General features: G+C 41.2%; 6 protein-coding genes and 1 long non-coding RNA gene across 20 annotated transcripts; 1 reads left to right on the top strand and 6 right to left on the bottom strand.

The window, feature by feature from the left end:
- Positions 1-4,902: 4,902 nt before the first annotated feature.
- On the bottom strand, positions 4,903-13,162 carry LOC112557757. 3 transcript variants are annotated; one of them, XM_025227782.1, is made up of 4 exons: positions 12,824-13,162; positions 8,323-8,844; positions 7,782-7,922; positions 4,903-7,358 (listed from the first exon to the last, which is right to left on the bottom strand). In XM_025227782.1, exons 2-4 carry the CDS (start codon positions 8,534-8,536, stop codon positions 6,607-6,609), a joined length of 1,107 nt encoding a protein of 368 aa, XP_025083567.1. In that variant the 5' UTR covers positions 8,537-8,844; positions 12,824-13,162; the 3' UTR covers positions 4,903-6,606. The 3 variants fall into 3 exon arrangements, with proteins under 3 accessions (XP_025083567.1, XP_025083568.1, XP_025083569.1); XM_025227783.1 differs by lacking the exon at positions 12,824-13,162 and adding an exon at positions 9,497-9,649; XM_025227784.1 differs by lacking the exon at positions 12,824-13,162 and adding an exon at positions 8,958-8,973.
- A 2,381-nt stretch (positions 13,163-15,543) lies between these two features.
- LOC112556646 lies at positions 15,544-25,537 on the top strand. The gene is made up of 3 exons (XR_003097799.1): positions 15,544-15,675; positions 20,377-20,378; positions 25,505-25,537. It is a non-coding gene; the product is annotated as an uncharacterized LOC112556646 (long non-coding RNA).
- Positions 15,675-21,245, bottom strand: LOC112556643. Its single transcript, XM_025225828.1, has 4 exons — positions 21,134-21,245; positions 18,072-18,377; positions 17,397-17,537; positions 15,675-16,661 (listed from the first exon to the last, which is right to left on the bottom strand). Exons 2-4 carry the CDS (start codon positions 18,280-18,282, stop codon positions 16,468-16,470), a joined length of 546 nt encoding a protein of 181 aa, XP_025081613.1. The 5' UTR covers positions 18,283-18,377; positions 21,134-21,245; the 3' UTR covers positions 15,675-16,467.
- On the bottom strand, positions 22,385-34,953 carry LOC112556641. Of its 6 annotated transcripts, none has more exons than XR_003097798.1 (7): positions 32,481-32,593; positions 27,968-28,280; positions 27,282-27,422; positions 26,402-26,585; positions 26,108-26,179; positions 23,578-23,705; positions 22,454-23,298 (listed from the first exon to the last, which is right to left on the bottom strand). XR_003097798.1 is itself a non-coding variant. In XM_025225827.1 (3 exons), exons 1-3 carry the CDS (start codon positions 34,622-34,624, stop codon positions 23,042-23,044), a joined length of 714 nt encoding a protein of 237 aa, XP_025081612.1. In that variant the 5' UTR covers positions 34,625-34,945; the 3' UTR covers positions 22,385-23,041. The 6 variants fall into 6 exon arrangements, 2 of the variants coding, with proteins under 2 accessions (XP_025081612.1, XP_025081611.1); XR_003097797.1 differs by having other exon boundaries at positions 22,456-23,298; positions 23,578-23,666; XR_003097796.1 differs by having other exon boundaries at positions 22,457-23,298; positions 26,108-26,585.
- A 151-nt stretch (positions 34,954-35,104) lies between these two features.
- On the bottom strand, positions 35,105-37,477 carry LOC112556645. Its single transcript, XM_025225837.1, has 4 exons — positions 37,259-37,477; positions 36,682-36,880; positions 36,240-36,380; positions 35,105-36,091 (listed from the first exon to the last, which is right to left on the bottom strand). The coding sequence occupies exons 2-4, from the start codon at positions 36,791-36,793 to the stop codon at positions 35,916-35,918; spliced, it is 429 nt and encodes a 142-aa protein (XP_025081622.1). The 5' UTR covers positions 36,794-36,880; positions 37,259-37,477; the 3' UTR covers positions 35,105-35,915.
- Positions 37,478-38,301: 824 nt separating this feature from the next.
- Positions 38,302-44,740, bottom strand: LOC112556644. 7 transcript variants are annotated; one of them, XM_025225834.1, is made up of 4 exons: positions 44,500-44,740; positions 39,856-40,132; positions 39,424-39,564; positions 38,302-39,069 (listed from the first exon to the last, which is right to left on the bottom strand). In XM_025225834.1, exons 2-4 carry the CDS (start codon positions 40,061-40,063, stop codon positions 38,876-38,878), a joined length of 543 nt encoding a protein of 180 aa, XP_025081619.1. In that variant the 5' UTR covers positions 40,064-40,132; positions 44,500-44,740; the 3' UTR covers positions 38,302-38,875. The 7 variants fall into 7 exon arrangements, with proteins under 7 accessions (XP_025081619.1, XP_025081617.1, XP_025081621.1 ...); XM_025225832.1 differs by having other exon boundaries at positions 39,856-40,159; positions 44,500-44,739; XM_025225836.1 differs by lacking the exons at positions 39,424-39,564; positions 39,856-40,132; positions 44,500-44,740 and adding exons at positions 42,444-42,528; positions 42,860-43,000; positions 43,257-43,493 and having other exon boundaries at positions 38,302-38,981.
- A 3,411-nt stretch (positions 44,741-48,151) lies between these two features.
- Positions 48,152-54,505, bottom strand: LOC112557767 (zinc finger protein 501-like). Its single transcript, XM_025227797.1, has 5 exons — positions 54,221-54,505; positions 53,402-53,565; positions 52,240-52,381; positions 51,088-51,240; positions 48,152-50,541 (listed from the first exon to the last, which is right to left on the bottom strand). Exon 5 carries the CDS (start codon positions 50,267-50,269, stop codon positions 48,971-48,973), a length of 1,299 nt encoding a protein of 432 aa, XP_025083582.1. The 5' UTR covers positions 50,270-50,541; positions 51,088-51,240; positions 52,240-52,381; positions 53,402-53,565; positions 54,221-54,505; the 3' UTR covers positions 48,152-48,970.
- Positions 54,506-61,206: the final 6,701 nt, after the last annotated feature.

Here is a 61,206-nt window from a genome sequence, read left to right as displayed (position 1 = left end):
TTATACTATGAGCTGTATACTGCTGGATAATATGGTCTTCCTTATTCCTCTTACGGAGTGCCGTGTATTTTCAGGTTAAGTTATGTCGTGAAAAGTGTGACCTTAGACCTGTAGATTTGCATAAAGACTTGCAATTCTTATTGTGCATCGGAGGAAGGTCCTCCCGGTGCGGCAGGTCGAGTGGTCCCCAGGTACTTTGGGGTGGATTTCTTGGCGGCTAACCTCGGTACTATGTGAGTGTCCCCCGAGAACTAAATAGAAATATCGGGAGGTTTGAGTAAAATGAATCAGGAAGCAAAACTTTACTAGTGGAAGAACCGATGCTTTAAAGTTTAAAGAGAGATGACTCAACAACGGGGTCCGAAACGAAATAGTAAAGTAAATAAGAGTAATTGTGAACTACACGGGTAAACACAAAGGATAAATAAAGTAAGACATTTACTGACACTTTGCTTTGAACTTTCTAAACAGTGTAAACAATAATCCTAAAGATTTGTAGAATAACATGTTGACAAATATTAGAGATAACATTGGGTTTCGTCAAAGAAAAGCGATTGCTGATACAACGAAGGAAAACACTTTGTTCCAGAGCTTTCTGTCAATACTGCTGATGTCACTGACACTGGATGGTTGATAAAATTATTTGTTACTATCATTATAAACGACTAGGGTGATATATAGTCTGTCGGTTTATATATCTGCATCTTTATGTCGACAACTTTTTAGCTGCTATTTGGAGGTGTAGAGAAGGTACAGTCACATAGATTATATTAATATTAACGGAGTGGATTATATTAACGGAGTGATATTTATGCTTGCACCCTGCCGTTTGTGATTTTTATTTATAAATGAAACGAATAAGTTCATTAATAGTGTATAAAATTATCGTTGCTATTTAATGTTTTCTCTGTTTCAACCTCTGTCGTGGCTTGTATCCCCGCTAACATGGATTCAAAGTGAATGTGGAAAGTTTTAATACAAGCCATTTTCTTTCAGTGACTGGTTCGGGTATCAAATACTTGTTGTCGATAACCCATGTAAACTGGTAAAAGATTAATATCTGGATGAAAACTCACGACTGTAATTAAATGCATGCAATGCAAATAGTAAATAAACATTTTACAACCAAAACGCTTTTTGTAATGACAGTTTAGTAAAACAATTTTTATTTGTTCCGTGTATCACAAAACTATTTTTTTTAAAAATTGATTCATAATTTTCGTGTCATGCCATGTCATGTCATAACTGACGCGGCAAGCGCTAGTCGTAAGGGAGAGCTGGTGGAGCGACTGTTGAGCTGGACGACCCCGTGACCAGGAGGTCAGGGAGCAGTGATCTCTTTGAAGTCGACCCTACCTTCACGTGACATGCAAATGTGGGGGTGAAGCCAAGGACAGCATCAAGGGTTAGTAAGTATTTAGTATTAACAAATGCAAGGCCCCAGTGATAATGATGATACTAGCCAGATGTTCAGATTTCATTTTCTGATGTATTATTACTGCAAGTGCTACTGTCTACGATGTCTGTTTTTTTCTCATGCTTACTCAGCTGGACTAGGTAACCGGTCTGTTGGAGCATTGAACGATTCGACTTGTACCTTGAATCGATTCATCGAAAATTTAAACGAACACTGTTGTAGTTTTTATAATATATGAAATCTGGCTATTTTATTTTAAAGGGATACTCAATGTCGCGTTGCGCGATCGGGCGTTGCGGGACTCACTCTCCCACATGCACACTCGCAATCACACAGACAAACCTCAGCGCGCCCGACGCGAGCAACGAAGCCAGTGGATACAAAACGCGCACGTGTAGTGACAACACAAAACATTTATTGGCGGTCGTGTAACGCGACCCCCACCTCAAAAGAAAACAAAATAACAGTATGGGGGGAAAAGCAAGAAAAAGACAAACAAAAACCCGTTATACATGGTGGCCAACAGAAATACATAGGGGAGAGGGTGAGTCACGGTGTCACGCCCCCTACTATTTCCAATGACACGGTCCGTCGTGACGACTCGAGTCTCGGGGTTCGACACACAGTCCGCACACACCTCAGGCCTCACACCACGTCCTCAAGTGCTGACTGACGGTAGTCCGTTAATCCTTCGGCTGTGTGATGGCTTCTCACTCCGCTTGCTCGAGCGATCCAGTGGTTGAGCCTACACAAAGAAAGCTCCCTAATACAGAGTCCCTAAGCACATATCATTACGACACAAATAAAAATCCCCCGAAACACAGATCCAGCTCATACATCCTCCCACATACACACACGTCTATACAGAGATCTCTCAGCCTCAGTCGCTCACGCACTTCGCACACTTGCACACCGGCCGGCCAGCCACTAGCTAGAAAAAATGGCGACAGGAAGCCCTGACCACTCACCCAATCGGCTGATGACGCGTTCATTCTGCCGCACGCAGAAAACGCAGGAGAAGGTGGAACTGCTGCCAGGACACGTCCCCACCCCGGGAAGAAAAAGGCACACCGCCGGTCCTGAGCCCCACACAGAAGGCACGAGATACGGGAGGGACGTACCAACACAGGGAAGCGCACAGCCAAGGGTACATCAACCTCTCCTCACACCGACGCTCTTCTCTCACCCTTCCGGTCCGATCGCGGGCTTTTAAAGCCAAAATATCGGCCTGCCTCCCGGCAGAGGAAAACTTCCACCCTTCCCTCTCTAATGGGGTCCCCGCCCTCCTGTCCTGCCAGGACCCGCAACAAAAGGCCCCATCAGGTAAGCGCGCGTCCTCCCCTGGCACACACGCCTCGCACACCGTTATTGCAGCAAGCAACACGCCACACTCAATGCTTGTGATAAGGCTGTGGCGACGGTCAAACGTTTCAAAAACTATATTTAGTTACAATTACAGAGCACGAGAGCAGCACAGGAGAAATAAAGGACTCGTTTCTCACTTAATTACCACTTATTAGCACTATTTCGGTTGCCGATGTTTATAAAAATAAAAAAAATAAATAATAAAATCCAGTGAAATCGACCCTTGTGTCCTTCCGCCGAGTAACCACGACAGCTTCCTGAGATGATCAAGCAGAGGAGTCTGATCATTGTGACATCAGTCTCCTTATGACGTCACACGCACAGGAAGTGTCTGAGGTCATTGCGAATATTTGACGTCATCTGTTTATTCGTATGACGCACTCTGTGTGTCAGGCTTGTAAGGCCTTCTCTGTCTTTCGGAAACTGATGAAAAGAAAATTTTGAATCTTTTCCATCTTTTCGTGGCAATCGGGTGCAGACCCATCTGTTTCTTTCAAAGCAGTCTTAAACAACCAAGAAACACTTCTGTCTATATTTTTTACTTTCCTGGTGTTTTTTATATTTGCTCACTTTATTTTTTGTTCTTCTTTTGGGGTTTTTTTCTGCTCAATGAGCATTCTTCTGACTGGAATCCACCTGCGCATTACAAATCGACATCATCATCATCAGCAGCACATTCTCGAGGCATGGTTCTCACTATGGAAACCACACGTCATAGGGTCACGTGACGGAGAACGAGACTTCGTGGAAGCAAAAAAAGAGTCCCGGGTCATTTATGTTATTAAACACAACATTTACTAAAAACCTTCAACGTTTTCCACATGAACACATATAAATAGACGAGATTCAAATTTATCCTACTCTTTACGCGATTCTAAGCAGTTTTAGTTTGCCTTTAGAATCCCTTTAAAGTGACTACATCCCCCCGCGCTATACTCGGGAACCTATGACACCTACCGTTTCTCTTTCCCACGGTCGGCCACATCAACCTCTGACTGCCGCGACCATTCAGCACCGATGGCAGAGAAAACAACTGTTGTTTCCATGGCTGAGTGTACCGGTCTTTCCATCAACACCCACACCTGTGAAGTTGTGACTGCGATATACCACTAACTTTGCCCCCGACCCCGGGGTCGTGACCGTGTCCATCAATCAAGTCGGCCTGTCGTCCGTTTTCCTCCCGATCGGCGATCACTCGTCACCCACCTATTGTTTGCTCCCACGCCGCCCGTCCATTGTTTCCCCCTCACTTCCGCCCCGTTGTTCGTCAGCACCTTCGCCAAAACCTAACAAGCGCCGGACTACCGGCCCTCTACATCAGAAAGGAGTTAATAGAAATAATCATGAAAGCAAAGAAAAGTCTTCTATGAAAGCTTAATTGTTTTTAATTTGTAGAAAATTTAATTATTACCATATTTTGTTATGTATTTTATATATTTTTCAGAATGTTTTGTAATTTGTATTTTTCTATTTTACATTACATATCGCGTTACATACTTGTAAAGTAAACATGTTATCTTGCTGTATACTGTTACACTTGTGTTGCTTTACACATTACTTTATTTGTGTATTTCAAGAACAGTAAGCGTGTAGAGAGTTCAGTCAACCTAATGACACTTTGTTTTCACTCCTATACTTAGCTACACTGGTCAACACTGCCATTACTACTTCAGAAGGTCCTAGTCTGTAATGTCTTGGTGTGCTGAACACCACTATGACCTCGTTGTGAAGATGTTTGATGTTCATTGTCTGTGTTTCACCCTGTACACGATCTTGATACATGACTTTTGTAAACATTTGTTAACGAGTGTTACCTATCAGCGGTCTCAATAAATAAACTGACCACGTGGCGTTTGGGGGTCTTTTTGCTGTCCTCGTCCATTGATCATTGCTATCTCACCACGAGCTGACCAGAGTCGGATAATTTTTTTAAATGACACAACCTTTGCTAGAATCTTTTAAACTATGTAAAGAAAGGCTGAACCCACATACCTCTGCACATTCTCAGTGAGTACATGCAGCTCGGCCTGTCGGGAACGACGTAGCCACACAGGTATATAGCTATATACATATACATCAGGTATCAGGTGCATCATCCAGATTATCAGTGACCAACATCCTCTCTTTTTAGTTTCTTTATTAAAAACTGAAATTTTTGAAACTGTCATGGTTAAGTTTTAAACGATTAAAAAAATCGAAAAAACAAGCTCGCTGTTGTTTTCCACAGATAAACCACTTGCAACGAAGAACATACACATGCACGTACAGACTTACATGCAGACGGGGGTTGTGTGTGTGTCAAGTACGATATCTGTTTTATGTATTTGATGAACAGCAAACTCATAAGTCATTTCTTTGGAGACATATATCTCTTGAGGCAGCAGTTTCTGTGAGCAGACTGTAACAAAATTTAGTTTTAGACAACTACTGGCGTGAATTCTCCCTCCTACCCACACTCCTTTGCCCGCACACAACCGCTGAAGGTAGGAAAGTTGTTTGTGTAATTCACATCAGTAACACAACATGAAAATCCATTTCGTTTGGAGGTTGACGGGTACGATTCCTACATTCCAGAAACCGATCTCACAAGCCTGAGAGAGAGATCTGCTTCACAATTCTGTGGATGTTGTGAACAGCCACACTTTAAGTGCGAAGTGTAAGGTTTACTCGGTTTATCGTCTCTGTCATGTTGCACGTGCATCGGACCTCTGTAGGTCAGAAGATTGTTTTACTTGCTGCGCTATCGCAAGTTAGTCTCAATCATTATCACGTGTGCCTGGGACTGGGTATATCTCTGACATTGGATACATCTACTTTCTGTAGGTAAACTTATTTGCAGTTAAAACGGTTATCACAGATCAAACATTAAATCAACATGCATGCTGTACACAATATTTTTGTCATTCTTTCTTTCCTCTCTTACCTTGGTAACGATGATTTCGCTAGATTGTCTCGATAGTTGAGTTAAAAGAAACTACAGTGATAAGATAGGTAAGACAATTTCAAAAGGATTTCTTCTGTTTGTTTTCCTCAAACGATTGGACAAGTAGAGAAAGTGTTTAAGGCTTCTGTGCTGTAAGGGCCGGAGTGTTGATGGGTCAGATGTTTGTCTCACATGTCTCAGAAGGACTGCAGAGGTGCTGGGGAAGTGTGTCCACTTCTTAGCACAGGTCTGAATTTTGCTTTATGTCGATCCTATGACAGTGTCTAGTCCAGACCAGCGGTTGTTCATGATAAAATAACTGATTGAGTTCACTTCTCCGCACGAAAGTATCCATCATTTCAACCGCGGAAATACATTTAGTGATTATTGGGGTTCGTTTCCACCTTTCCCTCCACAAGCACACACATGGACACGCCATCTCTGTCCGTACTGGCCACCCCACAAATCAAACGAACATCGTTCACATGTAAAACCTACACCTCTGTGGCTGTATAGGGTGGCGGTGGTACCCCTCTCACGGAGTCATGCTGTTCTGATCTATCAAACTGTTGTTGGTGGTGGTGGTGGTGGTGGTGCTGGTGCTGGTGCTGCGGGGGATTTGAACGATAATCTGCGGGTCGATAACGGTCTCCTGTCAGTGCCACACCAGCCCCGTGGCTCCTCAGCTCCTCTGCACTAGAAGAGTTATGCCCCCGGACAAACCCGCCTCTCTCTTCGCTTCTCTCGGCAGTCGGCATGTTGGCGTAGAGCGGTGTCATGCCATACCGCGGAGTCCTTGCGTAGTCATGTGATGTCATGTCATCTGCTGTCAGTCGGTCGTCACCCACGGAGGCAGAGCGAGGTAGTTCTCGCCGTGCAGGGGGACTGTCCCCTGATGACCTCAGGTCGCGTGACATCGGCCATTCCGCGGCAGACGGAGCCGACTCGATGCGCCCTCTGCTGGGTAGAGCTCCGAGGCGAAAATTTTCGTAGTAAGGCGGCGACTGCTGAGAAGATCCACGAGGGTCTCGGTTCGTTGCTTGCGTGGTAGGCTGGGGCCTGGCGGCTTGCCACGAATCTTCAATGCGATCCGGGGGTCTGCCGAAGTGCACCTCCCTGCAGGATCCCCGTTTCTGACGTAGCGTACAGGGGCGTGATTCAGGGCCGGCGTAGGCTCTCCCAAGTCCCGCTCCCTCGAAGGTCCCTCGACCTCTTCGTCATCATAAACGGTCAGTCCATAGTTGTAATAGCCGCCATGTTGGGGCTGCAGGACTTCGAACTCGTCAGGCGCGCTACTCTGGGGTGGAACGTACGGAGGAGGGTTGTAATTCCGCTCTACAGGGGTCGCTAGTGAACGGTTCGGCACCTGTCCGTTTCTCTCGAACCCCCCAGTGCTGTCGTCGTCATCCACGTTGCGCGTGCCCTCCACGCGGCCACGCCGCTGCACGGCCGACAGTGACGTCATCTCACTGGCAACCTCGATGGGGCGATTGAAGACGAAGACGACGAAGCCGGCAAGAAGAACCAAAATGGCGGCCGTGAAGGTCATCGCTAACGCATAACCAAAGCGGATGTCAAAGATTTCATGTGTCGCGTTAACTTCCTTTGTGCCTCCTGCAGCAAACGTTAAAGCTCCCAGGAACAGAAGACCGCCTGTGATAAACAAATGTTATATCTTTATTATAAGTTATTCTTTAGTTGCAGGCTTAAAAATGATGGAGGTGTGAAAGCCTCGATAATCTTTATAACACTAAAACCTTTTCTAGAGTAGTGAAAAATCGTAGGTGTGTGATTAACATGCCATAAACGATTATGAAGAATCAGTCTCTGAAGCACCGAAAGGCATTTTGAATAGATAAAAAGCTAACAAGACCATAAATAACTTAGCTTTTTTCGAGAGGAAGGTCATTTATTTATCTTTAGTCGTTATCACAGAAAAAAAGGCGAAATCCTAAAGCCAAACCCCTGCTCCCTTTTTAAATCCCATTCTAGTTCCTAGTTCTAGTTCCTCATAGAAAGGACAAGACTGTGGCTAACATATTTGTTTTAATGGAAGAACATGGCATCGTTTCTTGCCTCCTACAAATACTGTGATTTCCAGCCAGCGGTTGTGTGCAGAATTCTGTGTCATGAAGTTGAGGAAGACCGCTAGGAAACACGCAGCGATGAGGACCAGTAGTCCAATGCAGGAAAAGACCTGAGCTGCCACCTCAAAGCCTGCAAGCATGATAACAGGGTATAAGTCCCCAAGTACACATCAGAACATTGAGCGAATTATGTTTAGTGTGTCACCAACTATACATAAATCAGATGAGCGAACTTCTTTCACACTCTTTTCTCTCATGATACGCAGTACAAACAGTTGATTAATACACAAAAAGCTTCTTACTCGCAGTTAAACAATGACAAGTGTTTGTTGAGATTTCAGTGAATTGATAAACTAACCAAAATATGAAGCAAATAACGACTTTTCTTTTGTTTACCATCCAAATATAAAGTATCAATTTCTAAATGCTTTATGTGTTATGTTAAAATGTGACATATCTTGGAAGTGGATATCAAAGCTTTAATGTTTTAGTAACACTATAAGAGAAACGAATATGCTTAAAATGCTCACCTTCAGGCGAAGAGACGCCATGACAGTTTGAGAGACCATCTTGGCAACTTATCCAGAGATGGGAATATTTACTGGCACCTGTGTCTGAGTTTACGATGTAGTACCACCCCGGGGATATGACACCGAAGATGGCGAGGAGTGCAGCAAGGGCGAGCACTCCGCAGGCAATCTTGTAGGCGATGTGTCTGTGGGCGAAGACTAGAGGAACAGGCATTGTCTTCCGCTTAGCTTCTTAGTTTTCTGCTTTTATGATCTGATCGTGAAGTGTGTCACCATGTCTAGATCACTGAGAGCTGAGTACACAAGATTTGGCAGACATCCTGTCATTGTTTGTGGCCAATGAAAATTTGTTGTTTGTTGTTACCGAGGCAGGTATACTTTCCAGTCGTGTGATGTAGTTCCTTTTACCTGCGGATGGTGCATATCCGCTTCGATGACGAGAAGCGAAACATTAACGGTGTGGAGTGGTTCAGTCAGGCGTGGGTCAGTTCCAAGTTCCGTTTCCATTCCACTCCTCCAAGTCTGAAACAAAGTCAGTCATCGAAATGAGAAATGAAAAAAAAAAAAAAAAAGAGAGAAAAACCAGGTTACTGAGCTGTCGAGAAGCACGTATGCACGCATCACGGGCAACACACAGTCATTCGTGGTTTCAAAACACAAACTGTTGATACAGCCGGAGGAATCCCGTTTGAGAGCGATGTCACGTGTTAGGAGAGTGCGTCACCAGGACACACCCTTAGGGTTCAGCCAACTGCTGCCCGTCACGCTTCGGCAAGCAAGTTGCAAAAGTTTATTCATCACGAACAGGTGCACCGACCCAGGACTGTGTTCGTGCTTCACGGGGCGGATGTGGACTGCAAATCGGTGCATCACAAAGCAGCTTTATGCCCTCTTTGCTTGCGCGCAGCACTACACAGGCTCTCAAACCAGCGACACAGCTACGGACATTACTTACCTACTTCAGATAAGAAACATCAAATGCAATCATGCGTGGACAGATGCTTACAGATATCAGACACAGCTTTTAAAAAGGAAATCGTCTATAGAAACTTCACAGCTTTTTATATCAGAGCTCCTTGCGGCAGTGACACCAGGCTGGGCAACATCTTTGATGTCAGTTGAACATTCAATGATCTATGCTGTGTAAGAAGCATACTTTCCATGCATGACTTACCTCAGAAAGCGTGTCAGTCTTTTTACTCTAAAATCGACTTTGACAAGATAAACACACCAATATATTTCTTAATGAGCAACGAGCCAAACTAGCCAGATGTTTGTCTGCTACATTGTCGGATCTACCCTGGTGTGACAGCGTCTGTCTGCCGACCCACCCGCATAGATTTGACAGATATTTCTGACACGGGTACAGGCGCGAGCATAACAGTTTAGACGCCCACTCACCACCACAAGAAATGAGTTATAGAAGTTCAGAGGTCAAGTGCACAGTCGAGGTAGTTTTCGCTGTCAGTTAAAATGCTTGTAAAATATGAAGCGATGTCTGTTAGCACATCTGTGCTCATTATTACACATATCACTTTAAGATGAGCTTCATCACCTTTGTTTGTCTATGCATGATACTTTTTCCATGTTGTAGATGTTGCAACAACTGTTAACTGCGTTCGTGTGTCAGGTTGACCCTCTGTCCTAGGTGACCAAGAATCAGAGCAGCACAAACACCTTTGAGTACTAAACAATGATGCATATCAAGCACAAAATCTGTTCATAATAACGCAGTTAAGGTGTTATTCTGTCCGCCTTCATATCATATGTATGATCAAGTTCAAATAAACACCTATTACATCATACTATTTTGATGTGTCTTTTATTGCGAATTCACAAATTTGTTTTTCATAATTGATGATGCTTTCCGTTGTCTATATTTAACTGACATTGCACAGACCTCAACGTCTTCCTGTCCCGTAAACTCTTTATATCAATAGAAGAAAAATAAATAGAAAACGGCCATCGAATCAGTCAAACGGTGGATTGGTAGGACAGAATAACACCTGCGGTCATTCTAACAGCGAACTCATCGGCAGAATAACACCCGCGGTAAAGTTCTTTCTGACTCGGCCAACTGTCGTCAAAAGTTTAACCAGGTTTGGCAAAGTTCTCTGTCAAAGTCACAGGAAACCAACGGTTTTCGGGTGAACGTTTGGGACATTGGAACTTTGTTTAACACGCTGAGGTAATTTCAAACTTGTTTGCCAATGCATTGCCAATCTATTTGCCGGATTAATGGGACTTTAAGGCAGTTAGCAGCTGGACGCTTTGGCACTTTGCCTGTTGAAGAATGACCTTAGGTAACATTATGTAAACAGCCGAGAACTCACCTGTCACGAGCGACAAACTTGATCTAAGTGATCACGTGGCCGACAGGTATGAACATACTACCTGTCGCTTTTTTTTAAACCTTTCTGTTTCAGTGCAAGTCGTGGCTCACCTGATAAGCTTCACGCGCAAGAACACATGTGTTAGCTTTAGAAACAGCTCTGTGCCGATCTGTGGACTTTCTGACGAAGTTCAGTATTGATGGTGTGCTTATTGGACGGTTGTAATTCAACAGTCTTAGTCTTTGGTACTGATTTGCCCTGGAGCTCATAAAATATTATAGAAAATCAGCATTTTCTTTATAGTATACGATGTTCTAGATTCTCTACAAACTAAAGTTTATTTTCGATTAAAACTAAGTCTCTTAGCCCTATTCCTTTACTGATGTAACGTGAACACTAAAACCGAAACGAAATGATTAGGCTTGTTAAAAAATATTATTTACACCTTTTGAAATTTTGTAATAATAGTGTCTTTATTTCTGCCTGTTTGGAATAATGATTATGATAATGATGTCTAACTCAACAGTTTGTAAAAACAGAGTTTATGAAACATGGTTAACACAATTATTAATCTTTCTGCAATAAGGTTTATGAGAGCGGCAACATATAAATTCTCTCTCTACCTGCCTGGAAATGGTTTTGTGAGAACATACGCATGACTTTTCCTCTATGCTACAGAAAGGTACAGGAGTGGGGATAGCCTGTAACTTTTGGTACTTGTATCAACAAGTTCTTACACTGCTCTCATCTTAACTCATACGCTAATAAAAACACTTTGTACAGTTGATGTACCCAACGACTATAAATCGCCATTGCAGGTACAGGTTTCGTCAACGTTCATAACCGCACCACGCCCTACTTCCACGCCTCTGTGCACACCTGTGTGTCTGTATGTGGTGGCAGAGGTACCTGGGAGTGGTGCGGCGGGCTCATGATTAGTGGGTATTAGAGAATTATGGCTTTACTCTTTTCTTTAGACAAACTTGTCTGTTGACAATTGTGCACTAGCTTCATTGTGCGACATTATTACCTGAGTCTTAAATCATTGGCTGACACCTGATATCTTAGGTGTTCTGGGCTGAATAGAAACTGGATTCAGGAAGAGCAGTTGCTGAGATACGAAATGGTTTCGTAATGTACATCTATGTGTACAGCATACATATGTTGAGAGAGTTGCATTCGGTTGCTGCGAAAAAGAACATTTATAAACAATTTTTTTTAAATACTTCGAATGTCGAAAATTTTGTTTTCATACTAACATGAGCGCCTTTCCTGGCTCAAATGCTGAGGCTATACTCTCCCCACCCCTCTTTTCACTCGCTCTTTCTCTCTCGCTCGTTCTGGAGAAAGTTTTTCTATTTTTTTTAAGGTCCTAGGAAGGGCTTTATATGCTTGAATATTTCTTCATACCTAAGGTGCGACATGGAGCATAATAGCTATAGCTGGCAGCGATACGGAGAGCTTGAAGATTTGGATTGCAGAAAACTCAACACACAAAAGGCGTACTGACAAACACCTGTACACGCTATTTATCTATTTATTTCATTTATTTATTGTCTATTTATTTTTTTAATTATCATTTATCCGAAATATATACATAATTTAGGTCTAATTTTTGAGCCTAAAAATAATTGCATGACTCAATGACTATCTTCTCGGTAATGATCTTTAAATATTTCTCTTGCTTTCGCTCTGTGTGTGTGTGTTCGATTATTTTGTCTTCAACCGTCTTACCGTCAACATTTACGACTACATTCCTCCCGCTCAATATCTCTTCTCTCTAAAGTATCAGCGAATTTAATGACTAGCCTGCAGATATCTCACCCAACCGTCAACTGTCTCAACAGACTAGAAACAGGTGACCTAGTTCCACGCTTTTTTCCCAGACTTTGCTCAACATTTATTAACCCAGTAACCTTGATTTGGTTCTCTTGAAAAAATATAGTACATTAGCACTTTAAAATACAGCGACCGTCCTACCAGAAAGCAGACAAGGAGACAGGTCAAGAAGGAATACTTATTACCAACAGTTCGAACTCGGACATTTGTGAACAGCTTGCGATGTAGGTGTGAAGGTGAGCACCCAGCCCGCTGTACCCGGCATTCACATAACGTCTTCAGAAAGGTAAAAAGAAGAAATGAAATCGTCTAACTGTCATATTACTCACCTTTTCATGCGACAGGTGTGTGATGGAGGGGCAAAACACGAGAGGTAAGCGGGAAGTCCCGGCGAGCAACGTTCGTGTTCCGGCTGCGCAGTGTGCTGTGTCGGTGCACGATCGATCGGCTACAGGCCGTGTCACTGCATGGCGACCATGTCACACAGTTGGCGACTGTCGTTGGCAGGCTACACAAGGTCTTCCCCACTCGTCTAAATCTGACCCCCACACCCAAACACACCCTGATTTCTTAACACCTACACCACAGCCACTGCAGGGTGTGTGTTTGTTTTCTGTCGACAGCGGAGGTATGTCGATCCGAATATACCGTTTTCCCTGTAATTAATGAACCATCTATTCACCGAGCATTTCAAGAAAAAAAAAAGTTTTGGGGAGAGCAATAGCGATTTCACGTAAGTAAACAGGCAAACTTCAAAATGTTCTTTGTGTTTGAATCCAGCGAAGGGTGCACCCTCTCAAAATAAAATTCTATACCGGGTCAACTTCTGACGTCAGTGATAACTTAAACAGTTGTACCTGAAAAACCGGCTTAATGACTCATCCTGTGAAATATTTTCCTTGCAGAGAGCTTAACATCGATGTTAAAATAAGTTCTACATTCATGGAATTAACAAACTGTCCGAAGTTGTCGCATTTGTGCGCGGTCAGGAGACATGGGGTGTAGAGTACGGTAGTCAGCAAGAGGTCGATACACGGTGACCTAGTACTGCCGTGTGCGCGCGCAGTCAGCAACAGACACGCAGCCCACTGAGCAGACGACAATGGCGTCCGCCGTCTTGCTGACTAAGAGTCTATATTATTAGAATGCGTTCAGAGACGCAGCACTAGACACATGCTTAAAAATGCTTGACACACAATAGCCACGAATTAACATGAGAGGAATTTGCAAAACATTTTTTGGTAAAGCAAGGGAAAGATCGTCGTGGTTTATAATAAAAAATTGCGTCTCAAAGACATGGTGGTTACACTACTGGCCATGAGATGAATACAAACTCGATCATTTGTATGATACAACCGTAAAATTCTGATAAAAAATATTGTAAAAGTGACACGTGGATTGGTCGATTTAAATAGAAAAAAACACTCCAACGACTTATGCAAAAGTCTTTCTCAAAAGGGCAAATGTCAAACGTTTGACCAAGTCTGACAAATGAAGTTGTTTGTGAGAATGACAAGTTTTCGGATAAACTTTTCGGACGCTGGGGCAACATTCTGAACCAGGTTCGTTCAAATTTGTTTGTCTAGACAGTGCCAACAAAGCGGGACTCCAAGGATTTGACGCTTCGGTACTTTGCCTCGTTAAGAACAGCGATTAGGAAGTTCCCATGATGAGTTAGTGCGAGGTTGTCATGCAACTACTGTTTTAATTTAGAAGAATACTCTGCTGGAGGATTGCTTAAGCGATCGTTTTAAAGAAAAAAAAAAATAGAGTACTATTCAAGCGCTTGCAGTGACAAAGAATTCTCACATCTTTCTCTTTTAGCATTAGCAGAGTCCCAGAGGATGGAGGGGTGATCAAGGGTAGACTCAATATGGGTTTATAAAAGAGTTTTCTTGTGTGATGATCTAGGAAATGCTTAATTCTTGACAGCAATTAGGTTTTCTTGGAAATGCTTGTGGCAGAGATGTGTTGTGTTGAGATCAGGATAAGTCATTGTCGACAGTAACACCTAAGAGTTTAAGGTACATACTGTACTTCCATTGTTGCTTGAGTGCCGATATGGATACTTGGAAACGGGTAAGTGGATAGGTTTTGTCTTTTCTGTCTCGTTGTTAGAAGAATAGCTTCAGTATTCTAGGGGTTGAGTGACATGTGGTTGCATTCGGTCCAAGCCTGAAGCTCGTGGGTGTTTAGCTGTGGGAATTAGGAAGCAAGTGGCTCAATCAGTTAGTGGTGTGCGTGTATTTTGTGTCGTCTGCAAACATCTCACATAGTTGGGTTATGTGGAGGGGAAGATCATTAATGTAGATGGAGAATAGGAAAAACCCTAAAACACACCATTTGACGAAGAGCTGTTTACATTTGGTTGTTTACAGAGACTCTCTGAGAGAAAGATACATAGAAACGAGTGTCATTCACGTCCTATCTGTGTGTTCACCAAAAGCTCGCAAGAAGAATGAAAGGGAAGTAATGTCCCTAAATGTGGACGAACTTTTAATCACGCAATCGTTCTCTCCCCTTATTTTATCTCGCCAACAGTAACTTGCACTCCAGCGTCCATGCACAACATAAAAAAAAAAGAGTATTGTCTATAATGTCTAGTTTAATGCTTCTAATTAGCATTAAACGAGTGAAGACAATGAATATGGCATTAAGAATACTAAATAAAATATAATAATGCATTTTTATACATTTTTAAAGGACAAAATTAATATATAAAAGCTAATAATTTTAAAGTAATTATGAAAATAACCAAATATGCTGTGCACGCATGTCGGTTTTAAAAAAGCTAGAAAAGCTTCAGAAACTATATTCATATATATATTTTTAGACTCATTTGATGGTTTATCAACACAGTAAATATGGTAAATAAGTAAAATTATAATGTGTTACCTTCAAAAACTGACTAAGAGTCGTTTGAATTTGTGCGCTTGTCAAGTAACGTGAACACTGTCTTCAAAAAATATTTGTTCTGCAATGATAAAGTGAAATTTTGAAATTAATTTTAGAATTAATCCGGTATGCCTACTAATCTAGGATTTTCAAAATTACTGGTGAATTAACTTCAGCAGCTGAACTTTTGACGAGAAGTGTTTTAAGTGGCTGCTTTTTTGCGCGACCACACCCACGCTATACTCCTCTGTCTTTTTCAAAATGCAGAAAGGGCCGACCAACTATTGTCTGGATTCTTCCTGACACGACGATCTCAACCATCAGGTTGTTGTACCAGGGGACTGGTGTCTTGTGATGAATGGTGGTGTTAACTAGTCAAACCGAATGAACGCGTGAGGATAGCTGAGGTGATTGAAGTGGTGACTGAGTTGATGATCGCAGATGGCTGAGCCGGTAGCTGGGCAGATGATTGCAGGCCGCTGGGCAGATGGTGGAGCCGATTCTTGTGGCTACTCGCAGACTGTTGCGGATTATTACAGATGATTGTAGGTCACTAGGCAGATCGCTGGATGAATAAGCCTGTCCATCTAGGCCTGTTTAGGTCGGTCAAGCCTAAACCCACCTTCTCTATCAATTAAAGACTAAATATACCGCTATTTCAAAAAGGAAACAAACAAAAACAAAATACACATACATAGGCTCATTGTAATTTATCAAGATAAATAATATATTTTACATAGCAACAGAGAATTCACAAATGTGAGAGGTTTATGATGAAGCTTTCAATTACCTTCTCAGACATGCTGGTTTACAGGCTTGCACAGTTTGCAGACTTCTTTTTAGCCTATTTTTGTGATATTGTCTAACAATCAACAGCAGTGAAAACAAAAAGAAAGCTTGAAAGTTCAAGTTACTTTGTCTATTTTTTACGGACTCAAATGTAAGCTGAGCCTAAATATAAAAACACAAACAAAACCACAAAATAAAACAAACATACAATCGTTACTCCTACAGAGAGCCTTTACCTCGCCTCTGTTGGTCATTAACTACTGAATAACAACATAGGGAAAATCACATGCTATTGAATTTGCTGGTAGGATCCATTTCTCCGGCTTCCTACTGCCACACACACAGAAGCCTGAATAGCGAGGACAGAGCCAATAGTAGCCATTATCATGGCGTAACCCAAACTGACCTCTGTATCGGGTGGATCGGGGTTAAGCTTATACTTATAACCTACCCACACCATGCAGCCGATAAAAAGGCACACACCTGCACAAAGAAAAAATACATCATCATCAATCATCATCAATATCAATCATCATCAATCATCATCATCAATCATCATCATCAATCATCATCATCAATCATCATCATCAATCATCATCATCTCAGTTCTAGATAAAATGTTTCCCCTTTTCCTCTAGTGCACAAGATTCCTGTTGTCCCCGATGTCAGAAAAAGCACTAATCTTCAGTCTCATGATCGGGTTTAACATGAAGTCCTGGTTCGGACTCTAAGCCTCAGTTTTGTTTGTTTGTTACTTAACATGAAAGTCGCTGTTGCTTGGAGTGTATGGCAGTTCTTAAAGATGAACTTTAGGTTAACAGTCTAAAGTGGCTATTTAGGTCCAGCTTAGCAAAGTTGACTAGCACCTGAGAAAGGCAACAGTATTTTTATGCGACCCACGCCTGGTATCAGTAACAATTTAGACGGTCCGGTGGCGTATTGGCTAGCACCTGTCAACAATGCACTGAGGATTGGGTGGTCTGGGTTCAGATCTCGTCGCGGGCAGGCTGTTCTTTCTCTGTATGTGACATCTGATTACAGATTACTTTGCTGTTAAACACCGATTTCCCCCTCCCTCCCCATCGCTTCAGCATCAACTTCTCTGTTTCAACCAAGCGTGTTCAGACAACTTATTCGAACACTGATACTTCTGACCTAGTCACCAGACCCTTTTAATCTTAAAAATCTGTTAAGATTTGGGAAGGACAAGATGCTTACCGCCCAACAAGGCAAGGATCTCAACGTAAGGTGATGATGGAGAATTTGTGGATACTGCATTGACATACAGTCCGTACAGAGTAGACGCAATCAGGAGGGCCACCCCAATACACGCCATAGCCTGGGTGGCCTTTTGGTAATCTGCGGAAAGAACACTTCGAGAATTTGGTACTCAAAGATCCGTAACTTATCTAATGTATGCTTTCAGTCATCATTTATCAAATTTCTTTTCTTTTTTGGTTTCCTTCCTAAGTACTCCCCACCTTCTTTAACTTCTCTCTTCCCTTCTGTCTGCCACACACACACACATATGTAAACGTGAAAATAGCTCCTTTCTTTTTTCTATATTTAAATATTGGTGTTGATAATTTCCTTTAAAAGCAATTTTGCAAAAAAGAAAATAACAATAATAAAAAGAAATTCGTGCTATTTGTTGTTCATAGAAGCTCTTACGTTGTCAAGGCCTCATTTAACGGGAAAGTTGAGACCATTAATAAGCAGCAAGTCACATTTTTTAAAATCATTTTCGTGTTACTATGTTTCACGGAAATGGGATGCTCACTCAGAGTTGAGGAAATAGTATCTCGCACAAAGTTTTACCCAATCTTAGAAAAAAAAATGTCCACTGCACTAATCCTTTAAACTAATCTTCTCCATATTATTCGTTGGACTTACTGTCGAATGATGTGTAGTCAATGTAAGTACAGTCAAACTCTCCTTGACCGCGGAGACAAAATTGCCACAGACCCGCAAACGCCTCAACGCCTGTCTGCGGACTTGCGATGAACCAGCCCGGAGCGCCCAGTCCAATGGAACCAACGACGGTTGCCAGGACAATGCCTGCATATCCCAGAATGTAAACTTTGCTGCGAGAATTGAAAGGCATGATGGTGTGTCAGGTCACAAGTCCACAGTCTCCACCACGGATCCACAGCAAGGCCTGCCCTGACCTGTCCTGATGTGACCTGGGTCACTCACGGTCTGTGAATGAAGATAGATTGGATGGTGTCAAATGCCGAGGTTTTGCAATCGTGAGTCAAGCAAGTAAGTAAAGAATACTGTAAACCAGTCTCTAGAAATAAAATCGTTCCGAACTGCCTTACAGTTCTTAGTTCACTACGATCAGCAAAATTTGTCATAAGACATTGAAATGACTGCATGAGTCCTCGTTGAACTAGACTGAATTAATCATGCTGTGTTCTGTAAAACTTCACTTTTTTGTTTATTGTTTAGAAAGGAGATTAACTTGAATTCTAGCTTTCTAATGACATTTTATTGATGTTTTGTAATCGTCGTCGTCGTCGTCTCTAACCTCTTAAGCTGCTTGTATGCAGACGACCCTCTCGGAATTGTCTGTTGCGTTGTTGATTCTCAAACTCTACTGATATGAAAATTGCAAAGAGTGATTGATTTCAAGAAGATCACATAATAAATATGCTTTAAGGATTTAATTTTAATTTTATGTGGAGATGAAACTAAAGGGAGGGAACGCACTGAGCAAAAAGATGGGTCGCGGGACAACAGGAGGTAGGATATCCTGCTGGGGGCTCTGAAGATGACTTAAACAAGATTTATGCCATGTTTGAAGTACATGACTTTTCTCGTAAATGTGAAGTGTCTTGTTCTTCCCTGTTAGCATGTGGTATTTTTAAGTAAACGAGAAGGTGGTAACTTTTTGTCTTTACAGGATTAATCCCTTCAAAACTTCTGACGATCTGAAAGGACTGGGGCTCGGGTCCTGCGCCAGGCATCTGAGCCCAACGGTCACACGTGTTTCACCTGTTCCTGAACTGTCAATGCTTTCCTCCTTCAGGAAGACACTCAAGGCACACTGGTAAAATCATGCCATGAAATGGGAGGAAATCTTTACAAACCAGCACAACACACCAATAAATACGATCAGTCTGATCCATTCTTCATTCTCTTTCATTCTCTTTCTTTAAACTTCGGCTTCTCTTTTCTCTTATTTTTAAACTTTCCTTTTCCGCCATCAGCCTGAATAACAACACAAAGAGAACGAAATGTGAGTCTGTTACCGTGTGGTACAACAGAAATATGTACAAACAGCCATGTCACTGAGAGGTTGACAACACCACACGTGGCCTTAGGCGTTGTAGTTCAGAAATGTTAGCACAGTATTAACTATTGGTTAATAATACATAAGCATTGCATGTATTTTATCTCTGTACACAAAGTTGTTCAAGGTAAAAAAAAAGTGTCTTGAGAGAAAAAATGGCTGTTTTTAAAGGTGGATCCTACTGCTCTTCAAACGGGGTGCGAAGGAAACACTACAATCAGGTCAACATGTGTTGACAGACTTAGTCAAACCATTAATTTGTTTTGTCAATTTCTGTACATGTGATGTATATCTACTTATTGGTACATTTTAGTACGTGTGACACAGAACTTAAAAATAGGACTTTAGGGAGCAACAGTGTAATATACACAATTATTTATAAATGAACAGTTAATAAATTAAATAATTCGTTGTGAGCTACAGGGAATATGAGATGATTCTGTTGTCACTGCAGGAACGGAATTCAGTGGACTTTATACTAACACTAACACTAACAGTAGACATTACACCGTTCCAAAGCTTAATACCTAAGAGAAAATATTCAGACGCAAACTGATAAAAACAAAATGTAATGGTACAGGCGGATGTTTGCCAACTGTCACTTTATAAGAGTATCGTACACACACTATCAGTAAGAACTGGCCATAGAATTTTTTTTGTTTGTTTGTTTGTGAATGTAGTATGAGCCCCCATATCCGTGGGTGTAACGGGAAAAATGAGAGAATAATAGTGTCACGGCGTGTTTACCGCGAAATGAAACTGAAAGTAGCGAATGTCAATAGGTCGTAGTTCTCTACCAAAATGATGAGGATTGTAAACTTTTAAAACTGTTCGTTAGAGCGGGGAAGAAAAATGGAGAAAGGCGTGAGTCAAGAACAGGAGAAGAGAGTAAGCAGACAGGAGAAGTAAAAGTGAATGAGAAGTGACTGTGTGGATTTTGTGTAAAACTTACTTGTTCTGTGTTCTATTTTTAATCAATCTACCATGCCTGGGGAAGAAAGGTGGTTTTTTTTTTGTTTTTGTTTTTTTATTTATTTATTTTTTTTTTTGCTGGATTTGTTTGCCTGTTTTGTTGTTGTTTATTTTGCGAACTCTTAACTTCTGGGTGATTTTCACTTGACATTTGGTGTGAGGTGACTGGATGCCGTTGGATACCAGAGCACCGTTTGCTGTTTTTAATTTTCTATACAACGTATATACTATACAACGGCTGTGATGACCTCAACGGATTTTTAACTGGGTGTGTGAAAGATTTTTTTCTTTTAAATCTTCATAATGATATCTAATGCGCTTATCATAGGTCATAGCTTATAATAGCTCGGGTGTTTTGTTTTCTGCTGTTTAGCCGGCCGTGACCACTGGGACTTTGTGTAGTACAGATGTGTGTGTGTTAATATTTGACTTGGGCCCAGAAATTATTAGTGTTTGGACAGCCTATAGGCAATTGTTTGTGCTTTGTAGGACGAACGCGGGAATGTGTATGTGTGTGACATCACCAGGGTCCCTAACAAATAGCTTGTGAGGACCAATCACGTGACCCGAGAGGGGATAATGGCAAAGAGAGAAGGCCGCCAACACTTTGTGAGCACAATGGGATACGAGTGATAGGTCGCTTGTCTAGCATCGCCACAAAAAATAGACAAATGAAACAATTACTCACCTGTGTGAGATGAAGGAAAAAATTGGAGATGAGCGGGAAGACCAACGTGTAGCACTAGAGTTCCGCTTTTAAGGCCTTGTGTCCCAAATAAACATTCCTAATTTATACTGCGCATGCGCAGCGTGGCAGCAACTACGCATGCGCACAGCTTGAACAACGTGCATGGACCCGGGACGATGCACATTTGCTACAATGAATCGGTCAGGTTTTTTTAATTTCCTTTTAAAAGTTGACAAGAGACCAAGACAGCGTGCGTTAGAGGTTGGAAGTACAAGTGCGGGATAAAGGTTGAGCTGGTCTCTAGCCCTCCCTTCCCTCTCCCCCAGATACATAGTGGTGACCTACGGTTAGGATTGTAAGTAGGCGATGTTCATATGTAGTATTATTTGTCACTCCCACACCTGTGTGTGAGCACAGCTCTCCAGCTACACTGGGATTTTCCTGGCGGCAGATAACACAACTGCCTGACCTGACACGAGCTCGAAGAACTAGAGCAGTGGAATTATGTTGGGTCTGGTTAAAATGAGCGGGCCGGAGGTTGGCACCCCTGAACTAGAGAATGGCTGACAAGAGGCGTGAGCTTAGGCGGAAGAATATTACCTGAGAGGCTATTGAAAATTTGCAGCTGTGTACCCGGCCCAGTGTCTGTTGCAGACTGACCGTCTGCAAGGCAACAGGTGAATGTTAGACAACAGCACTGGTGTCTCTCTCGTTGGACATGTATCAACATGTATGTCCTATGAACAGTCACCAGAAAGTTTAGCTGAGTTATACTGCACTGACCCAACACATGGGGGCACTGCATGTCCTGTTCACGACCTGTGTAAGTTTGGAATGGGCAGAAAGTTGAGATCGTAAAAAGGACAGTAAAATGTGCTGTGTATTGTCCTTAGGGTGGGGGTAGAGGTGGGGTTGGGGTACTGCAAGGCCGAGACACTTGTCTTTGACAGGCTACAAAATGTCCTCGATCTTATTTCTTTGGTGTATCTTTAAATTGCTGACCTCCGAAACACACAGTCTTTTTCCTATACCAAAGCCACTGTAATATTTATGTGTTCTCTGATGACAGTAGAAGCAGAAGTGTATCGATCATTATAGGAGGGGGGGGGGAATTGGTATTTTTACGCCGTGTCAGCAGGCTAAGGGCTATATTACGGCAAGCAGCCAGCCCTGTAAACAGATGCCACGTGCAGAGAAAGATCAGCGTGCCCGAGACGAGAAATGAACTCAGGGCAGCCAACCTTCACTGTATTGGTGACAGGCGCTAACAGCGATAACCGTTGCGCCACCGGACCGCTCTGATCATTATAGGAGATTATTGCCATGTTTCTAATTAAGAAGGCAGATAATACTTGACTGAGCTGTCAAATTGGGAAGAAGAAACTATTCTGTGTAAGGAAGTACTGACATAAACCTTCAAACATTCCTTCTAACTGAAGCTATATAGTACAGAGTACACACTCCCAATGCAGAATTAGATATTTATTTCTATATTTATATTATATATACACCGGATTAATTTCTGACATCAATGGTATAACAGTAGAACGACTCATTCTTAAAGACTTCAGCTGCCCAGCGTTGGTAACATTAAATCCTAGGTAGGGACATTGTTTAGAGCTGTGTTGGAAACATGGGATGTAGAATACAATGATCATCAAAATGTCGACACGTCTAGCAATCAACGAGTAGCACTGGAATGATAATGACAAACAATTGCATTTTGTACGCGTACGGAGAGAGAGAGATGGGACTTAAAACCAGCAAGACTTACATACAAGTGCGGAACACAATGAAAAGTGGGACCGAAACACAGAAATTATTCAGACAGAAGGAGAGAAATGGAAGGAACAAAGTCATCGCAATTCTTGACTATAACAGTTTTTAGAACTGCGTGAATGCTCTCCCCTACTTCGGTTTAATAGAATTCATCTTCTGCAGCCTGGATATGTTGAATTCTGCCAGTGCGCCCCCGTGGTTGACCTCGCTGCTCAACGATTGGTCCTTTATCCACTCAGTCCAGTTCTGATTGGCCACCACCAGTCCTCCAGCCACTCCCACAATGGCGGCCGCCGCGACCAGGAAAAACCCGAAACCATAGGCAGTGTCGTCAAGTCTCTTCGTGTTTACAGCGTAGATAACGGCGCCGATGAAACTAAGAACGCCTGTGACAGAGATAAATAATTCACTGTGGTGGATACGCGTGCGTATTACGTACTTTGTGCGCGTGCGTGCGTGTGTTCGCCTGTGTGCTTGTGTTTGCATGCATACGTATGATTAAGTGCTCTCCTGACATAAAGGCAACGAGAAAGAAAATTATCAGTCATACAAGTCCAGGGTCAATCATAGGTTCAACAGACCATCCCCCCATCCCTCCTCAATCCCACCGCTCGTTTTCCGAAAAAATCAAATAATCCGCCTGAGCACCTGAGTGTGGTACATACCTCCATAAAAGGCCAACAACTCGGCTGTCTTCGGAAAGGTCACTGAGTTATCGTACCTTAGGGCCCTCCACGAAGAACAAAAGCCAGATCTGCAATCATCACGATGATCTGAGTCCACTTCTCAAACCCTGACAGAAAAATCTTGTTTTGTTACATTTTAAAGCACGCACTGTGTCACAATGTAAACAAACAATTTTGTTGTCTACTAAGAGATAAGGTAGACTGACAACACAAGCTGAACAAATAAAGTGATATGAGAAAATTCGAGAATGTGCATGGAAAGCTGACAATTAACAGGGGCAAGGGTGGTAGGGCGCCCCCTCAAAAAAAGATGCTGATGATACGCAAGAGAGTATATATTCTCCCACAGTCCGTTAATCACTCACTCACGCGCAGAGACAAAATATATGCAAGTCGAATTAATATTCATTCTCAGGGATGAGTTAGTGCGAGGTTGTCGTGCAACTTACGGTTTTAATTTAGAAGAATACGCTGCAGGAGGATTGTTTAAGCGATCGTTTTAAAGAAGAAAAAAATAGAGTACTATTTCAGCGCTTGACAAAGAATTCTCACATCTTTCTCTTTTAGCATTAGCAGAGTCCCAGAGGATGGAGGGGTGATCAAGGGTAGACTCAATGTAGGTTTATAAAAGAGTTTTCTTGTGTGATGATCTAGGAAATGTTTAATTCTTGACAGCAATTAGGTTTTCTTGGAAATGCTTGTGGCAGAGATGTGTTGTGTTGAGATCAGGATAAGTCATTGTCAATAGTAACACCTAAGAGTTTAAGGTACATACTGTACATCCATTATTGCTTGAGCGCCGATATAAATACTAGGCAATGGGTATAAGTGGATAGGTTTTGTCTTTTCTGTCTCGTTGTTAGAAGAATAGTTCAGTATTCTGGGGGCTGAGTGACATGTGGTTGCATTCGGTCCAAGCCTGAAGCTCGTGGGTGTTTAGCTGTGGGAATTAGGAAGCAAGTGGCTCAATCAGTTAGTGGTGTGCGTGTATTTTTGTGTCGTCTGCAAACACCTCACATAGTTGGGTTATGTGGGGGAAGATCATTAATGTAGATGGAGAATAGAAAAAACCCTAAAACACACCATTTGACGAAGAGCTGTTTACATTTGGTTGTTTACAGAGACTCTCTGAGAGAAAGAGACCTAGAAACGAGTGTCATTCACGTCCTGTGTGTTCACCAAAAGCTCGCAAGAAGAATGAAAGGGAAGTAATGTCCCTAAAAGTGGACGAACTTTTAATCACATAATCGTTCTCTCCCCTTATTTTATCTCGCCAACAGTAACTTGCACTCCAGCGTCGATGAACAACATAAAAAAAGAGTATTGTCTATAATGTCTAGTTTAATGCTTCTAATTAGCATTAAACGAGTGAAGACAATGAATATGGCATTAAGAATACTAAATAAAATATAATAATGCATTTTTATACATTGTTAAAGGGCAAAGTTAATGTACAAAAACTAATAGTTTTAGATTAACTGTGCGTGTGCACGCATATCGGTTTCAAAAAGCTAGAAAAGCTTCAGAAACTATATTCATATATATTTTTAAAGACTCATTTGATGGTTTATCAACACAGTAAATATGATAAATAAGTAAAATCATAATGTGTTACCTTCAAAAACTGACTAAAAGTCATTTGAAATTGTGCGCTTGTCAAGTAATGTGAACACTGTCTTTAAACAATATTTTTTTTTCCCAATGACAAGGTGAAATTTTGAAATTTATTTTGGAATTAATCCGGTATGCCTACTAATCTAGGATTTTCAAAATTACTAGTAAATTAACTTCAGCAGCTGTAACTTTTTGATGAGAAGTGTTTTAAGTGGCTGCTTTATGCGCGACCACACCCACGCTATACTCCTCTGTCTTTTTCAAAATGCAGAAAGGGCCGACCAACTATTAGCAAATTTTAAGTATTAAAAAAATTTTTAAAAAAGAAAATAAACGCAGGTGATCACGAATGTTCTACGGCAGTGTCCTGTGACGAGCGACCTGGATCAAGGACTGTCACTGTCATTTGTCTGGATTCTTCCTGACGATCTGAACCATCAGGTTGTTGTACCAGGGACTGGTGTCTTGTGATGAATGGTGGTGTTAAATAGTCAAACCGAATGAACGCGTGAGGATAGCTGGGGTGATTCAAGTGATAACTGAGTTGATGATCGGAGATGGCTGAGCCGGTAGCTGGGCAGATGATTGCAGATGGTGGAACCGATTCTTGTGGCTACACGCAGACTGTTGCGGATTATTACAGATGATTGTAGGTCACTAGGCAGATCGCTGGATGAATAAGCCTGTTCATCTAGGCCTGTTTAGGTCGGTCAAGCCTTGGCCCACCTTCTCTATCAATTAAAGACTAAATATATCGCCATTTAAAAAAGGAAACAAACAAAAACAAAATACACACACAGAGGCTCACTGTAGTTACATCACGATAAATATTACATTTTACATAGCAACAGAGAATTCTCGAATGTGAGAGGTTTATGGTGAAGCTCTCGATTACCTTTTCAGAAATGCTGGTTTACAGGCTTGCACAGTTTGCAGACTTCTTTGTAGTGTATTTTTGTGACACTGTCTAACAATTCACAGCAATGAAAACAAAAACAAAGTTTGAAAGTTCAAGTTACTGTGTCTATCTTTTACAGACTCAAATGTAAGTTGAGCCTAAATATAAAAACACAAACAAAACTACAAAACAAACACACAATCGTTACTGCTACAGAGAGCCTATCATCAGATTTACCTCGCCTCTGTTGGTCATTAACTACCGAATAGCAACATAGAGAAAGTCACATACTATTGAATTTGCTGGTAGGATCCATTTCTCCGGCTTCCTACTGCCACACACACAGAAGCCTGAATAGCGAGGACAGAGCCAATAGTAGAGATTATCATGGCGTAACCCAAACTGACCCCTGGATCGGAGTAAAAGTTGTACTTATAACCTACCCATACCATGCAGCCGATAAAAAGGCTCACACCTGCACAAAGAAAAAATACATCATCAATCATCAATCACCATCACCATCACTCGTCATCGTCATCGTCATCGTCATCATCTCAGTTCTAGATAAAATGTTTCCCTTTTTCCTCTAGTGCACAAGATTCCTGTTGTCCCCGATGTCAGAAAAAGCACTAATCTTCAGTTTCATGATCGGGTTTAACATGAAGTCCTGGTTCGGACTCTAAGCCTCAGTTTTGTTTGTTTGTTACTTAACGTGAAAGTTGCTTGGAGTGTATGACAGTTCTTCAAAACGAGTTTTAGGTTAACAGTCTAAAGTGGCTATTTAGGTCCAGCTTATCAAAGTCGACTAGCACCTGAGAAAGGCAACAATATTTTAATGCGACCCACGCCTGGTATCAGCAACAATTTAGACAGTCTGGTGGCGTATTGGCTAGCACCTGTCAACAATGCACTGAGGATTGGGTGTTCTGGGTTCAGATCTCGTCGCGGGCAGGCTGTTCTTTCTCTGATTGTGACATCTGATTACAGACTTTGCGCTTTGCTGTAAAACACCATTTCCCCCTCCCTCCCCCATCACTTCAGCACCAACTTCTAAGTTTCAGCCAAGCGTGTTCAGACGAATTTATTCGAACGAACTGACAATTCTGACCTAGTCAACAGACCCTTTTAATCTTAAAAATCTGTTGAGATTTGGAAAGGACAAGATGCTTACCACCCAACAAGGCAAGGATCTCAACGTAAGGTGACGATGGCGAATTTGTGGATACTACATTGACAAACAGTCCGTACACAGTAGACGCAATCAGGAGGGCCACCCCAATACACGCCATAGCCTGGGTGGCCTTTTGGTAATCTGCGGAAATAACACTTCGAGAATTTGGTACTCAAAGATCCGTAACTTATCTAATTATGCTTTCAGTCATCATTTATCAAATTTCTTTTCTTTTTGGTTTTCCTTCCTAACTCCCCAACCCTCTTTAACTTCTCTCTTCACTTCTTTCTGTCTGCCACACATGCATGCACACACAGATGTAAACGTGAAAATACTTCCTTTCTTTTTTTATATTGGTGTTGGTAATTTCCTTTAAAGGCAATTTTGCAAAACAGAAAATAACAATAATAACAAGAAATTCGTGCTATTTGTTGTTCATAGGTGCTCTTACGTTGTCAAGGCCTCATTTAATGGAAAAGTTGAGATCATGAATAAGCAGCAAGTCACATTTTTTAAATCACTTTTGTGTTATTATATCTCACGGAAATGGGATGTTCCCTTAGAGTTGAGGAAATAGTATCTCGCACAAAGAAGTTTTACCCAATCTTAGAAAAAAGGTCTACTGCACTAACCCTTTAAACTAATATTTCCCAATCTTAAACTAATCTTTTATTCGTTGGACTTACTGTCTAATGATTCGTAGTCAATGTAAGTACAGACGAACTTCTCTGGAAACCAAAAAACCTTGGACACAAACTTGCCACAGACCCGTCAACAACTCGCTGATGTCACTTCTTGCGATGAACCAGCCCGGAGCGCCCAGTCCAATGGAACCAACGACGGTTGCCAGGACAACGCCTGCATATCCCAGAATGTAAACTTTGCTGCGAGAATTGAAAGGCATGATGGTGTGTCAGGTCACAAGTCCACAGTCTCCACCGCGGATCCACAGCAGCGCCTGCCTTGACCTGTCCTGATGTGACCTGGGTCACTCACGGTCTGTGGAGGAAGATACATGGGATGGTGTCAAAGGCCGATGGTTTTTCAGTTGGGAGTCAAGCAAGTAAGTCAAGCATACTGTACACCAGTCTCTAGAAATAAAATCGTTCCGAACTGCCTTACAGACATTGAAATGACCGCATGAGCCCTCGTTGAACTAGAATACTAGATTGAACACGTTGTTGATTCTAAAACTCTACTGATATGAAAATTGCAAAGAGTGATTGATTTCCTGAAGTTCACATAATAAATATGCTTTAAGGATTTAATTTTAATTTTATGTGATGATGAAACTAAAGGGAGGGAACGCACGTGAGGCATGGCTGGGACTGAACAGAAAGGGTGGGTGACGGGACAACAAGAGGTAGGATGTCCTGCTGGGGGCTCTGCAGATGACTTAAACAAGTTTTATGTCATGTTTGAAGTACATGACTTTTCTCGTAAATGTGAAGTGTTTTGTTCTTCCCTGTTACCATGCGGTATTTTTAAGTAAACGAGAATGTGGTAACATTTTGTCTCTACAGGATTAATCCCTTCAAAACTCCTGGACGACGATCTGAAAGGACGGGTGCTGGGGTCTTGCGCCAGGCATTTGAGCCCAACAGTCACACGTGTTTTACTTGTTCCTGAACTGTCAATTCTTTCCTCCTTCAAGAAGACACTCAAGGCACACTGGTAAAATCATGCATGAAATGGGAGGAAATCTTTACAAACCAACACAACACACAAATAAATAAGTTCAGTCTGACCCATTCTTCATTCTCTCTCACTCTCTTTTTTTAAACTTCGGCCTCTCTTTTCCCTTATTTTGAAACTTTCCTTTTCCGCCATCAGCCTGAATAACAACACAAAGAGAACTAAATGTGAGTCCGTTACCGTGTGGTACAACAGAAATATATGCAAACTGCCATGTCGCTGCTGACAACACCACACGTGGCCTTAGGCTTTGTAAATCAGAAATGTTAGCACAGTATTAACCATTGGTTTATAATAATAATAATAATAATAATAATAATAATAATAATAATAATAAAAATAAAAAGCATTGCATGTATTTTATCTCTGTACACAAAGTTGTTCAACCGTTAAAAAAAGTTTCTCGAGGGGAAAAAATGACTGTTTTTAAAGGTGGATCTTACTGCCCCTACCCTTCAGACGGAGTGCGATGTAAACACTAAAATCAGGTCACATGTGTTGACAGACTTAGCCAAACAATTAATTTGTTTTGTCAATTTCTGTATATGTGATGTATATCTACTTATTGGTACATTTTAGTACGTGTGACACAGAACTTAAAAATAGGACTTTAGTGAGCAACAGTGTAATATACACAATTATTTATAAATGAACAGTAATTTTTTTAAATTCGTTTTGAGCTACAGGGAATATGAGATGATTCTGGTATCACAGCAGGAACGAAATTCAGTGGACTTTATACTACACTAACACGAACAGCAGACATTACACCGTTCCAAAGCTTAACACCTAAAAGAAAATATTCAGACGCAAACTGCTAAAAACAAAATGTAATGGTACAAGCGGATGTTTGCCAACTGTCACTTTTTAAGCGTATTGTATACACCAGCGGTTCTCAACCTTTTACATGTGACGACCCCCCTGACGAACACCGGTACGTCCGCGACCCCCTTAGCCAGCTAGGTGGTGGAAAGCGGGGGGGGGGGAGGGAGCCCTAGCTAACGTCGAACGCCGCGTCGAAGAAATCAATACAAATCAACAACGGAAGAACAAAGTTCGTATCTGCAAGAAGTATAACTGTTAATGAAATGTTACTAAAGCAAATTCTGCGTGCTAATAAATATTATTTTATTTGGACACTCTCTTTGATTAATGAGAAGGTTGAGCCTGCTTGCTGTTGCATAGAGAAGCGAACCTGGTGCGATGTTTGTACCCATTGCTATTCGCAGCTCAGCCTCTGCGTCCACACGATTTTTGTATCGACTTCAGTGCTGCCAATGCTGAAAATCCTTGCTCACACATATATGAAGTTGAAAATGTTAGAAGAACTTTCATTGCTTTCTCAGAAAGCACCGTTGATGCTAATCCAGAATGTTGGCACTGGTGTTGTTTGGAAGACCATTTTCAGGGATTGGTCACTCGAAAGGTCGATGAGCTGCTCTTCTTCTGTGGACAACCCGCTTGTGCTAGGATCAGCCAGAAATGGATTACGAATACAATCGTATTTAGTCACATCAATTTCAGCGAAGTAATGCTGAAACCTTTCTTGCAGTCCGCTTAGATGGGCAATAATTACATTCTTCACCTGATCAAGTTGTTAGCCTTGCACTTACACAAGCACGGAAACATATCAAAAATATTTTCTTGGCGTATCTTTTGCGTCCACAACGAAATTTTCGGACGAAAGCATTCATCTTGTCAGTTGTTTGTAATATGGTGGTGTCTTTCCCTTGTCTGGTCATCGCCTTCTGTCAGGGACCTATAGAGTACTAGGACTGAGCAGTGAGCACGTGCGAATGAAAGGGTGTGAATGATGGACGTTTCCTGAATGCGTGCCTTTTAGATGTTTAAAAAAAAAAAAGAGAGGTGTGACTGGAGAGGGAGAGGGGAGTCAGCGATGAGAGATTGGGGGAGAGAGAGGGCAAAAGGCGAGAGGAGGGAGATTGGAGGCTTAATTGTTGAGAGGGGGATTGTGTTTTGAGTTTGGAAGTGAGAAGTCACTGCATGCCGAGACAGTGTAGTTGAATAGGGAGAAGACATTTGGAGTTTGATCGCCCTCACCACTCGGTTACACAATGTAAACTAATTTCACTAATACGGTATAAGAAACTTTTTTAAAAAATGACCACCTTCGCGACCCCCTTGTAGGCACGTCGCGACCCCCCAGGGGGTCGCGACCCACAGGTTGAGAACCGCTGGTATACACCATCAGTAAGAACTGATCATAGATTTTTTGGTAAATGTAGTATGAGCCCCAACTCCAACCCCCATCTTCCCCAATTCCCCGGGGTGTAACAGGAAAAACGAGAGAATAATAGTGTCAAGGCGTGTTTACCGCGAAATTAAAACGAAAGTAGCGAATGTCAACAGGTCGTAGTTCTCTCCCCCGATGATGGGGTTGTAAACTTTTAAAACTGTTCATGAGAGCGGGTAAGAAAAATAGAGAAAGGCGTGAGTCAAGAACAGGAGAAGAGAAGTAAAAGTGAATGAGAAGTGACTGTGTGGATTTTGTGTAAAACTTACCTGTTGTGTGTTCTATTTTTAATCAATCTACCATGCCTGGGGTAGTAGGTGGGGTTTATTTTATTTATTTTTTTTTTTTTGGATTTGTTTGCTTGTTTTGTTGTTTGTTTTGGTAACTCTTAACTTCTGGATGAAGCGACCGTGTGATTTTCACTTGACATTTGGTAAGAGGTGACTTGATGCCGTTGGATACCAGAGCACCGTTTGCTGTTTTTAATTTTCTATACAACGTATATACTATACAACGGCTGTGATGACCTTCAACTGGATTTTTATCTGGCTGTGTGAAAGTTTTTTTCTTTTAAATCTTCATATTGATATCTAATGCGCTTATCATAGCTCATAGCTATATCATAGCTCGGGTGTTTACATGCAAAGATAGTTTTGTTTTGTGCTGTTCAGGCGGCCGTGACCACCCGGACATTGTGTAGTACAGATGTGTGTGTTAATATTTGTCTTGGGCCCAGAAATTTTATGTGTGTTTGGACAGCCTACAGGCAATTGTTTGTGCTTTGTAGTAAGAACGCGGGAATGTGTGTGTGTGACATCACCAGGGTCCCTAACAAATAGCTCGCGAGGAACACGAGACCCGAGAGGCGCTAGAGGCAAAGAGAAAAGGCCGCCAACACTTTGTGAGCACAATGGGATACGAGCAGGGCCGTGCTTAGGGGCAGGCGGACGAGGCATCTGCCTAGGGCCCCGCGCTTTTGATTGTAACCTATTGACGAACGTTACAAATAAATTAATCGTAGGCTTATGTTGTAATGTGTATGCAGCGTGCTGTCAATGATAAAAGACAAGATATCCCTGAGGAAAAAAGTGACTTTAGATCCCAACTAAAACCGTGTGATCGTGGCGTGAGGGCCCCGCACATGCCCTTTGCCTCGGGCCCCGCGGGGGCTAAGAACGGGCCTGGATACGAGTGATAGGTCGCTTGTGTAGCATCGAAACAAAAAATAGACAAATGAAACAATTACTCACCTGTGTGAGATGAAAAAAATCGGCGATGAGCGGGAAGACCCAACGTGTAGTACTAGACCTCCGCTTTTAAGGCCTTGTGTCCCAAATAAACATTCCTAATTTATACCGCGCATGCGCAGCGTGGCAGCAGCTACGCATGCGCACAGCTTGAACAGAGTGCATGGACCCGGGACGATGCACATTTGCTACAATGAATCAGTCAGGGTTTTAAAATTTCCTTTTAAAAGTGGAAAAGAGGAGACCAAGACAGCGTGCGTTAGACGTTGGAAGTACAAGTGCGGGAGAAAGGGTGAGCTCCGCGCTTTGTACTGGTCTCTAGCCCTCCCTTCCCTCTCCCCCCGATACATAGTAGTGTCCTGGTAATACTTGACTGAGCAGTCAAATTGGGAAGGAGAAAGTATTCTGTGTAAGGAAGTACTGACATAAACCTTCAAACATTCCTTCTAACTGAAGCTATATAGTACACAGTACACACTCCCAATGCAGAATTATATATTTATTTCTATATTTATATTTTATATATATACCGGATTAATTTCTGACATCCAATGGTATAAAGGTATAACGACTAATTCTTAAAGACTTCAACTACCCAGTGTTGGTAACATTAAATCCCACGTAGGGACATTATTTAGAGCTGTGTTGGAAACATGGAATGTAGAATACAGTGATCATTAAAATGTCTACACGTCTAGCACTCAACGAGTAGCACTGAATGATAATGACAAACAGTTGCATTTTGCATTGCTAACGGAGCGAGAGAGAGATGGGACTCAAAACCAGCCAGACTAACATACAAGTGTGGAACACAATGAAAGCTGGGACCGAAACACGGATTGTTCAAACAGAAGGAGAGAAATGGGAGAAACAAAGTGATCACAATGCTTGGCTATAACAGTTTTTAGAAATGCGTGAATCTTTTTGTTCTCCCCTACTTCGGTTTAATAGAATTCATCTTCTGCAGCCTGGACATGTTGAATTCTGTCAGTGCGCCCCTGTGGTTGACCTCGCTGCTCAACGATTGGTCCTTTATCCACTCAGTCCAGTTCTGATTGGCCACCACCAGTCCTCCAGCCACGCCCACAATGGCGGCCGCCGCGACCAGGAAAAACCCGAAACCATAGGCAGTGTCGTCAAGTCGCTTCGTGTTTACAGCGTAGATAACAGCACCGATGAAACTAAGAACGCCTGTAACAGAAATAAATAATTCACTGTGGTGGATACGCGTGCGTATTACGTAATCTGTGCGCGTGCGTGCGTGCGTGTGTTCGCCTGCGTGCTTGTGTTTGCATGCATACGTATGATGAAGTGCTCTCCTGACAAAAAGGCAAAGAGAAAGAAAATTATCAGTCATACAAGTCCAGGGTCAATCATAGGTTCAACAGACCATCCACCCATCCCTCAATCCCACCGCTCGTTGTCGGAAAAAATTAAATAATCCGCCTGGAGCACCGAGTATGGTACATACCTCCATAAAAGGCCAACAACTCGGCTGTCTTCGGAAAGGTCACTGAGTTATCGTACTTTAGGGCCCTCCACGATGAACAGACAAACGCCAGATCTGCCATCATCACGATGATCTGAGTCCACTTCTCAAACCCTGACAGAAAAAATTTGTTTTGTTACATTTTAAAGCCTGATGATCTCTCGCCACATACGCAAGAGAGTATATACTCTCCCACAGTCCGTTAATTACTCACTCTCACTCACGCGCAGAGACAAAATATATGCAAGTCGAATTAATATTCATTCTTTTCCAAAAAAACTGTCTACCGAGCTCTTGAAAGCACACACACACACACAACGCACAGACACTAACCGGCGAAATCCTTCAGCGCTATGGTTGAGCAGTTCTGCAGCGAAAGGTCTGCGCATGTCATCCATAAACCTTTCGCAGCGACGTCACCGGCCTGTGACGTCAGGATCAGCCACCTGGGGGTCGCGGTGCCAGCCAGTGCCAGTCCGGTGGCAAGAATGATGAGAGTTACCCCACCTTGATAACCTAGGGACTTGCCGGTGCACGTGAACATCGGTGACGGGTTGTGTCCACACCCAGCTCCACCCGACTGAGGACCTGACACAGTGGCAGGTGCCACAGTCGCAACGTGGTGAAACTCCCAGCAATCCGACCGCACAGGCTCCATGAGCCTCGGTGACGTAAGCAATTTGTGTGTGTGTTGTTAGCAGTCGTGGATAGGCGCGAGAGGTTCACAGGCTGTGATTCACTTTCTCGGAACCAGAAAAATCTGTTCTAGAACTTTCTGTTCTTAGAGACAGGCTCTACCGTGAGATGAAAGAAAAAGCTTTGAAATGTTTGTTTGCAGAGGGATGAGCGAGGGAACGTGAAAGGGGTGAGCTGTGTTCACCAAACAGTTTGATTTGAGAAGGTAGTGAACTTTGAAATATATGAAAGTCTGTCCTGTCGTAAGGTCGAGGTCTGTAAGTCTTGTGTGAGCTCTGTTCATCCTGCTGTTTGACTCCTCGCTGAAATACATTAGTTCGCAAAGCAACTTCTCCAATGCAGTCCTCACGAAAACAACATGGGAATGATGCTTTGTGTGAATTTGTTGTTGTTTTTTTTTAAAAGATATTCTAAACATTTTACAACACAAAAAGATTCGTTGTGAAAGTAAGCGGCAAGAGTTTTAATAAAGAACACACCAAGAACTTGAAAAAAAGATCATAGCAGATGAATCCAGGTTTCTAACCATGTTAATACCTAAGTACCACATAGAACTAAGTGTTTAAACTAGCTTTTTCTCAAACTTTCCTCGACTGTGAGATCTTGCTCTTATAGAATAATGTTATGTTGTTCTACATTTATTATTGGAACTTGTTAATAAATCAAAAATCCCTAACTGGATATTTGGGGTTAATCATCTTGGAAAGAGACCAGTCAAACGTTAGGAACTATAACTGTAGTTTAATAATCTACAGTTCGTATCGAGTACTTGTTGCAAGTGCTAAGTGCTTATGTTTTGCAAATTTCAACGTCTAAAACAAATCATAGCGACTTTGCACACAATAAACACAAGTCATCCTAGCTTTTGTAAATAAACATGTCCTCAAATACAAAAGTTTGAAACAAAGAAAAAGCTGACGAAAACGTATTAACATCTGAAAAACACACGTGATGTTTTATAAATGCGGTAAATATTTGATAAATGAATTTTAGAAAATTTAGACCCGTTTCATTTTTTTTTAAATTGTGTGTGAGTGCGTGCGTGTGTAGGAGAGAGAGAGAGAGAGACAGAAAAATAAAACATTACACACGCAGTTCCATGAGATAAGCTTATAAAATGATAACCTTTTGTGAGAGAGAATAGGACTTAAGCTTACACTTAAATCTGGTGAGTCACTTTGCCATTCGTTTCTAATGACGAAACCCACTCGTTGTTAAAGCGCCGTTGGATAACACTTCATCTAGGAAAACATCTATCTGATTGTAAACCTTTGGTGACTTCCTATTGCCACAAGAAAAGAGGCGAGAATAGCGAGGACAGAGCTAGCAGTAGCCAGTATCATGGCATAACCTAAACTGTCCAATATTGGGATGAAGAACTTGTCCCTGTAAGCCGCCCACACCATGCAGCCAATGAAAAGGCTCAAACCTGCACAAAGACAATCATCAGCAACATCAGCCAAGCTTTATCAATGAATATTTCCTTGTTCTTGTCACAATATCTTAAAATTATTACATCCTCCAAGATTGTGTTAAATAAAAGATTCAAGCTTGAGGATTTGAAGTGACAAACTTACCGCCTAGAAACGCCGATGTCTCGACGAATGGCGATGATGGAGAATCTGTACACTCCATGTTGACAGCCATTCCATACAGAGTAGACGCAATGAGGATGGCCACCCCGATACACGCCATAGCCTGGGTGGTTTTCATATAATCTGCAGAAAGAAAACCTCGGAACAAGGTACTCGAAAGATAAAATAAATTAATAATTAATAATTGTATTAATTCTTTCATTCATAATTTCATCTTTATAACTTTTTCTTTATTATCTTCCTTCCCTATTACTTCCCCCACCCTTTAATACATACACCCCTATGTACGTAACAACATAAATTAAACTTTCCATGTCATGTCCTTACAATCAGCTAAAACACATTTGCTTATCACAGGTTCAGACATCGTAGTAATGGAGTTCAGGAAGTGTCCTCCCCCACCCCACCCCACTCTTTGACTTACCATCAAGACGTTTGTAGTCCAAGTAACTACAGGACAATCCTCCACGAACTTGAACACAATTTTGCCACAGGCCGAAAAAGTGTCGATTTCCAAAAAGATCTGTTCTTATCATCCAGCCTGGAGCTCCCAATCCTACGGTAGCAGCAACTGTTGCCAGGGCAACGAATGCATATCCACACGGTAAGTTCTGGTGCGCCCACTGAAAGGCATCATGATGATGATGAAGAACCTATGTATGTGTATATACTCTGTGAGTAACATCTTAAGAAGGAAAAAAATGACCCAGGCAATTTTTAATATCGTCCTTTCCCTTTCCCTCCCTTCCCACTCTCCAGCCGCCCAATTTAACCTTACAGAGGGAATAAGAGGGACAAAAATATTAAATAATAAAATGGGTTCAACAAAAAGTAAATAAATATTGAAAACACTTATTCTGTCTTGACATTTGAAAATATATTATTATCCACTTTCAATATTACGTGATGCGTAGCTGCAGTGACACAAAAGAGACAATGGTAATGGTGAGCAGCAGTGTATTTCACACATTGTTGTCAAACAGTGCATGTGTTGTACTTACCGAATATGTCCATAAAAGTGAACATTCTCAGAAACAAGCATGCTGACTACGGAATCCTGTACTACATCAAACACGAGTTAAAATAAACCCATTACAGTGTCCTGTTTATATATCCAGGGCAGGTTGCAGGAAGGAAAACAGGGTCTGTTGGCCTTTGATAACATGTGCATGTAGTACGGGTCTCCCACGGGAAGAAAATCCGGTTGTTGTCGGAGATATCAGACGACAGCCCCTTGCAAGGACGGCCATAAGAATGTGTGAATTGTGTGACTGAGTCCATCAGACATCAGTTAATCAGGTCACTGTCTGTCACGAGACCCTGTCCCACCCACTCACTTTTTGTGTTTTGGGGTAAGGGTTAGGTATGGTATGCATAAACACGGTTGTCGTAACTAGGAAAACACTAACTCCAGTCTAATTATGTGACTGGTGTGTCGAGCCGCTGAGTTCGAACAAACGGTCGTCACTCCGGCCTGGAATGTTCACAACATTATCCATCACATCACGAACATCACACACCGTATCCTGTTGTCAACTGACCATCGGAGCCGCTTCATTTGTTCCCTTCTTCACGCATACCCATGAATACTTTTCATTGTTTTGTTGTTTTATTGAAGTGACAGTCATCGGCGCACGACCTCCTCAGGAACACGTTCATTTCCGGGTAGGTCACGTGGACGGGGTAACTCAAGGTCCTGACACTAGTGAGGAAGGAAGCGTCGGCCCTCTGTTACTACAACTCGGCGAATAAAACAATGCCATCCAGCAAAATGTATCCTACCTTGTAGTATATTCCCATCATTCAATTACTTCCTCCCTTTCTTGATGCTTTCCTTCTTTGTTTGTTGCGGAGTTTTCAAGAAAAAAAATGAATAGTAAGCTCAACGACGACATGTGCGGTTCCATGAGTTAATAAGCTTTTAAAATTGGAATCTTTGCGGAGACTGACAAATTTTGCGAGTACGGTTTTAAAATAAGTTATTGTAGCTGCATATACACATTGTAATTGTAAATATCTACATACATCACAAGAGAGACAAAAATAAGATTTATAGATGTTGTTTTATTAAAAGTGAACAATATGACACCGGTGACATCAATGTCAAAGATACTAGGCCGGCAAGGTAAAGAAATACAAATGTACAAGGTACAAATAATCCAATGTTTTCAAAAGTAGTGGATGGGCAAAAATGCAAACAAAATTCTTTAGCGTGCTTTTGCGAAAATTTTATTTAACTCACACTTGCCCACAGCCCAGTGAGAGAGAACAATGAGACTGAGAAAAACAGGTTTAGGTGACATTTTCTACTGTCTTCGAAGACACACAGTCGACTTGTATAAAAGCTATCCACGTTATTCAAAACTTTTCAGAAAGAGCAACAAAGTTTAGTCCTTGTTACTCCTCGAGGAGCATAGGGCCGCAAGAACAACAAAAGGAAGCCGAAAACTCAAAGACTGTGTCTGGTTAGGATTCACATGCGAGCTGAGGATGATCAATGAAAATTTCTAGTGCAGAAAAACTGTAATTAGATTTATCTAATACTGCTAGCCATTAACCAAACAAAAGACATAAGCAAACAATACATGTGATACAAAGGTCAAGTCCAGTCTCTTCATCTAAGACAGGATCTGGTAGGACCCGGCTCTTCGGCTTGCTACTGCCACACAGGCGGACGCCAGAAGAGCGAGGACAGAGCCGATGGTGGCTATTATCATGGCGTACCCGAAACTGACAATATCAGAGAGAAGTTCGGCGGAAAACAAGTTCCTATAAAATACCCACATTATGCAGCCACTCAAAAGGCTGATACCTGCACAAAAAAATAATAATCATCATCATCAGCAGCAGCATCAGCATCAACATCATCATCAGCTATTTTCATTTGTTCTTTTCGTCATATGAAAGTATTCTCCATCGTTTTATTTGAAATCTTACTTCATTTACCTCTTTCTCTGAATCGTCGTCTTGCTCACAACTTTAATACACAATCACAGCCTCTGATATAAAAAAATTGAAGGTTTGTAAAATTTCTAGAGTCAATCACAATTGATCCACCTGTCAGTTTTTGCGAAGCGCCTTCTTCGAAGTCTTTTCAAAAGTTAATGTTTATTATAGCAATAAAACCATTCAAATGTAAGAAATTCAGTCTTGGAAAGCTGCTCACCCCCTAACAATGCTGTTGTCTCGACTATGGGTGATGATGGTAAATCTGTAGACGACATATTGACAAACAATCCGTACAGAGTAGACACGATCAGGAGGGCCACCCCGATGCACGCCGCAGACTGGATTTTCTTCATAAATTCTGCAAAAAGAAAACCATCATGAAATCATAGGTACATAAACAGGTACATAAACGTTAATTTATTCTTTCAATAATGATATCCACATTTTTCTTTCTTCTTTCTACTGATCACATCACCATCATATCATCCCCTTTACACAAGTATACACACACGTTAGTCATACTACAAATGAGAAAATAACTCTTCTGTTGTCCAAGGTGGTCTTCATTTCCTGTAACAAAAATGTTCACAAACAAGCAACACATAAAATTTGTTCATCGCTCATTTCTCCCTTCTTGCTTCCGACTTACGATCGAATGATGTGTAGTCAATGTAAGTACACTCAAAATGTCCATAACTTCGGGCACAAGCTTGCCACAGACCAAAAAAGATCTCGATGGGGTCACGTCTTATGATGAACCAACCCGGAGCGCCCAGTCCAACGGAACCAGCAACGGTTGCCAGGACAACGCCTGCATATCCCAGAATGTAAAGTTTGCTGCGAGAGGTGAAAGGCATGGTGGTGTGTCAGTTCACTGTGGACTCTGTCGTCGCCTGTCTTGACCTGTCCTGACGTGACCTGGATCACTAAAGGTTTTCGATATTTTTTATGATCTGCAGAGAGAGAGAGATGCGAGAGTTGGTGTCAATTATCGAGATTTATGAGTCGTGAGTCAAACAAGCACGTTATAACATTAGTCTTTATAAATAAAATCTTTTTGAACTCATCCAGCAATAAAATACAGCATGAGATTTTCGAACAATGCTTCTATATCCCTGTTAAAGTGGGCACTCTAGTCTCTTGGAGCACTGTGTCAGTGAAATAGCCGCAAGCTACGCCAGTGCTGTGTCCTCAACAAAAAGCAGCCATCGAGCCGTGTCCAACGTCACGTGACCTCCACTCCCCACCTTACCGTGTATGTAGTAGTTGCTGAGAGGAGGGAAGACGGAGAGACAGAAAAATGCGATGGGAGATGAAACGGACAGAGTTGCTAGCAGCTGAAGAGGTCAAAAGTCTTTGTATACAACGAATCAGCTTTGCTTCATAAATATACTCTCTCAGGTGCAAAGATAAAAAAAAATTCTTCTGAAAAAGTCTAATCCAGATGAGTTGAGATACACCAAATGAAACCACTCACGTTTTAAAGGCGTTATATCTACGTCCTGCACGATGTCCAGTGAAGACAATAGGTCTTGAGCGGTTGGCAAATGCAGTACGAGTCCCTACGGCTGCAGTCGGAGAAATGAGAATGATTGTTTTCTGGGGCCGAAGTGGCAATCACGTGATGGAGGCAGGGGTGATAGACAGAGGGACGACTGCCAACACTTTGTGCGGACTGAGAGGTCACGTTCCTGCTTTGTCAAACTTGAACCAGCTAGAGGCTACTTCCGCTTTCTCCGCAGTCACGGACTCGGATGACATCGAAAAAAATAATTTAGTAATTCGATATTTCAATGTATTTTCTAGAACGAAAGTACAGTAACAAGGACAGAGCTTTTCCCGTCCACTTGCATAAACATGGAGTTCAGGAAGCTTCCTCCCCACCCCACTCCCACTCTTTGACTTACCATCAAGACTTTTGTAGTCCAAGTAACTTCAGGACAATCCTCCACGTACTTGAAGACTATTTTGCCACAGGGCAAAAAAAGCGTCGATTTCCAAAAAGAACACACGAACATTGCACACCTCATCCTGTTGTCAACTGGCCATCGGAGCCGCTTCATTCGTTACTTTCTTCACGCATGCACATGAATACTTTTCATTGTTTTGTTGTTTTATTGAAATGACAGTCATCGGCGCACGACCTCCTCAGGAACACGTTCATTTCCGGGTAGGTCACGTGGACGGGTCAACTCAAGGGTCCTGACAGAAGGGAGGAAGGAAGCGTCGGCTATCTACCTAACACTCGGCGAACAAAACAATGCTTTCCAGCAAATCTTTTATCCTCACTTTCTAGTTTATTCCCATCATTTATTTACTTCCTCCCTTTCTTGATGCTTTCCTTCTTTATTTGCTGCGGAGTTTTCAAGAAAATTATGAGATGAATAATAACCTCAACGACGACATGTGCGGTTCCTTGAGATAAGTTTTTAAAATTGGAATCTTTGCGGAGAATGACAAATTTTGCGAGTACGGTTTAAAAATTAGTTATTGTAGCTGTATATACACATTGTAATTGTAAATATCTACATTCATCACAAGAGAGACGAAAATAAGATTTATAGATGTTGTTTTATTAAAAGTGAACAATATGACACCGGTGACATCAATGTCAAAGATACAAAGCCGGCAAGGTAAAGAAATACAAATGTACAAGGTACAAATAATCCAATGTTTTCAAAAGTAGTGGATGGGCAAAAATGCAAACAAAATTCTTTAGCGTGCTTTTGCGAAAATTTTATTTAACTCACACTTGCCGATCCGCCCAGTGAGAGAGAACAATGAGACTGAGAAAAACAGGTTTAGGTGACATTTTCTACTGTCTTCGAAGACATACAGTCGACTTGTATAAAAGCTATCCACGTTATTCAAAACTTTTCAGAAAGAGCAACAAAGTTTAGTCCTTGTTACTCCTCGAGGAGCATAGGGCCGCAAGAACAACAAAAGGAAGCAGAAAAACTCAAAGACTGTGTCTGGTTAGGATTCACATGCAAGCTGGGGATGATCAATGAAACAATTTCTGGTGCAGAAAAAACTATAATTAGGTTTACCTAATACTGCTAGCCATTAACCAAACAAAACACATAAGCAAACAATACATGTGATACAAAGGTCAAGTCCAGTCTCTTCATCTAAGACAGGATCTGGTAGGACCCGGCTCTTCGGCTTGCTACTGCCACACAGGCGGATGCCAGAACAGCGAGGACAGAGCCGATGGTGGCTATTATCATGGCGTACCCGAAACTGATAAAATCAGTATGTTCGGGGACATACTTCTTCTTATAACCTGCCCACACCATGCAGCCAATAAAAAGGCTCAGACCTGCACAAAGAAAATCATCATCATCATCCATCATCATCATTCTCCTTCTATGTAAGTATTTTCATTTGTTCTTTTCCTCATATCAAAGTATTCTCCATCGTTTTCTTTGAAGTCTTCCTTCATTTAGCTCTTTTTGTGAATAGTCGCCTGCTCACAATCATAGGCTATGATATAAGAAATGAAGGTTTGTAAAATTTCTAGACTCACTCACAATTGATCCACCTGTCAGTTTTTGCGAGGCGCCTTCTTCGAAGCCAATTCAAAATTTAATGTTTATTATAGCAATAAAACCATTCAAATGTAAGAGATTCAGTTTTGGAAAGCTGCTCACCCCCTAGCAATGCTGTTGTCTCGACTATGGGTGATGATGGCAAGTTTGTAGACGACATATTGACAAACAGTCCGTACAGAGTAGACACGATCAGGAGGGCCACCCCGATGCATGCCATAGCCTGGGTGGCCTTCATATAATCTGCAAAAAGAAAACCATCAGGAACTCTAAGATATATAAACGTTAATTTATTCTTTAAATAATGATATCCACATTTTTCTTTCTTCTTTACCTGATCACATCACCATCATAGCACCCCTTTACACAAGTATACACACACGTTAGTTTTCTTCTGTTGTCCAAGGTGGTCTTCATTTCCTGTAATGAAAATGTTCACAAACAAGGAACATATAAATTTTGTTTATCGCTCATTTCTCCCTTCTTGCTTCCGACTTACTATCGAATAATGCGTGGTCAATGTAAGTACACTCAAACCGTCCATAACCGCGGGCACAAGTTTGCCACAGACCCCAGAACAACTCGATGAAGTCACTTCTTATGATGAACCAGCCCGGAGCGCCCAGTCCAACGGAACCAGCAACGGTTGCCAAGACAACGCCTGCATATCCCAGAATGTAAAGTTTGCTGCGAGAGGTGAAAGGCATGATGGTGTGTCAGTTCACAAGTCCACAGTGGACTCTGTCATCGCCTGACTTGACCTGTCCTGACGTCACCTGGGTCACTAAAGGTCTTCAAATTTGTTTATGATCTGCAGAGAGAGAGAGATATGCGAGAGTTGGTGTTAAACATCGAGATGTATGAGTCGTGAGTCAAACAAGCACGTTATAACATTAATCTTTAGAATAAAATCTTTCTGAATTTTTGTCTTTTACAGTTCTTGATTTACTCACAGGTTCAGCAGAATTTTCCGAGCAATATTCAAATATATGGAAGTGGCTACATGAGTTCGCATAAGTCTGGCTCATTAATGTGTTGTACAGAGTTCTACTTTTGCTTTTTCACTTAGTTCCATGAAACACTTTATTGTTGCACTACTGTTTGTATATTATTTTATGTTATCTCTTTGGTGGTCGCTTATGATTTTTTTTCTTTTTTTGCATGGTCGGTTACTTCATGGTCTTTTGAGTGCAGCGCACGTAGCTCGTGTTCACATGGGGAAATGCACCTCACAAAAAATTATCATCATCATCACAGTCCCTAACCTCGTGAGCCTGTGTACATATGGCTCTGACATACACACTACAGCTACTACATCCGGCAATAAAATACAGGACGAGGCTTTCGAACAATGTCTGCCTCTATATCCGTGTTAAAGTGGGGACTCTAGTCTCCTGGAGAACTGTGTCAGTGAAATAGCCGCAAACAACACCAGTGCAGTGTCCTCGACAAAAAGCAGCCATCGAGCCGTGTCCAACGTCACGTGACCTTCACTCTCCACCTTACCGTGTATGTAGTAGTTGCTAAGAGGAGGGAAGACGGAGAGAAAGAAAAATGCGAAGGGGAGATGATTAGGTATGAAACGGACAGAGTTGCTAGCAGCTGAAGAGGTCTAAAGTCTTTGTATACAACGAATCAGCTTGGCTTCATAAATATACTCTCTCAGGTGTAAATAAAGAAGTATTTTCTTCTACAAACGTCTAATCCAGATGAGATGAGATACACCAAATGAAGCCACTCACGTTTGAAGCGCGTTATATCTACGTCCTGCACGATGTCCAGTGAAGACAATAGGTCTTGAGCGGTTGGCAAATGCAGTACGAGTCCCTACGGCTGCAGTCGGAGAAATGAGAATGATTGTTTTCTGGGGCCGAAGTGGCAATCACGTGATGGAGTCAGGGGTGATAGACAGAGGGACAACTGCCAACACTCTGTGCGGACTGAGAGGTCATGTTCCTGCTCTGTCAAACTTGAGCCATCTAGAGGCTACTTCCGCTTTCTCCGCAGTCAGGGACTCACATGACATCGAAAAAATTAATCTAGTAATTTGATATTTCATTTTATTTTCCAGAACGAAAGTACAGTAACAATGACAGAGCTTTTTCCCCTCCACTTGCATAAACATCTGTACTGTATGTGTTTTGCCCAGTGTGTTGTTGTGAATACATGTAACGGTGCACAAATCGATTATAAGGGAAACAGCCAACTGAAGAACACATAATTTTGAACTGAGGAAAACATATTTTTAAGTTAACGAGGTATCTTTTGTGGATCTTAAGGTCTCCTAAGTTTGGGCGTGGCAGATGAAAACTGAACACAGCCCTAGGGAACAAGTAACATTAAATTTATAACACACCCAACATTTTCCTAGCCAGGGTTTTCACAGATAAATGCTCTGTAGGAACTATTTTTTTTCCTCACAACACAAAAAGAAAATTGTGCTAATTATAGCTTCAAAGGTTAGCCTCTGTACAATTATAATTTTAATAGCCACGTTTTAAGTTACAAATTAAACTCTGTGTAGAATGAGAAAGTTCTATCGTGATGTTTCGTACAGTAGACAAATTCTTGTTTTCCGACTTTTGCTTACAGGACGGCCTGCAATTCCCGTCTTCTTCTTCCTCTTTTCCGCCATCCCCTTATCTTCTTCTTTTTCCTGACAGAGAAACAAAATAATAAGAGAGTGTGTTTGTAAGTCCACATCAGGGGCGTCGTCAGTCATCTATTCTGGCGCGTGAGTTGGCAGTTGTGTCTCCCTGTGTTGTCATCGAGTCACGAGTTCCGTTACCGAGTGAGCTGGAGCGTTTGGCACAAGATGATGTGTCACCACACTCTTTGTTAGTTACAAACCGAGACAAATAAATGAAACGGTATAGAGACCGCAAAATGTAACAAAGACATGCACAAACACGAATGCTATCTATAGAACCACACAACTATGTATGGCCGATGTTTTGTTGGTTTGTGTGTGAAGGGGGGGTCTTGAAAGGGAAGGGAGGGGAAGCAGTTGCGTCCCAGTGGGTTTTCTGGAGTCTCTGACATGACTGTGAGACACACATGGCTGTCACACAGCACTAGCTAGTTATCAACATTGAAGCCACATACAACCAATGCGAGCCCTTCACCGAGTTTATTGCTGCTGCTGGGCTCATGTAAGGACACTGCGTGCACTTGTGTTCTCTGCGCGTGTGTGTGAGAGAGAGAGTGGGAGGATGAAGAAGAGACAAATAGGCATTTGTAAATGTCTTGTTAATTTAGGATGCTTGCTTGCTTCCTCCTAGCCCTCGAGAACCAGTACAGCTGGACGAGTACGTAGAGAGCCTGTGCGCAGCAGTGGCAGTCAGAAAGGTCTCGCACATGTTCTCCTCAGGAACACGTCAACTTCCGGGTGTCTCACGTGGATAAAGAAGCTGGACCTTAGTCCTGTGAGACAGCAAATGCGTTAGATGAAATTTGATAGGGGAAATTACGCAGTGAAGTCGATTCTAGGCATGGCTTCCTTGACTCATGTATCCTCCTTTCAATTTTTCCATAAACCAGAGAGCGGTTGAGATCTGATCACATCCGCAGCATTTGTCAAAATTGCCAGAATGATTTGTTTAGACTTCACAAATGTTATATTGGGTTATATTTATCAGAGCGAGAAAGGTGGAAATATGGAAGGGGGTCAGTAGCGAGGTAAGGAGAGGGAGAAAGAGATCGACAAAGTCACGGTAGAAGGAGAGGGAAAGAGGAAAGACGAGTGACAAGGTCACAAAAAGAAAGAGGGGGAACCCTGCTGTTTTTCCTCCTTTTTACTGAATACACCGTGCCTCCCACCCTGGCTGCTAAAGACGAACTGTCATCTTGTGACATTATGGATCATCGATGGATCATCAAGAGTACAAGTGTCTTACTATTTTGATACAATGACGCCACGTATATGATTATCAACGCATCTACATGCACACACATATGCATCCGTACATATTGTAAATGTGGAAAATGTTCTTTCTATAGTAGTTCTGTTTTTACTTTTGGATGCCTCATTCTCCGGTCAACAAAATTTACTGGCAAGTAAACTGTGTTCTACTTATTAAAAGTAAGCAAAATTTAGATTTGTCATAAATGATACCAATCGACTTGATTGATACCCAATATAACCTCCGTGAAGTTGTCCAAGTTCGTGGATGCATAATTTCTAAAGACCATAAAAGATTCAGCTTTTTTCCCTGCATGTCAGCCATCCTGGAACGGCCAATCCCACGGCACCAACAACAGTTGCTAGAATAACAACCGCACACCCCAGCTTATAGGCAGCACTGTGACTAGTGAAAGGCATGATGCTGTTTTCAGATGTCTAGTCCACTGAATACCTGGATATGCATAATCATGTGATAGAAATATTTGCGACTGAGTGTACCAGAGATGTTTTATATATTTCATTTATTGACGAATCTGAAAGTGTTTTACCCCGAGTGCGTTTTAAACATGGCGGGTGGCGCTGAACATCAAGCGGCATTTGCGTTCTCGCTGGTCACGATATTCAAACTGGTGTCACCTGCATTTTGTTCCTGACATCGTCCTGTTAACCACTGCATTACCGGGTTATAGGTTAACGTTACATTAACAGCTACAGTCTAAAGTTACATTAACAAAGTTACGGTCCAACGTCGTGCAGCTGTCTGTAAAGAGTGATGGAACAGTTTTCTAAGCAGACACAATTAGTCTTTGGCATTTCTTTATCCATAAAATTCAACAAGCATTATAAATTCAGGTGGTGTCCGAAATAATTTTTTTAAAAAGATTTTTCTGCGTTGAGCATATTGATTGTTTTTTTAGGCAATATTGGCGAATTACATTCAATTTTCCGGCTTCCAGCCATCGGCAGTTAATCTAGTTTAAAATGGCTCCTCTCGCGCTTCCGTGTTTTTAGAAGTCTTCCCTTTGTTGGATGTAAGGTGTGAGTGGGTTATAGGAACAAGTACCACATCAAAGACAACATTAGCTACGGTTACCTAATGGCACTAACCACGATGACCTGACTTACCGCCATCTCCTCCTCCTCCGTCTTCCTGGCCTCCTTACACAACGGGCATGGAGGTTTCCAGCAACTGACGTAAGAAGTCATACCTTCATCCATTGCAAACAATCACGATAAAAGAGAAGACAGCCATAGCTTTTATCGAAGCTGTATGCATGTTACAGTATACGTATACAGTATACAGTAGGTAGTACAGTATGATCCCCAAAGCATCGGCAAGACTTTGTTGCTAGTAGCACATGAGTAGTCTGTGTTGGTAGTACACGAGTAGTTTGTGCTGGTAGTACACGAGTAGTCTGTGTTGGTAGTACACGAGTAGTCTGTGCTGGTAGCAGTAGAAAAGCCAATGGACGTGCCACTGTATTTTTACAACGAACCCACAACTGCGGAAGAATTCTTTTAGCTTCCAGCCTCCTACCTATCGGTAACCGATTCAAAAAATGTAAAAAGTTAAATTAAATTTCTAAAGAGTCGGTTCTAGTTTTTTATGCCACACACATACCGGAATGGTGCTCCTTCGCCTAACAGGCTTTGGTGAGTTTAAGGGCAGCTCTCCGCATTTTTGTTTTCTTCTTGATTTGTTGTGCTTGTAGTACCTGTTGTACAGATCTGCACTTTTACTGACATCATCGGCATTATGTTTGACCTGTGACTAAAAGCTCACACTATTATTATTATTCTCTTTGAATAACATGAGAATCAAGATTCAAAACCTTGTTCGATTTCTTTCATGTATGAAATATGTTTACAAGAAAATGTTCCTTATTCATAGTTTACTTCTTTCTCATCGAAAAACAATAATGTAAAGCAAAACTTATAAATCTGTCAGGAAATTTCTTCACTAGATGGTAAATGTTCCATTTTCTGAGAATGACCATCACATACTGCGGAATTCAAGCATAATACTAATTTCTAAAGTCTGTATACGATATTAATATCGTTATTATTTGAACATTAAACACTATAAGAAAAACAAAATATCTGTCTTGTTTAACGGGTGAGGCTGAATGGAAACAGTAATAAACACACAGCGTCTGTTTAATACATTAAGAGTTAGGAGAATATTCAGCAGTTGGTCTTCATATTTTTGAAGTAGCTTTCCCTTGGCAAATGATCGCACGAAATGTAACCCTGCTATTCAGAAAAAGCTTAAGACACGGAGGTTGTTGGTTTTTTTTTTTTTTCTCGAACTAAGCTCTTTCATTTGTCGGTTTATGTCGACTCCTTACGTGTGCTGTAAGTTTGCTGGAGGAAATGAAAGCCGAGTCGCACTGTTGGCATTTGTAGGGTTTTTCCCCTGTGTGAGTTCTTCGATGGATGGTCAATCCACTGGAGTGACGAAACGTTGATGCACAGTCAGGACAAGTGTATGGCTTCTCACCTGTGTGAACCCTGATGTGCTTCTTCAGGTCTCCTGGCTGAGCAAACGCTGCCTCGCAGTCGCTGCACTTAAACGGTTTCTCACCTGTATGAATCCTTACATGCCTGACGAAGTTGCGGTTGTCCGTGAACACCGCGTTGCAAAACTCGCAGGTGTAGCGTTTGAGCCGCTTGGGTGGTTTCTGCCCGCTGTGGTTGAGCAGGTGCGCCTTCAGATTCTGGGATCGGGCAAAGGTGGCCCCACACTCCTGACACGCAAAAGGTTTGATCCCCGTGTGCATCCGGCGATGCTGGGAAAGTTGACTGGACGACGTGAATGCTGCACCGCACTCATCGCACAGATATGGCTTGAGGCCCAGGTGCCTGCGGGTGTGATACTTCAGAGACCCCGAGTTGGTGAATGACACGTCACACTGTTCACACTTGTAAGGTTTTGCACCCGTGTGCTGTCTGCGGTGTCTAGCAAGCACGCAGGGGTCGGCAAAGGACTTTCCACAGTCCTGGCAGAGGAATGGCTTCTCGCCCGAGTGCTTCCTCAGGTGCACCTTCAGGTTGCGCGAGTCGGCATACGCCATGCCGCAGTGCTGGCACTTGAAGGGCTTGTGGCCGGTGTGATGGTTGCGCATGTGGACGGTCAAATACGAAGCCCTGGTGAACGCCGAGGAGCATACGCTGCAGTGGAACGGCTTCTCGCCCGTGTGGGTCAGCATGTGGCGCACCAGCTCGCCAGACTGCGCGCAGGCCTGTCCGCACTCTTTGCACTTAAAAGGTTTGTCTCCAGTGTGCGAGCGCATGTGAACTTTGAGGTGACTCGAGGTCATGAAGGTCGAATCACACACCTGGCATTGGAAAGGCTTCTTAACGACGTGAGCACTTTGCATGTGCTTCCTGAACGTGAGGGATGACACAAAGGACGATGAACACAATTGGCACTGCAGGTTCTTCGCGGTTTGATGACTTCGCTTGTGAATTTTCAAAGCTCGAGGTTTCATGAACCTTGTCCCACACTCACAGCAAAGGAACAGCTTTTGATCACTACGAAACCGTGCGTGCACGTCTTGATCGCCCTCTGGTGTAAATGTTATACTGCACATATCACATCTAGACATTCGGTCTTCTTCCTTCTTCTGAACGTCAAAAGAGTTGTGTCTATTTTTGTTGTGCCTTTTTTGGTGGATGTTACTACAGCACACCTTTTACGAGACACAAATTCTGGCTTGCACAGCGATTGCTTTTGATAGGTGTGTGAGTGAATACCGTTGTGGATGTCTTTAAGAAAGATGAAGGGCTTACTAATGTCATTGCTATCAGGAGCGTTAAAGTTCCCGCCAGTTTCTAAGCTTGAACTAGATAATGAGGTCTTTTGTACTTCACCTGGGCTCTGCAAAACACATAAATGCATGATAAAAAAAATCTTTACTGCATTTCACCATCTCACTCTATCATCCATCTTCTTTTGTTTTCTCACTCACACATGCAGCATAATTTATTCTCTTTGAAATTTCAGTTTTGCAATGCACCCTCTCTTTCTTTAACACTCACACACATTACCATTTCAGTGCAAAAACACAATGATGCTGGTGTCTCAGACTAACACCTACAGTATGATAAAAAAAACAATGTACATAAAAATTAAAGATAAGCATAAAGTTAAAATACCTGTCATGGAATTATTAAGAAATAAAATTGAAAGCCTGCAGTCTGCATTCAACTTGGTGACAATATACAAGGAATGAACATTATGAATATGTTCCACAGCATAGTTCATATTCCTTGGATTCGTCATTAAGGCAGACTGGACATACTGATAAACTGATCTATATATTTCTATCAGGGCAATGGCATCTTCACAAATAGGTACATCTCACTTTTTATAAGAGCTGAATTGGTTAAGAGAGAAACAGATAGGAAAAAAGAGCTTGCTTACCGACACAGATGTTACAGAGTCTGCATACAATACACTGTTTGCTACCTCCTCTGCAAGGGATGGTGCCATTTTCGTTTCTTTCAAGTCCATTTCTCTGCTCGCTTCATTCAGATTAGACTGCTCCATACAAGCTGAATGTGTTTTGCTTTCATGCTAAGGGTGGTAATCACAAGGTAACAAATGAGAGTACAACCCCTATACAAAAAAACTTTGTCATTTTTCTACTGTGATAAACTGCATAACTTTCTAACTACAGCATTCAAGAGAACACTTGTAAAACAAATGTCATAAAAATGCTAAGCACAGCTTTTTAAATAATATTTATTAAAGCACTCAAAACCTGCTTGTGTCAGCATCTATTAGAATCACCATGCTCATACTGATACTAGAGAAAGTCAGTTCCAGACTTCCATATATTTTACAACTGACAGAAAATTAATTATGAAACTGATATTTTTCCCTTGTCTTTGTTTTCATTTGTTGTTGTTTTCCACATGACTTTCATAACACTGACCATCTAAGAATCAAAGACCAATTATCAAGTTCACAGTGACTCATGACTCCAACAGGCACAGTTCAGTGAAAGAATGGTGCATTTTAGGATGACAAAAAGTATAAATCAAAGTAACATTACTTCCTTCTTTCTTTAATTCTAATTTTTAACATCTTTAGGCCTTAAATCTATATAGACAATCAGTTTTGTAGAAACACAGTGAACAACACAACTTTAGAGCTTTAAGTTCTACGATGAAACTGCTTAAGCCAGACTTTGTTCCCGTCAGTACATTTATTTGTATGCACTTGTGGAACACAGTAAATAGTGTAGAGGCAATATTTAGAAAAAATGATTTTAACTTTGTTTCTTTATAAAAGTTAATATTTTAGAAACATTTGCTGCACACAAGATCACGGTAAGAAAAACTAAAGGGAGATAACAAGAGTAGAAACCATTAGGGTGAAAAATAAGAAAAAAAATGCAATAAGCTTTGTTAAAGCATGCTATATATGCAAACAAGTGAGCACTGTACTTTTATTTTTTAAAAACAATGTGCAGACATATTCATGAAGAACTCAGTTAGCATCAGCATAATTCACAATTACTTGAACTGGTAGACACTGGATATACAAACATCATTTTGTGGCAACACATACCTGTTTATCATAATTTGATGTTGAATGTAAATCTTTGATTTCATGCTGATACTTGCATGCTGCGCAGCACAAAATCAGACTTGACTCACACCTTGGGCAGCACTCTAATTTATTTATGCCAAATCTCACACTCTTTTCATATCTGGAAATGGTATATAAAAAAAAGTTTCTTGCATTAACAGGAAATCATCGACTTCCAACCGCATTTGATAACAACAAACCAGTTGTACCTCAATCTGGTTGTTAAGTTAGCTATGTTAAATCTTTCAGCCATATGGTATTTCAGAAACATTTTCTTTGATCATTATTTCATTATACTGGCTCATTATTTTTCTTATCATATTTGTCCTTTTTCACTTTGTTCCCTTGCCAGCCATAGCCAGACGTAAACTGTACAAGTTGTTAAGTGGTTGTAAAGTCAAATAGTCCTGTTGCGCAGGTTGTAAATTAACAACTACCTGTATCTCATTGTTAATTGTTCTTTATCATCATTTTTATCATAGTCACTGTTATGAATCAATATGTGATTTCTTTTGTATATATAAATGCCTCTACAGGTTTAAAACCATTCAATCAATCAAAAATAAATAGTGTACTGTAATTTGTTACTCATGTTAGTGGCCCAGAGGATCTCTCTCATACAGACTCCCTAAAATGTGTGCACACACATATCTGCAGATGTAAGTACAAAGTAAGATTTAGGTACAGTTTTATCTATGCACTAATGATACCAATAACTAAATTTTTCATCCCTTTCTTAGAAATGACTAGGAAATACACTTAATTATATAAATAATCCCTGACAGTAATATTCCTGCTGTATGGATTTGAAACTTGGACTCCCAACATTTGAGAACAGGTGCCTGAGGAGGCTGCTCTGGATATTGGACTGGGAATATGGAACTAATGACTTTGTATGGAGTATGGTCACCAAGTTCATAGGACTCCAGGAACTACTTGCAGGTGGTCAGAGGAAGAACTGGATTACAAACATTACTCAAGATAGGCCTGAGCTGCAGACCTTGTCAGCTGTATCTATCCACGTGTTTTCCCTCAACAACCAGTTCTCGCACATAACTGGTGCCAGACAATGGATAAATGAATGAACACTGATATAATATAGGTTACATGTTACATAAAGTATTTTCATTAAATAACTTACATATTTATTAAAAATGCAGCAATGTCTGTATTATGGTGCAGTCCTTGATGCTGTCCAATCTGGTGCCATCTTTCAGCAATGCTGATATCCATCTTCCGTATACCATCAAAAGACCGTGTTCCTGATGTTATGTGCATGCTGTCAGAGTGGCCTGATGCAGGTTTCTGTTAAGAATGCAGAATTACTGATAATATTATATTAAACAGATCTAGGAATAGTTGTTGTATACTTTGTAAGAAAGAGACTAAATACATTCACAGAAAATGAGACTGGGTAATAAGATGCTGAGGAGCATAATGGAAGTAAAAGCTACAAGTGTAGCTCTTCCGTGCCTCAATGGATGTCTTTGACTAGGAAACTTCTTTCAACACACAAGCTAACAACAGGTAAGTTTGTGTAGAGTAGATCAAATAATACCTTAAACAGGTGATGCACTGTAATGCAATGTCTTGTTGTTTGCTACTTCACTGCTGTAGAACCAGATTTAGAATAAACATTTAATGACAATGAGAACCGTTATCCCAGTCATATATATTGTTTGACAGCCGATATCACACACACATGAATCCCAAACAAACTGTGGTGTTAAATCTAACTCGTCCAGAGACTACTTTAAGTGCTGAAAATTATTACAACATTCCCTAAATGAAAATTCACAGAGAAACTATAAAGTGATGAGATACAGGGAGGGTGCACACATTAAAAAGTGGAATCCTAGTGTCGAGACTTGACTGCAGCGTAGCGGTGTTTTCTTTTTTAATGTTCAAGAAATTCTCACTTTACCATGTTAACCTGTACACAAAAATCGGAATCGCTGACCTGAAAGAGCGGCACTTTCTTATCAGTTGTGAACGAATGAAGCCTCCCTTCACTTCGTGCCTGCTGTTGCCTCCTGCTATTATCGCTGCTCTGTCTTTCGCCTGATTTCCTCAAATCTGAGCATGGAGCCTTTGGCACCAGACCAGCAGCAGGCACCCCGTGATCTATTTTTGTGATATCACCTGCAGCCTCCATTTCTCCCCTGGATTAATTTTTTAATTCTCGGAGCTTTAATTCAACATTCTACACATTGTAGGCATTTCGCTGGTTAAGTGACCGAGTATCTGGGTCACATTATCTGAGTGTCGTCTGATGCAGAGGCCAAACAAAAGAGTTTTCGTTCTTGGCGTAAAATTGTGGATCGGAAATGATACGCCTCCTGGTTGCCAGGAGCGACGGTGTGAAAAAAGATTATTGTACTTTGAGATTTAGCTTATTACTTCTTACGTAGTAAAAAATGGGCTGGTCAGCTTCTTATAAATGGTGCACTTGGCTACAAATTATTCTATAATGCTTAATTACTTTATTTACTTAATTTTTTTCCCTGTAAAGGGCGAGGGCTAAATGGGGGGAAAAACATTTTCTTGCTTATTTTACCTCTTGTTAATAAAGAATTGTCATTGTTATTATCTAGACCGATGATCCATCTCTGCAAAACACTGGTTGTAATGTTTATATCCTCGAGCAAGCACACACACTCTCTCTCTCTCACACACACTGATGTTTCAGGCCAATACATGCACCTGCATGGTTATAAATTCTTTAGTATTATTATATTTTCAAAGTTCAAAACTCGCTTCTCTATCGGTGTGCAGACGCATGCATGTAAGATATACAGTGAGAAAAAAAATCAGTGGCACTTTCAATAAATCACGTCCCCCGCAAAAAGCGAGATTACCGGGAGTCTTGACAAGAACGGTTTGGGGAAGTGGGGGAAGAACGTTGGGGGGAAGGTGGGGACATGATAAATCAACTTCACTAGCCCGAGTGTCTTGGGTTGGCGCATTGTGTCCTCCTAATGATCAACATTCGCCCACGTCGTCAGCAGGTGAGCGCTAGAGTTGTTAGTGCCATCACTGCCATGCCGTATCTCAGTGCTCACATCCTCTCTGGTGTGTCAGCAAATCACACCTTACCGCTGTGCTTGCGTAATAAGCATAAAAATGTTTTTGAACAGTTTGATGATTAAAATTAATGTAAATATCATTTTCTAGATCGTGCATTTTAAAAGAAAGTTTGTGTTTGTGTGCGTGTTCCAAAGCAGGCGTTGGCGTGAAAAGAGACGATGTGTGGGAAAAGATGCAGGTTGTACAAAGCGGCAGTCTCTGGCATCTTCATCAGCACCGCCATGGCGATAGTGAGCGACGTGTTTCCTGGGTGGGGCAAGGTGACCGCTAACCATACCACATACCTGACTGGGCTTTGGATGGACTGTGAGAACCAAACTTTGTCTTTGTGTCGTGGCGTGACTTCAACGACTTTAGAGGTTAGTCTACCGAGGATAACTTTCACGAAAATATTTGTAACTTTTTTGCGTTTATTGTCTGGTTGTCCATTACTTCTCTGTTCGAACGATAGCGTAATACTAAACCTCCCATTCCTTCTGCTTTTGTCTGTCGCTCTCTGTGTGTGGTGCATTATTATTATTATTTTTTTTTTTTTTTAAATTATTTTTGGAGGGCTAGAATGGCTGTATTTTCTCCATTGTACTTCTTGCGGTGCATACAGAAAATACTGGGTGGAAGAAGTAATTGATTATTTCATGTACATCTATGCATCGGAACACATTAATCAGTGGACACAACCAGAATATGCAAAATGTAAGCCTCAACCCATTGTCTTTCGCATATTTCTGTCCTGTATAATTGCACCAGAGTATTTATAATTTAAGTGTAAGGTCAAGATAAAGTAAAGGTCGTCCCTTAATCACAGTCTTTTTTGTTTGTTTGTTTGTTTTTTTGGTCGTTGGGAGGGGAAGAGTTTGAGATCTCTTTCTTCTCGGGCCATCTATTTGTGAGGATGGATTTCTCCTCTTCCTCCCTGCCTTATGTTATCTAACTCTCTAGGTTGGTCGACAGCTGGGTCGACTGGGGAATGATTGCTGCGCTCTAACAGCTTGGCTATCCACTTCCCAGATTTAAGTGTTTTGAAGCACAATTTGGTTAACATAAAACAAGTAATTCTTAGTAATTATCGAACTAGCAAAAATAACTGGTGTAAAAGACACAAAGATAGTATAATATCATGATTATGTTAGGTGGGGGTTCCTTTTTTATTGTTCCTTTTTTATTAATAAAAAAAGGTTCATTTCTCTCTCATTGCCAGTCACGTTTTTCTACTCAGGCTGATTACGCAAATGGATTACCTCCTCACTTTCTCCACCCCACCCATCCATAATCCCAACGTTTCTCGAGCATCATTTCACGGGCTTTTCGTGTGATTCGAGTGGGCGTTAGGCGTCCTTGCTTGTCTGCGGACAGGTTATCCACGTTTTTCTTAGAAATCGAGTGTCAAACTATTAATGTGTTTCTCTTTGCTAGTCTTCGAGCAGGTTTCCCAGGTTTTTCACGTGACGGGAGTTATCTGTCTTTTCCTGTCCTGTTACTTTGTCATCATCTACAACTGCCTCGAGGTCATCAGTCACCACTGGAGGGGGGTGGAGATGAGCGCTGTTGTTGGAGGCGAGGAAAATTTTGTACATGGTAGAGGAAATGAATGAAAATGAGTGAAAATGTGTTAGCTTGGTGTGCTAACGTTTTCTGTCGAACTGTGACTGGACTGTACACTCTCACGATAGACAGACATGGACCAAGGGACGAATTAAGTTTATTAATGAGTGCTTCTTTTGGCTGTCCCCTTAAGTGTACGCCACCTGCGAAAATTTTCAACCAGTCAATAGCAATCAGCAGTTTAGTACAGCAACTCATAAATGATTTCACCACTGTAAGGAAATTACTTACCTGAAGAGCTTATTATCGCATGAAACTATTTTTAAACGAAAATAAAGCAGTTTAAAGTGTTTTATTTTAAAGCTTCTGTGTACGCTTAGAATAAACAAATTGTAAACATAGCGGCATCCCTCCCGTACACGAGCTGAAGTCGTCTTCGTTTGGAATGGTACTAATGCAGTCCAATGAATTCTCCTCCTACTTCCTCTTATCTCTTGTTTCAGGTATGATGTGTTTCGTCGGCACCTTCGTCTACATCATCGCCACGTCCATCAACAGCCAATACAATTATGGACCAGTGCTCTTCTTATCTGTAATATCGTCAGCACTTGCCATCAACTTTGGAGTTATTATTGCCGTTGCAAACAATCCCAGAGAACATGGATCTTTATAAACTTGTGTTCAGCCAGTTTGTCATCGCTGCCTTTCTTAGAAATGAAAACGGCAGACACAGAATGAGTGGGGAAATGGATGGATAAATCATTTGTTATCGTAGCTTCTGAATTCGACCAGGTGATATCTGAGGAGTTTAGAAATGTATTTTTGTTATTGCCAACGCTGTTTTCTGGAAGGATTTCCTTAAGTTCTGTTCGTTTCTCTCTTGATTTTGTTATGCTCGCCCTTGAGGTGTATACTATGCATTTTATGCTCATATTCCCACTTGATTTTTTTTGTTTACTGACATGTAAAATACGGTAAGTAGCTTTACAGCTGTTCTTATTTATCTAATAAGTATCCACAGTTGTGAAATGAGATATCAATATCACACATCGGTAAATGATGTATGACATTATGAATTTTTCCACACCACATTTAAAACTTAGTTTTCTGGCTAGAATTTCAACTTTTTGTTGAAATCGCTAATAATTTCGAAAATATTTTTTAAGTAAATCTGATTCGGTTTAAAATCCATAGTTTACGACATCCGAGTAAATAACTGGTTATGGTGAAGTTTATCTCCTACATTCAAGACCAACATTCATACTAAACAGATCTTCGTACTGTTTCGCTCAGAGAGTGATTATTTTAAAGAATATACTATTTCACTAACTTTTGTCTTTTAAAAAAGCGCTTACGCGCGTGTGTGTCCACGCGTGCGTAAGCGCATTTAACAATAATCATCAAACAAGTCAAAGATTCATGCATGGCCTTTTCAGACGATTGCTCTAACATCAACATTTTCTCCACCTGTGTATTCTTTCTACATGTGTAAAGAGAGATACTGAATACGTTAATCCAGAATTGTGTTACCTATGGTAATACAGTTTTTATGCTGAAATGTTCTGTGCGTTCTAACCGTTAAGAGATAAGGATTGATAGGGATCCATATGTTCATGGAATCGCGTGTGGTATGTGTAGAGACACAGGTTTCTTGAAATCCCATGCATTTAAATTAATTTGATTTAGTTTAAATGTGAAAACTAAAACAAAAATATAAAATAAACGGTCCCTCTTTGGAGCAAACGTGAGTCCTCTTTATGTCTTCTATGTTTGTCTTTTATTACTTGTCTGCACTGTTTTCTCCTTTCGTCCTCCATATTCTGTCCATGTCTCCTGCTTAAGCGTTGAGAGCATTTTCATTCGTGAGAGTGATTACGAACTATATAAATCACAATTATTATTTCGATGCTCTCTTCATTTTGCAAGATATTTGTAATTTTAAACACTTTTTATATAAATACAGCGCAAAAACACAATTTTAGAATTTAAAGTCGTTTTAAATAAGATAAAACTATATAACCCAGACTTGTTCCGCCAGCGCAATTTTTCATATGAGCCTGTGCCACGAATTTAAATAGGATAGGAGCGATTTTGAAAAAAAGTTACCTTTGTTTGAGCAAATTGTCAAGAAAACGTGTTTAATATTTGCTGTGCACAGGAAAAGTATACGTTTGATCCATTTTTATATAAAGCACACTTTAAAATTTTACTTTAGAAAAAATACCCCTAGTTTCAGTCAAGTCGACAAATGTAAAATCTTCGCAAGAAGTAGTTCTTTGCAGACATCTTTTTACAAACTAAAAGACAGAAATATAACTAAATAAAACAAAATGCCCAAATTGCCAGGCAGACAGGGACGGACCTGCCCGCTGCCTTACAAAGTCTGTTAAAACTTCTCTCCTCCATTGCTCGTTTTTTGGAATCTTCTAATTTATCGGCGTTTTCAATCAGTCCCAAAAGGAAGCTACTTAAATTTTATGATGTTAAAAAATACGAAATATATCAATTCTATTAGAGTAAGAGTTTGCTTTCCGCCTGAAAGTGTAACTTTGTTAATTATGATATATTTCTCATTGATTTCATGTTATTTTCTTCGTTCTCAGTTTCTCAGTTTCTTACAGCTATCTCTACTATCTCCCAAAAGCCCTCAGAAAGGAGAAGACAACCAAAAACTACGCTGACAAATTAAATAAATTTGCTGGGTTTTTTTGTTGTTTTTTTTTTCTCGAAGGAAAAATATTTTCTGTATGCTTGTCCCTGGAACATGCTATGAATGAGTAACATACAGGAATTAATTTGACTGCACATTCCTTATATTGCAGATTGTGTGCAGGGTTTGTCAGAAAGTTTCCATTAGCAGCAGGGTCAAGTACAGCAGTTTATTTGACCCCACCATATTTGCATCCAGTTTAGGTAGGATCAGTGCAGGATATGTGCAGGGTTTGTCAGAAAGTTTCCAATAGCACCATAATGACTGTCGTTATTATTTAGGTTCTGTGGCTCTTTGACTTTACTTATTCTTAACAAAGAGCAGCGCTTTGCTTTCGTCTTTTAAGTTTCTTTCAAACTTACTACTTATCGAAAACAAAAATGTTCACCTGCACCCCAGGTGTTAACATTCAAAAATGCACAACAGACCCAAACGCGTAAACAGGACGGCGGGGCTACAGATCAAGGGAGGTAAATACCTTCAACTCTTCAACTGATGAATTCTCTCCCGTAGAAGTGTGACGAGTTTTCTCGCCATTTCAGGTATCTCCCGTTTCGGGTAATGGTAGCATTAGTAATTAGTAATTTCTAAAACACTGATTAAAACACTCAACACACATGGGTACGCATATATGCACATACATTTTTAAAAATGCAAAAAGACAGTGGGGAACTGCAAAATGTTAGTAACGCGAAAAATGGGGATATAGTAATAATTATGATTAACTCAGTAACTCTAAGCATGTAACTTTATTTAAAATATGGTACTTTACTTTTTATTGATTGTAAGTATAGCAAGAAAATAGGTTTTCTTCAAAATAATTCCATGGTGTTTGCACAATAAAGCGTCGCCAAATGCACGATGACAAGGAAAGTAATTGTATGGCCCTGGAATTTGCATCCTATTGGTGGTGTTTCGTGTTATTTGATCGGACTTTGCAGTTTGTCTCGCAGTTTATCAACGTTACCATAGTGATCTACATGACATCTTCTTCTCATTTCACGAGATTGATTTTCCAGCCACAGAATAATGATCTCAGCCTCAGGAGTGTAGCAATAATGCAGTTTTAGTAAATAAGCTTATCCAGCATACAACTGTGACAGTTCTGATGCGAAGTCTGACCCTAGCGAGCTCAGAGAATAATAATTTCTCCTGTGCCTCAGTTTTGTTTTGTTTGTTTTTTTTTAATGTCTGTTACTCTGTCCAATGTATGCAGCATCTTAAAAAAAGAGAATGGAGAGATAATGTGATTTCTAAAATTGAAGAGAATTGCGAGTATGTTGACAAGCATACATAATTATCCAAGTTTTTTAAATTGCGATCCTACTTAGAGTATGTTTAAACATTATTTTAGATCGTATCATTACCACTGTCGCTGAAGTACACGTATGTTCGTAGACATGCTCCTCTGTAAATGATCTTGTTTATTTCTCTCTCTCGTCGCTCTAACTCACTAATCATGACATTGTGTCTTCTAGGCACGCCCAGAAGCCGCTGTAAATATGTATGAATCGTGTTTTGATATTTTGCAGGCACCGGCATTAGCCTTGCACCTCAATAAGACAGACGCTTGACACACACTTCAGCGCTCGGAAAGCTTGTGCAAA

Source organism: Pomacea canaliculata, linkage group LG2 (genome assembly GCF_003073045.1).
Source record: "Pomacea canaliculata isolate SZHN2017 linkage group LG2, ASM307304v1, whole genome shotgun sequence".
Lineage (NCBI taxonomy): Eukaryota > Metazoa > Mollusca > Gastropoda > Architaenioglossa > Ampullariidae > Pomacea > Pomacea canaliculata.
Note: the sequence above shows the minus strand (reverse complement) of the source record. Positions and strands in the feature narration are given on the sequence as shown.

Coding starts and splice junctions, on each gene's coding strand:
- LOC112557757 (XM_025227782.1), bottom strand. CDS start 8,536: ATGCCTGTTCCTCTAGTCTTCGCCCACAGACACATCGCCTACAAGATT. Junction 7,923..8,322: donor TGGCGTCTCTTCGCCTGAAG/GTGAGCATTTTA, acceptor TCATGCTTGCAG/GCTTTGAGGTGGCAGCTCAG. Junction 7,359..7,781: donor AATCACAGTATTTGTAGGAG/GCAAGAAACGAT, acceptor TGTTTATCACAG/GCGGTCTTCTGTTCCTGGGA.
- LOC112557767 (XM_025227797.1), bottom strand. CDS start 50,269: ATGTCTAGATGTGATATGTGCAGTATAACATTTACACCAGAGGGCGAT.
- LOC112556645 (XM_025225837.1), bottom strand. CDS start 36,793: ATGATAAGAACAGATCTTTTTGGAAATCGACACTTTTTCGGCCTGTGG. Junction 36,381..36,681: donor GGACTACAAACGTCTTGATG/GTAAGTCAAAGA, acceptor TTCTTTCTGCAG/ATTATATGAAAACCACCCAG. Junction 36,092..36,239: donor GACATCGGCGTTTCTAGGCG/GTAAGTTTGTCA, acceptor GTCTTTGTGCAG/GTTTGAGCCTTTTCATTGGC.
- LOC112556643 (XM_025225828.1), bottom strand. CDS start 18,282: ATGCCTTTCAATTCTCGCAGCAAAGTTTACATTCTGGGATATGCAGGC. Junction 17,538..18,071: donor TGACTACACATCATTCGACA/GTAAGTCCAACG, acceptor TTCTTTCCGCAG/ATTACCAAAAGGCCACCCAG. Junction 16,662..17,396: donor GATCCTTGCCTTGTTGGGCG/GTAAGCATCTTG, acceptor TTCTTTGTGCAG/GTGTGTGCCTTTTTATCGGC.
- LOC112556644 (XM_025225834.1), bottom strand. CDS start 40,063: ATGCCTTTCACCTCTCGCAGCAAACTTTACATTCTGGGATATGCAGGC. Junction 39,565..39,855: donor TGACTACACATCATTCGATC/GTAAGTCGGAAG, acceptor TTCTTTTTGCAG/AATTTATGAAGAAAATCCAG. Junction 39,070..39,423: donor GACAACAGCATTGTTAGGGG/GTGAGCAGCTTT, acceptor TTTTTTGTGCAG/GTATCAGCCTTTTGAGTGGC.
- LOC112556641 (XM_025225826.1), bottom strand. CDS start 34,624: ATGGAGCCTGTGCGGTCGGATTGCTGGGAGTTTCACCACGTTGCGACT. Junction 34,081..34,299: donor AGCGCTGAAGGATTTCGCCG/GTTAGTGTCTGT, acceptor TTTTTCTGTCAG/GGTTTGAGAAGTGGACTCAG. Junction 33,669..33,948: donor GTTGTTGGCCTTTTATGGAG/GTATGTACCATA, acceptor TTTCTGTTACAG/GCGTTCTTAGTTTCATCGGT.